The sequence below is a fragment of the Pinus tabuliformis genome, chromosome 2_1, assembly GCF_031772625.1.
Source record: "Pinus tabuliformis cultivar Carrire ecotype Pingquan chromosome 2_1, CPIR1, whole genome shotgun sequence".
Classification (NCBI taxonomy): Eukaryota; Viridiplantae; Streptophyta; class Pinopsida; order Pinales; family Pinaceae; genus Pinus; species Pinus tabuliformis.
Genome location: NC_142299.1, coordinates 986,521,755 through 986,593,843, shown reverse-complemented (window position 1 = coordinate 986,593,843; position 72,089 = coordinate 986,521,755).

The window sequence follows — 72,089 nt, the reverse complement described above, 5'->3', positions numbered from 1 at the left end:
TTTCACGAAGATTGTCATGAATTATGTTATGTTTTCTAATTAACCTAAGTAGATATGCAAGAACGTTGATCTAGGATTGTTATATGATGTGCGTAAGTGGATAAATCAACTGATAAGGGTCCACAAAATCTGATCGTAGACCTTTGCGATGGTCTGAAGGATGTTTTAATAGAGTTGTAGTATTGAGCTGTAAGGGCATATCGATCTGCGTGAAGGTAGATCTTAGGCGCTAAAATGCATCACACTCGTCTCTGGATGCAAAAACTTGGTTCTTGCATCCCCCCATACTACTTCGAGTGAGAATGTAGCCTGCGCTACACAGGTTGTTGCCGAAAGGGTTAGTAGCGTAGGGATTTGTTAGTTGGCGCAACTAACTCTGAACCTAGGTCAGGACCCTCTAAGCCAACACAAGGCTCTAGGACTAATAACTCAACTCAAGTTGTTATAGGGCTCCAGAGAATTTGTCCAACCAAGGCTCCAAGAACTAGTAACTCAACTCAAGCTAAAGGAAACATGAGAACCAACTAGAAAAACAAATAAATAAACCCACAACATCATGGATATCCAAGAAATGGCAAGGCTAGGAAAATTCACTGTCAATCCAGGCAATCCTCCATGCCATTGACAAATCATGACCAATAAACCACATGAATATGCCATGAATGCCAAAAATAGTGAGGAAAACATACATGCAACTCAGTACATGCAAGAAAAACCCACTCTAGTTGCTAATCCCGATGTCCTCTTTTTTTTATTAGCTCTCCCTTTGCCTTCTTGCTCCAAAACTCCAAGTATGCCACACTCTCCAAGAGTGCTCCAAGAAAACTCTAAGTTTCAAAGAGTATGAGAGAGAGAGAGAATAAAGATAGAGCTCCAAAACCAAAATGACAAAAGTCTGTGTACTGATGCTCAAAATCCTTTTTATTAATGAGGCCTCTATTTTCTTCATTTTACATTATTTTCCTTCATTTTCCTCCTCACAAGCAACCTGTGACCTTTCACCTCCCTTTTCTCCTAATTTCCATTATTTTCATTAAAAAAAAGGTGCCAAAATGCCATTTTTTCCTTTCCAAAGCCTTTCTCATTGCCTTTGCTAATTTCCTTAACCATTAATCAATCACAAGTGATCTCCATCACTATGATTTTTCCGAACATTCAGCTTGGAATAAGTGTCCCATCAACCATGGTTATTATTTTTCCTTTATTAACTTTTATTACATGGAATTTTCACTAGGGTTGTTACAATAACCCCCCCAAATTATTTGGATCCTAGTAGCCCGGTAGTGGATGTGCACATTAACAATATTATAGTCCCAAACCCATTGATAAAACTTGGGGCTACAATCAATGTCATGACCAAGGAAACTATGTTGAAGTTGAACCTCCAAGGAACCTTGAGGAAAACCAACACAGTGTTGCAACTTGTAGACAAATCCACAGTAGCCCCTGAGGGTGTAATTGAGAATGTGATTGTTTCCATTGATTCCTAGGAGTACCCCATAGAATTCCTTGTAATCCAACTTAAAATCAATTTTAATGGATACCCTCTCATTTTAGGGAGACCTTGGTTAGCTATTGTCGATGCATACATCAGTTGCAGGGATGGAAACATGACAATTAAAGATGGCTAGCTTACAAAGAAGCTTGCATTATACCCCCTGCTCAACCCCTTGTTGAGCATGATTTACCAATGTGGGTAGAGAAGAAGAAGAGGAAGATTTTTATCAGTCATCCCCTACCCAGTATGTACATTAGAAACCACTATAGGAAGCATGCAACTAGATGAGGATGACATTATTGATGAATTCCTATAAAAACAACCTCCCAATGCCATGCCAATGGATGAGATAGTAGAGGAATCCTTAGGGAATCATGAGAAAAACCCATGGGTATAACTATTCACTTTTGGTTTTGATCAATATCATGGTAATATTTTGGAAATCAGTTCATCTAAAATCCTGAATATCAATCTTTCCCTCTAAGCAAAGTAAAAAGAAAAACTGCTCACCGTGTTAAGACAACATCTTGAGGCTTTTGCTTCAAACTATAAAGAGATGAAAGGTGTGCATCCCTCAGTTTGTACTCATCAATTTACATTAAAGAGAGATGTAAACCTTTGCTCCAACCCTAGAGGAGAGTGAACCCTACGCTTAAAGACATTGTGAAAGAAGAACTAGAGAAGTTATTGGATGCATGATTCATTTATCCTATTTTGGATAGTGAGTGGGTGTCTCCTCTCATTATAGTACTCAAGAATAATGGGAAGTTTAGAATTTGTGTTGAGTATAAGGGAACCTAACAAGGCTACAAGTAGGGTCCTTTTCTTTGGCTTGTGCAATTCCCCTGCTACCTTCCAAAGGGTACTGTTGAGTATTTTTGTTAACCTTGTTCATGATGCAGTTGAAATCTATATGGATGACATCACTCCTTATGGAAGTGATTTCTAGGAAACTCTCTCCAACTTGTGTAAAGTTTCAAAGAAGTGCATTTAAATGAATCTCATTAAATCTAGAAAGGTGTGAATTTTTTATGAATGCAAGGATTGTCCTAGGTCACTTCCTCTCTAAGGAAGGGATCCAAGTTGACCCTAACAAGATTTCCATTATCAAAAGGGTTTTTTTCCCTTAGAAACAAAGGGATGTTAGAAGTTTCTTAGGACTAGCTAGATATTAAAGGAGATTTATCAAGGATTTTAGTACGATGGCTTCACCTTTGATTGGAGTGTTAACAAAGGATTTTGATTTTTGTTGGATAGATAAGTGTCAAGAAGTATTTGAAGAGATGAAGGAGAAGTTGACTGCTCCACCAATGCATCCAACCTTTTCACATCCACACAGATGCATCCGACAAGGTTATAGGAGCATCCTTGGGATAAGTGGAAGGTAAGTTTCCCTATGCCATATATTTTATCAGTAAGAATCTATCCAAAGTTGAACTCAATCACATTGTTACTAAGAAAGAGATCTTATCTGTTGTACACTCCTTGAACAAGTTTAGACATTACACCATTGGGTACTAAGTTTTTGTATATATTGATCATGAAACTGCCATTAAATATTTAATGAAAAAACCTTATGTCAATGCTAGGATCATTAGATGGTTTTTGTTGTTACAACAACTAGATCTAACAATTTTTGGCAAGACTAATATTTCCTACAGAAAATGAAGAATGATAGATGGTAGCTCCCCGATGAGCACCTCATTTCCATTTCATTTCCATCTCCTTGGTTCACTATCATATAAAACTTCTTAGTTGCTGGGAGATTTCCTCCTAACCTCTCCTCCAAGGAAAATAGAAGAATCATCAGAAAAAGTGCCCCTTACACTTGGATTGGGGGAAATATTTTCATATTGGGATAAAATCATATTTTTAGGAGTTGTGTAAGGGAAGATGAGGTCTTTGACATGCTCTCAACATGCCATGATGGAACTTGTGGGGGCCATTTCGCTACTAAGAGGACAACCTTCAAAATTCTCCAACCAAGATACTATTGGCCTACTCTACGCCAAGATACCAGAATGTACACCACTAGATGTGATGAATGCCAAAGGATGGGTAAGCCTATACCAAAGGATGAAATTCTACTACATCCCCAAATGACTCTTGAGGCATTTGAGAAGTGGGGCATGGATTTCATTGGACCAATTGATCCCCCATCCAAACAAAAGAGACATGTCATTGTATGCACTGATTATTTAACAAAGTGGGCTGAAGTGAAAGAAATTAAGGCAACAAAATAGAAACATGTGGCAAAGTTCTTGAGGGAGAACATATTCTATAAGTTTGGATTCCCAAAGGAACTTGTCACTGATCAAGGAGCTCAGTTCTCTAATTTTATCAAGGATGTCATGGATCACCATCACATTCGGCACAGAAAATCCACCCCTATCATCCTGTTGAAGGCCTAAAATGTTAGCCTCAACATTGGGGGAAACCACCTAGTCAGGACCTTAGGGCGTACCCTTTTCTGTTTGGGATAGTGGCTCTGACTGGGATTATGGGACTAGTTTCCCTTAATGTGAAATTATAAGAAATAGATTGAATAAAATTATAAAGCTCCGATTTAACTAAAACTATTTGTTTTTAATAAACTCAATATCTATCCTGAGAACTCTTTTGTATATGTGATAAAAAGATCTCATAATTAACATGACAATGTAGATTATCGTGTAACTATGAAGTTAAAATAGAGAAACATGAGTAATTTAATTGAATAGTTAATTAAATTAACTTATGAATTCGTCACATATATGAGATCTCGTTGTTCATATATATAATTTATGATTCCAATCCAAACACATCAATAATGATAATGAATGATTTTTAAAACACATATACAATGAACTAAATCAAACTTTCCATTCAACTCTAAACAAAAGAATAACAAAAGGATAGTAGTACCCGATATATCATTGCTCTTCTCATGAGAAAAATGGTGATAGTTCAACTATATACTAAGACAAATTGAAGTTACAATAGTGCAAGCTTAAGCCTTCTTTCAAAAATTCATAACCCCTTCTCATTACAAATGGAGGGGATTTATAGCTTCATGAAAAAATACAAATATAGAAAATACAGTAACAACTTATGGTGGTTTCAAAAACGTATCCAAAGTAAACAAGAAGGGACAAATTTAGAATTTGTTGCAACAAAATATTTAGGCCTGCGAGGAAGACTGTCCTCTGATTGGTTGTTGCAATTTGTAATATCCATCATGTTCTTTAACTCAGGTGGAGACTTCAATTGAATTCACATCTGGCTGATGAAGGTTGTGTCTCTTAATGTTGGCAGTGTTTGAGTGGTGGTATTGGATAAACATCAGAGCATTAAACACTAACTGTGTGGTTTGACCAAATATTGCCAATGGATTTCCAAGTTGGTCCTTGTTAATTGATCAATGACTTCGGGTCACTTTTTGGAGGTTTCTTGCCACATTTTAGTAAGTGGTTTGATATCTGGCAATGCTCCTTCGGAGCAACTTGATATGAGATTGGCTTGAAAAAAGTTATCAGTAACTACTTCAATGAGATTATTCGAAATATCCCTTGCGTGAAATACTGATGCTTTTGTTTGCATGAGGTAGACTTCCCATTCTCTAAAAACAATTTCCTTGTGTGATTCTTCAATTCTAGGAAGATTAGCTAATCTTCCATCTGCGTTGTCTTTCCATGTCAGGAAACCAACAATTTTCTCCTCAATGTCATCAAAATAAGTCCTGAGATCTAATAATTGATCAACTAGAGAACTAGCTGTGTTGCATAGGTCATGAATAGTTGCCAACTTCTGGAAAAGTACAATTTGTTGTTGAGCAAGAAGAGTGTTTAAATCTTTTGCCTCCTTGTTAAACTCAGTCAATTCAGGATTAACACTGGTTGTTCAATCATGTTTTGTAGTTCCTGTATTTGAGATTCTCGAGCTTGTAAATCAATATCATATTGAATTTTGAGGGAGTTAAAACTAATTTAAAGTTTAGTGACTTGTCCTTGCCATTGCTCGACAATATTTTGTTTCTCGCATTCAATCCTCTATTCCAAATGCATAATCATGTCTTCTTTTCCTTTAACAACTGTTGTACTTCTGTAGCTCTGTCCATTGTTATTGAAACATAGGATCCTATGAATTGGGTGAGCCTTCCCAACTCCTTCATAGGAGTGGCCAAATATCCTTTCCAAAATACTTCGAAAGATGCATTTCTAGTGACCAAAGTCTGGGACTGATCAATTTTCCTTTTCTTCCTCTCCCTTTTGACAATAGCTTTGTGCTGAGCACTGTAAAAGATATCAAGAGGGGGAATTTATTCAACTTTTAACGCAACATCGAATGTTGGGAAAGTCAGTATAATTTCAATGTCTTCATCCCCTAAAGGCTTCTCAGAGGCCTTTGTTTTTATCAAAGTTTTTTCAAGACTTTTGGAAGTGTCTTGGACTTTCTCTTGCAAAGGAGTTTTAAAAACTTTAGGCTCATCAGATTTGAAATTTAGAGCCTAATTGTATTGTTCCCATATTTCTTCAAGCCTAGCATTAGTCATAATACCATCGACTTGGGAAGAAGAGGAGGCGATTGTTTCTCTTGACTGAGAAACATCAACAGACTATGTAGAACCAACAATTACAACATCTTCATGGATTGTCCTCTCTTGAGAAATCTGAAGTGAATCCATAGGCAAATTTTCCAGCCTTGTGTCTCTGTACTGGTTGAACTGAATCATTTCTTGTGGAGTCAACTATTTCTTTGCATGTTTCATAACCATCGAATAAGTAGAATCCCTCTCAAACAGATAATAAAACTTATCTGGTTCATGGAAAAATTGACTTATGCTCAACACAACTATAATTTTTTTTAGAGTTTGATGAGGGTCATACTACCTATTAAGAATAGTGGGGAGGATGAACTCTTGAATATCATTAATTTCAATGACTGCATGCTTGAAATTATCCAAAGTATATATACCACACTGAATAGGAAAAATAAGGCACATCTTTTTAATTGACTCCTTTAAAACTTTTGAAATATTGTTTCCTACGGTCTGATATGTTGTCTCTCAGGAAAGGAGCTTCTCAGGAATAAATAAAGGTAATACATGAGGGTGAGCTAGACTCTAAAAGACTCGAACATAGGTAAATAACTCTTCACCAAACCATTTTCCTATCCTAAGCAAGTCTATTTCAGCGTCAAGAGATACCCATGGGGTCTTTTTATAAAAAATAATTTGGTAGATAGGTGTCATGACTCCATGACAAATTTTGTAGAAATGAGACAGATATTTTGAATCCCAAAGAATATCGTGGTAGATATCGATAGGGGTGGGGTCTTCTAAAGTTCACTTCCAACCCATAGAGGTGAAGTCCATGGTGAAACGCAGGGCGTCCATTATATAAGTGCTCATGTAAAAGGGGGGAATTATGTTCTCAGAGACTTTGTGCTTGCTTCTAAAAGAGAAGATGTGGGTGGCTAGGTTATCTGAGAGTATATTGCCCCAGTCAAAGAAAAAACTGTTGAAAATAGCAACAAGAAATGCTAAAGTGTTAAATTTAGCACTGCTATAAATATCATTTCGGGATACCTTCCTATTTTAGTTAGTCCTTGAACAAAAATAGAGAAGTGAAAATTTGAATTTGATCTTAGCAGTTGTTTGTAAAATAATGAATTAATTGACCTTGAGTTAATTAGTTGTAGAAAATCAAACATGAAGTCTATGTGGGGACATGCAACAATTTCTCCATTGATTGAGGAATTTATCTATTAGTTAAAGAGATAAGGATGAGTTGTAATATTGAGTTGTAATTAGTTGGCTCAGTTAACTGATTCAAGTCTAGTTAGATTAATTCAAACAGTTTGTTGAATTAATTGTGAGTTCGGTTAGTTAATGCATGCATGCATGTAGCTGTTGCACTTTAGATAACTGAATATTCTCTCATAAATAACTCATGCATGTTAGTTCAGATAGAGACCCAGTTGAGATCAGATGGAAGGACAGTGTACTATCAGTTGCTAGAATATTCCATTATGAATATCTCTTGCATGCAGAAGGAATTCATTCTTTGGAGATTGCGCAGTTTCTTCTTCAGTTTAGTGAGTGTGATGAGGCCAATTCACACATGTGACATCATTGGACCCCAAGAAAAACTGCGCAAGGAAATAGGAGGCTTGGAGGGCTGAGGGAAGGCATATCTAGTGCCTATTCAGTCTACGAGCTGTATCGTTTGATTGCAGAGAGAGCATGATAGCTTGAGAGCTGATCCTTTTTGTAACTTGAACATATTTCCACTTGTATGATAATACAAATATTGGGGTTTTAAGCGGAGGCTTTCCTAGGGTTATTTCTTATGTGTTATGTGTGATTGATTTCTCATTCTTAGTTATATGTGTTCTCAATTGATCATGCTCAAATTGATTAAGCTTCAGCAAAGTTTGTTGTAGAAGTAGATCTTGTATTTTGCTTTAGTATATTGCATAATCTATTGATCTACAGTGGGAATTTCTACAAAAACCCTATGAATCCCCATCAATAAGTGGTGTCCATTGATCAATAAACTTATGTGTATTAGGGTAAGAAAAGAGTCTACACATCATAGAAACTACTTGGCAATAGAGACCAACAAGGGAGTCAACTGTGTACTTACCCATATCCTCTCATTTGTGCTTGTTTTCGAGATCTCTCCTCTGTGATCTAATTGACGCATGGTTGTGTTCTTTCATGAATGCTTCCACAAATTTCCTGTCATATTTACACTGAACCTCGGGTAGATGGTACATTGCACTCAAATCCTTGTCGATAAATGATCCTATGACCGTATGCTTCATTGTCATGATATTTCTTTGATGATGCTCAACTTGTCAACAACCCACCGAACCATGTCTGTATAAGGAATAATTTCAGGTCGGGCCAAAATCCTGTGAAAGAATGAATTAGCTACATCACTATAGGTAGTGTTTGATACCATGGTAGAATCGTTGGTCGTAACTGTTCTTTGCGTGACTCTGGGTCCTTCATCCTGAAATATTTTATACATGGGTTACCAAGAGGAATGTCTGGAGTCTATAGAGCAGAAGGTGTCAGAAAATAATCCTGGCATAACAACACTTTCAATTGGAGGATTGGAAGATTGCTACTACACAACGGATTCCTTCTTTCCTTTTGTTGCTTTATACATTTCTTCGTTGTTATGGTGGTCGGGACTAGCATGTAGTAAAAACATAGGGATGAGCAATAAACTTTTTCACACAAGGGACTTAGCTCAAATAATGAATCTTTACACAACAATATCCTTCTTTAAAGAAAATCTTGATAGAATTAAACTGTAATGAATAAAAATGTTCATAATTTTGAAAACAATAACTTCGCCACTCTCAAACATTAAGTGCAGAAACGTGAATTCATGTGGGAACTCCAAATCAACATATCGAAGATGAAATATCATAGGAATAAGTTAGAGGAATGTGTTTAAAAGTTACAATAATGGGAACCTCCGATAAATGGGGATTCTGGTGGAGTAATGGCTATCAAAAACAGGTGAGAAGTGGCATATCAGAGATTTATATCAGAGGTGGCATATCAGAGATTTAAGGAACAAGATTCTGATATAAAAGTTCCAATAAAATTTATAAACAAAAATATTAGAGGTATCGACAATGGGAGATATCGGGGATATCAGATATTACAGGTGACAAGTATCAGAGGTAACAAATATCGGAAGTGTGAAATATCAGGAGTGTCAAATTACAAAAGTTATGATATCGGAAGGGTCGATATAACAAATGATAGTTGTGGGGTCAATGACAATTATAATATTCATTTTATAGAGGCGTGCATGAATTATAATAAACCTTTAATAAAATCCCTTTAATAAATGAAGTAATCATCAAGGAAGTTATATCGGCAAGGGACTTTATCGTAACTTTCAGAAAAGGAAATTTACGATATAATAAAAATCCGATGAAAGTCTTATGATAATGCTTTGAATTTTTAAGAGAGAGGGCTTACTGGGTTTATATTTTATCATAACATTTCAAGGGTTGAGCTTCCGATATATGGGTTCTCATGAGGGAAACCTTTAAGCCTAAGAAATTTACAACAAATTCAAAAATGTCCTAACTTTTTTTTTTAACAAGATTGGATAGTGGATATATTACCAAAAGTTGGGGTGGAGCAAGCTCCTATTACATTCGACTGTAGCAAAGATGGAAACCAAGCATTGAGAATGTGTTGGGAACGCAGTCCCTTCTCCTATGCTTGTATTCAAAATTTCATAGATTTCTGTAGCTATTCTAGAGTATTGCCTAACATATTGACCTACTAGTAAAGCAAATTTACATAACATTGATTCTCTTGTAGTTTTTCATGGTTTGTAGACTAACTGCTCCTGAGAGGGCTGTTTCTTCTTGCCATAGTGGACAGAGTTCTCGCCTTCTTGGCTCATGGTGGTGGTTTTGAAGTATGCCATTGCCTCCTCTAAATGCTTGCATTTATTTTTAAGAGCCATGATCTCTTCTTTCTAAACTTCCATGCTCCTCTTCTGATAGTTATACTCCATTCTCATTTTAGACCTAATACCTTTCAGTGATTCTTGGAGTCAACTGATCATGAATTTGTTCACTTTACATGTTGGACATGCATCATTCCTTACTGCATTTTCTATGGGGTTGAATTCCATTTGATTCATTTCCTTCTTTGTCCTTTTGAGCTGCTCTTTGTTCCTTATGTTGTTGTGATTCCTGTACCTTGTGTTGCCTGAGGTGATCCTTCTACTACTGTAGTTGCCTTCTAATCTTTTGCAGTGAAAGTCTTTGTTGCTTGCTGGAGAGAATATATCTTGGTGATCCTGGGGAGATGGATAACAGACAGGGAGGGATAAAACTGAGTGAGTGAGAGTGAATAGAGGGCGCAGGTGCTTTCTAGTGGAGAAGTGAGAGGGATTGAGGAGACTGTAATTTGGCACTGCGACAGGCCTAGAACTGGTTGTAAACGGATTTGGAGTGAGGACGTAGTGGAACATAGGAGAGCAATATTGAAGCAGGATGGCTGGGCTTTTTTGATGATTGATGATACCAGTGCGCAGAAGAGGAGTCGAGAGGAAGCTCAATGAAGGCGAAAATGCATGAAGCAGAGCAGAGGTGGTGTGGGGCAGATGAAGCATGCGAGTATGCCTGGGATTGGAGCTGCGAGGGATAATGCATTTCCAGTTGTGATTAAAAAGGCTGAGAGTTATCCAGTACCTATCCTTGATGAGATGGATTGCTGTAGAATTCATGTGTGCTTGATCACGATCGTCCTTACTACCAAAATGCTTGATTTTTTTTATTTCCCCTGATTTTTCCTCTAGAGTCTCGTGACCATCTGATTGCTTTTGCAGTGATATTTTTTTGTTGATCTCTTATTGTCTTTTTGTTTATTTTTTTGGGAATGCTCGCTATTTTTTTATTTTTTTTAAGATTCATGTTGCTTAACACATTGGTGGACTTATGGAACAAAGGTGTAATATATCTCTTTGTTTTCCTGAGTGCTCCCTTCAGCTCTTTTAACTGCTTGGTTTGCATAATGATCTACCTGTTGATTGTGAGTTCTCAGTATATGTCTAAAAATCACATCTCCTGAGCCTTCTAAATTCTTCCTGATCCTCTTGTATACTCTGTTAATGAATTCATTGCTGGGATTTTTGTCTCGAGCCATTGCCTCTATTATTATGGTTGAGTCTCCTATTATAATAGGGTCTTGTATCAATTTTTTTATTATTATTATTGTTCCCATTAGTAGACTATAAGCTTCAGCCTTATTGTTTGAAACTTCTCCAAGTCCCCATTCATAAGTAACAATTTCTTTCCCATCCAGATCGAGGATGATTCCTCCTGCCCCTGCTTTCTCGGGATTATGTTTTGAAGCCCCATCAAAGTAAAGACAATGTCTTTTTTTATTTTTTTTCCATGTTGTGAATTCTTCTTCACTCAGTCTAATTTTCCAACTATATGCTGAAGGTTTTTTCTTTTGTCCTATTTGACCATTGTTATTTATTATGGCTTTATTGAGGTAGTACTTCTCTTACTTTTCGAGAGTGTTGTAGTCTATTGTTGCTGTTCCTTTGACATTTAGGATTTAAGAAGTTAATCCTCATGTTTTTGAGAGAATTTTCCCTATTCTTGGGGTCTGGATTTTGAAAATGCTTTTGTTTCTCATCAACAAAATTTTCCAACATAGAACTGCTGGGATGCATTTCTAGATCCTCTGTATTGTCACTTTCTTCTTTGTTGTATATGGGTAGGCCTTCTCCCAGGCTTGGAAAAATTCTGGCAAAGGCTTTGTGAAATTTAGATTGATTTCAAGAGGACTTGTGAGTTGTTGCCAACACTCTTTGGCTAGAGTGCAGTCCTGGAATAAGTGTTGTATGGTTTCTTCTGCCTGCAAGCACATTGGACATCTGGAAGGACATTGAAAGCCCTTTTTTTTTCACTAGTTAATATCTTTCCTTTTAAGAGTGTCCAGGTGAAAATTTTGATCTTTGGTAAACTTTCAGATTTCCAAACTGTCTTCCAGAGACCCCAATCTTATTGGTTTGGGTGGTCTTGTAAAAATTTTATCTAGTCTTGACTGTGTATCTTCCTCCATTAGGGTCCCAAAGGAAGTCATGTTCTTCATCATAGCTTATGGGTGCTACCCCCATCAGGGGTTGTCTTAATTTGACCCATTGCATTTTCGAATTTGTAGGAATTGTTAAAATTTTCCATTCTTTCCAATCTCTCTGATTCCAAAGAGATATTGAGTGTAGAGTATTAAGACCTTTTTCTCTCATCCATTTTTTAATGCCCTCAAGTTCTGAGTGAGTTTTTAAAGGTTCTTCCCCCATAATTCTATCATCCCAAATCGAAATTGTTTTTCCGTTGCCTGGGATTTTAGAAATATGATTGCTAATTAGAGGGATTGTCTTTTTCACGAGCTTCCAGACTTGAGTACATTGTCTTGTTGGGATATTTCCATTCAACAAACTTCTTCTAGAGTTGTCCATGTATTTTGAGGCGAGAGTTTTTTTCCACCAGCTCTCTTTTCCTGTGATCAGTCTCCATATTATTTTCATTCCCAGGGCAACATTCATGAGGCCAGGTAGCCATATTGATAAGCCTCCTTGTTCATATGGTAGTACTACTTGTTCCCACCTGACCAAACTAAATTTTTTGTTTTCTTGTTTCCCTCCCTGCCATAGAAAGCCTCTTAGAATTAACTCCATTTGTTTGTGAGCACTTGCTGGAGCCAAGATTATTGCATATTGATAGATTGGGAGCGCTGCAAGAAGTGATTTTATTAATATCACCCTCCCTGCCATATTTAGCCACATCATCCCCCAGCTCTAGATTTTGTTTTTCATTTTTTCAATCTGTTTGGTCCATAGTTCTGCCTTCATGTTTTCTTTGGAGATGGGGAGTCCCAAATAAAAGAAATGAGTCCATTTTTCCTGTATGGGGATGTCTAGGATTTGTGAAATCCTTTGCATGGTTCTAGGAGAAGTGTTCTAGCCATATATTCTGCATTTTGTGTTGTTTAAGAGCCCACCTGAAACCTATAGGAAATCATCAAGTATTGTTTTGAATATTCATGCAATTATTGTAGAGGCCCCTCCCAATAATAGGGTGTCATCCGCAAACAAGGAGTGATTTATGGTATTTACTCCTCTTGCTATTTGAAGCCCAGTAATATTTCTTTCTTTTCTTTGTTTTTCCAATGTTTTGCTTAGAGTTTCAGCCATTATAATATATAGGAAAGGGGAGAGTGGACATCCTTGTCTGAGGCCTCTTGTGCTTTGAAAAAATTCACTAGGCCTTCCATTTATGAGAGGTGCAATCCATGGAGTTGTGATGCAAGCTTGAATGACCTCTATTATTTCTTTAGAGAATCCAAGTTTTTTGAGCACTGCCACTAGATATGGGAGGTTGACCCTGTCAAATGTGTTTGCCATATCCAGTTTGATAATGATTCCTTTTTCTTTTCTTTGCATGCTGGAGTGTATGACTTCTTGTACAATAATTACATTATCTATGATTTGCCTACTAGGCACAAAACCTCCTTGGTTTTCAGATATTATTGTCAGAAGTACTTCTTTGATTCTATTTGCAATTATTTTGGTGATGATCTTGTAGGAGGAATTGCAAAGGGAAATGGGGTGAAATCTATTGAAAGTGGAGGGGTTGGATTCTTTGCAAGATAGGAGGATTTTGTGTTGCTTACAAATTTTTTTTTTTTGAAAACGTTTTTCACCATTCTTAAGAAATCCTTTCTTATTATATTCCAATGAAATATGTAGAAATCTATAGTAAAACCATCTAGCCCTGGGGCTTTATCTGGATGTAGGCTCCATATGGTTGCCACTACCTCTTCTTCTGTTATCTCTTTTCATATTTCTAAGTTTTGTTCTTTTTTCTTCTTCTTTTTGTGTTGAAGGAAGCTTTCATAATCAACTACCTCTTCACTAGCTGAAAGTAGATTTTTAAAATGCTTGTGGGCTGCCTTTTTTAGACCCTCTGCACCTTTGACCTCTTGTCCATCAACTTGAATTTTGTCTATCTGATTTCTTGCTCTTCTTATTTTAATGGTGTTGTGAAAGAAGGTTGTATTTTTATCCCCTGCATTGAGCCAAAGGCTTCTGGATTTCAGTCTGGCCTCTTCTTCCTCTTTCCTGTTTTCCCTATATATTTCCCAAAAAATCTCCTTCTCTCTTAAATAATCCTACTTGTCTTCCTCTTTATTTTCTTTTTCAGTTTGTATGCTGTCCATTTTATTTTGCAGCTCTATTTTCCTTTTTTTTTATTTCATTTTCTCTTGCCCATTCCTTAAGCTTAGCTCTTAAATTTTTTAATTTTGTTTCCAAAATATATTGGGGTGATCCCAAGATTCTTGGTGCCCATGCTTCCTTGATTAGATTTCCGAATTCTGCATTGTTGTCCCATATTTGGTTGTATCTAAATGGAAGGGGTCCTTGGTTTTCCATTTTCCCATCATTATTGCCACCGGCTTATGGTCAGATGCCATGGTGTGAAGGATTTTTTATTTAATTGAGCTGTAAACTGCTGCTATGTTTTCTTGAATCAGAATTCTATCCAACCTTTCTTTTATATTATTTTTGCCCACTCTTTTGTTGCTCCAGGTATATTTTCCATTGTTTGGGGGGATATCTATTAAGTTGTGTTGCTCCATGATTGCTTCCAAAGTGTCTCTGGATGGGTTTGTATGATATGCCCCTCCAAACTTCTCTTCTATACTTCTCACCAAATTTAAATCCCCTCCAAGGATTATTTTCCTGGTTTGTGTTTCATTTAGTGCTTCCTTTATGGTGTTCTAGCATTACACTTTTTCCTTGTAATTATTGAGAGTATATATATTTCTGAAACTGTACTCCTCTTTTGTGCTTGTTTGCCTTAGATATGTTTGTATCCAGTGTTGATCCTTGTTTTGTTAGGTGCCTATAGTACTAATGATTACCCCATTACTATTTTAGTTATATCCCTTATTAATATTGTTGTGCCCCTATTGTCCCCATATTGTTATTACTATGCCCCATAGAATCCCTCTATTGTTATTTTTGTGCCTTTATATTATTATTGTTAGGTCGGTTGGGTTATATTATGACTCCTTAGACTCCTATATACAGAAAGGAGGTTTTTTCATTTGAACCATAAAAGAATCATTCATTTGTGTAATGTAAAGGAGGTTGCCCCCTCGAAGAGGCTGAATTCTAAGGCGTTGATCTATATTTTCTATCTTTTTGTGAGCTAGTTTCATAACATTTGGAATTAGAGCTTTGGATTCTAGGGTTTCGCTGCTCCAAATAGGTCATCGTGGAATTTTCGCTATAACTTTTTTCTACGAAGTTTCAGAAGCGGAAAAAAAACCCATTTGAGACAAAATTGCACTAAATCTTGGTTCCTAATTTCAGAGCTTTTTGCGTTATATTTGCAAAGATATGATCTGAGGAAGTTGGTCTTTTTGAAGACTCCTGAATTACATTCCAAACAGGTGACCTGGGGAAAATTGTCATAACTTTCTCTCTGAGCATCGGATTGAAGTTTCGTAAGAAGGTACAGAAAGAGGACAGACTATAGTTTCTTGTATATTTTTTTTATAGCTAAAGGTCAAAACAGGGACACGTGGCATGTCGTACAAGTTCGCTCTACTGAACTAGTCTATAATCAGGTCACTATGGGAGATTTGGCATAACTCTTCTTTGGAGAATCCAATTTGGATCAGACTGGTGGCATTGGAAAGAGGACACAAAGGGCTACTGTAGGTCGCAATTTTAGAACTGGATGATTTGAAATTACAGAGATACATCAGAGGCAATATCGAGCTCCTATAAAGTGAAAAAAGGTGTGTAGATTTTTTTAAATTTTTGCTTAAGCCTGGTTTGAGAAATTATTTTGAAGGAATTCAGAGGGCATAGTAGAGCATTATTATCAGTAACTGATGCCCTGAGGAAAGAAAATTCAAACACCTAGTAAGCAACCTGAAAGCTCTAGCATGACTCATGAAGAAGAGGAAGAAATGCTACATGCTATATCAAAATTACAAGACCAAGTGCAACAAATGTCACTCTCACAAAAGCCAATAGAAGCTAAGATAAATGGCGTGGAATCTAAGATAAAGGGTGTGGAAGCTAAGATGAATGGCATGGAAGATAAGATGGACGATTTTAAGATATATTTGAAGACAGATTTGAAGACAGACATGGCAGATTTGAAGACAGATTTGACAAATTTTCTACAAGTGAAAGGGTAGTAAAGGAAACTCATGATGCGAACAAAAGAAATGTTAATCATGATTTCATAGACTCTAATGTTGGATCGAAGGCCCACCATATTCCAAAAATTGATATGAGGAAGTTTGATGGCAAGGATCCCGCAACATGGATATTACAGATGGAGCAATTTTTCGATCTCAATAATGTGCAAAACACACAAAAGGTACGTATTGCAACTTTATATTTGGAACCAAATCAGTTTGTATGGTATCAATAGCTTTTCTCTCGTAAACAAATTATCACTTGGGCAATTTTTACGGAAGAATTGACAGCACATTATGAGGATACAAAAAGTAACACTTTTTTTAGCCAATTGATAAGTCTCGAACAAAAGGGTTCAATAATGGAGCACATTGAAGAGTTCCAAAAATTGAACATAAGGGTAAAAAATATTCCAGAGGAGCATAGGATTGATGTGTTCATAGGGACTTTAAAGGATAATATCCAACATGATGTTCGCCTTTGGGAACCTGATTCATTATAGAAGGCATTCAGGTTAACAAGAAAAATGGAAAGCAAAATTATGGCAACCAGGAAGCATACCACTCACAACTATAAAGATGGAAGTGTTGTTGCCCCTAGTCTTCCACAACCTATAAGGTTGACACCACAACAATTGGAAGAAAAAAGAGCAAAAGGGCTTTGTTATAGTTGTGATAGCAAATACACTAAAGGTCATAAGTGTGCTGAGAAGAAATTATTCTACATAGATTGCGAAGAGGAAGAAGAAAAGGAGCAAGAAAGGTCAAAAGAAGAGGATATACTCCAGGAACAAAGCCTAGATAAAGAAGAAATGAATCCGACCATATATTGTAATGCATTGGCGGTAATTACCACTCCTCAAACCATGAAGATAGAAGGACAAATCAAGAAGGAAAAAATAATAGTGTTGATTGATTCAGGAAGTACCCACAATTTTATTCATTGTAATGTAGCAAAAAAATTGAATTGCTTCCTATATCTAGCACCAGAGTGTCAAGTGATGGTTGCAAATGGAGAAACAATAAATTGCTCTGGAAAGTGCCATAATATCAAGCTATCCATGGGAGAATATGTATTGACTAGCCCAATGCTTTCCATTCCAATGGGAGGTGCTGATGTTGTACTAGGAGTCCAATGGCTAAATCCTTGGGTACAATAGCTTTTAATTTTTAAGAAATTTTCATGAATTTTTTGTGGAAGGAAAGGAAGTTGAATTAATGGGTATTGTAGGGAAACCGGGAAAGATAATCAGCTCTAACGGTATGACAAAGCTTCTAAAAAAGGAACAAAGATGTGTAATTGCACAATTATGTTAGCTAGATGTTTCCACATCGAAATCATCTATTTTTCCAGATCTCCAAAAAGTCTTGGACAATCATTCTAAGGTATTTGAGACTCCCAAAGGTCTCCCACCTATTCGTGATCATGATCATGCTATTCATCTGATTCCAGGAAGTGTTCCTCCAAACATCAGGCCGTACAGATATCCCTATGCCCAAAAGAGTGAAATTGAACGTATGGTTGCAGAAATGCTAGAGGTTGGTATAATTCAACCTAGTCAAAGTTCTTTCTCTGCTCCAGTAGTAGGATTATAGGGAGCTCAACAAGCTCACTATTAAAGATAAGTTTCTCATTCCTGTCATTGATTAATTACTGGATGAATTGCATGGATCAATTTACTTCACCAAGTTGGATCTTCATTCAAGATATCATCAAATCATAATGAATACTGAAGACATTCTGAAAGCAGCATTTAGAACTCATGAGGGTCATTATGAATTTTTGGTCATGCATTTTGGCCTTACCAATGCACCTTCTACATTTCAAGGTTTGATGAATTCCGTTTTCAAACCCTTCCTTAGAAAATTTATGTTATTATTTTTTGATGATATACTAATCTATAGCAAGTCTTGGAAGGATCATGTTGAACATGTTGACAAGGTGCTACAACTATTGGAGGAGAAACAATTATAAGCAAAAAGATCCAAATGTTTCTTTGGAGTACAAGAGGTGGAATATCTGGGTCATATTGTATCTCACGAAGGAGTTAAGGTAGACCCTAACAAAATTAAAGCCATTAAGGAATGGAAAATCCCCACATCCATAAAGCATCTGCGAAGATTTCGTGGGTTGACAGGGTATTATCGCAAGTTTGTTAAAAATTATGGGAGAATAGCAGCACCCCTAACAACATTATTGAAGAAAGATGCATTTTCATGGACTCCAGAAATAACAAAGGCCTTCAAACATCTTAAAGAGGCAATGTGCCAAGCACTGGTCTTAGCTACACCAAAATTCACAAAAACCTTTATTGTGGAATGTGATGCTTCAGGAAATGGAATTGGTGTTGTTTTAAAGCAAGATGAAAGACCCATTGCTTTTGAAAGTCATCCAATCAAGGGAAAGTTTTTACACAAAGCCATTTATGAGAAGGAAATGTTGGCAATACTACATGCACTTAAGAAATGGCGACCCTACCTAACGGGAAGACACTTCAAGGTAAAAATGGATCATGATAGCCTTAAATACTTTTTAGAAGAAAGATTATCCTATGAAGAGCAACAAAAGTGGGTCACAAAGATGTTGGGTTATGACTTTGAAATCATCTACAAAAAATGGAAGCAAAATGTGGTGGCAGATGCACTCTCAAGACAGGATGAGGGTGTGGAAGCATTGTTGTGCGCCATTTCTATTATCCAACCAGATTAGATAAACGAAGCAAGGGAGGAATGGAAGAATGATGAAGAAGTGTGGGCACTTATTCAAAAGTTACAACAAGATTTCAGTACATTTGATACATTTCGCTAGCAAAATGATTCGTTATGGTACAAAGATCGCTTATACCTCTGTAAGAATTCCCAACTCAAACAAAAGATTCTTATGGAATTGCACACTTCTCCCTTAGGAGGGCACTCAGGATTTTTAAAAACTTACCACAAGGTTAAGAAGGAATTTTTTTGAGATGGCCTTAAATTGGATATTCAAAAGTTTGTGGCAAAATGTTTGGTTTGCCAACAAAATAAAGTTGAAACAATTAAGACCCCGGGTCTATTACAACCTTTATCCATTCCAAGCCAACGTTGGGAGGAGGTTTCAATGGATTTTATCACAGGTTTACCCAAGTATGAGGGAAAGAGTGTCATCATGGTGGTAGTTGACAGACTTACCAAGTATGCACACTTTTGTGCATTATCACATCCATTTAAAGCCAGTACAGTTTCTACTGCATTTATGGAAACAATTCAATAGCTAAATGGAAACCCAAAGATTATTGTAAGTGACAGAGATCCCATTTTCACCGGAAATTTTTGGACAGAATTATTTTCTTGTCTCGGTACTCAGTTAGCTCATAGCTCATCTTATCATCCTCAATCTGATGGGAAAACTAAGATAGTAAACAAATGTTTGGAAGCATACCTTGTTGCTTTGTATCTGATAAACAGACACAATTGGTCAAATTGTTGCCTCTGACTGAATGGTGGTATAACACTTCCTTCCATACAGCAACAAAAATGACCCCATTTATAGCACTTTATGGATATCAGCCACCATCCATCACATCATATTTAAGAGAAAATTCTAAGGTTCAAGCAGTGGAACATCACATCGAGCATCAACAACAAGTCCTCCAACTCTTAAAGGATAACCTCGTGTTGGCGCAGAATAGGATGAAACAACAAGTAGATCAACATCGCAGCGAAAGAAGCTTTGATGTAGGTGATTCGGTATTCCTACGGCTACAACCATATAAACAAATGTCCCTCAAGCAAGCTAAGAAGGATAATAAATTATCACCAAAGTATTACGGTCCATACAAGGTGTTGCAAAAGATTGGTACTATGGCATACAAATTGGAGCTTCCTGCAGCTTCTCGAGTGCACCAAGTTTTCCATGTTTCATGTTTAAAGAAGGTTATAGGCGACAAGCTCCCAGTTCAAAAAATATTGCCAGAACTTGACAAGGAAGGAAAAATTATATTGGAACCAAAAGCAGTCACTGAAACAAGAACTTGACACCTACGAAATCAATAAATTTCGGAGTATCTCATCAAGTGGAAGAACTTATCCGCTGAAGATTCCACATGGGAGAATGAGAATTTTATATAGAAGCATTCATAACTACTCAAGCATTGAGGACAACACTTTTTTGAAGGAGAGGAGCATGTTAGGTTCCTATAATACTAGTGATTACCCCATTACTATTGTAGTTATATCCCTTATTAATATTGTTGTGCCCCTATTGTCCCCATATTTTTATTATTATGCCCCATAGAATCCCTCTATTGTTATTTTTGTGCCTTTATATTATTATTGTTAGGTCGGCTGGGTTATATTATGACTCCTTAGACTCCTATATAAAAAGGAGGTTTTGTCATTTGAATCATAAAAGAATCATTCATTTGTGTAATGTAAAGGAGGTTGCCCCCTCGAAGAGGCTAAATTCTAAGGTGTTGATCTATCTTTTCTATCTTTTTATGAGCTGGTTTCATAACATCTTTTGTTGTATCATTTCCCAGTGTCCTTTTTTCCATATCGTGTAGATTCAGCCTGAAGCTCCTATAGCCTGTATTGCTTCCCCTTCATAATTTTTGAATTTTTTTATTATTTTTTCAGTTTCTTGGCTATTTGTTTTGGTCTCCTGAATCATAAGAATGTCTAGATTTTCTTTTGCCAAAATGTCTCTTGTAGCATTTTCTTTGAAGGATGATCCCAATCCTCGACAATTCCAAGAGACCACAATCATTATTTATTTGTTGGGTGGTGCAAGGGACCTTTCCCTCTCTGTTGGCTTTTGTCATTGTTTCCTGAGCTTTTTCCCAAAAAGGAGTCCATTGGTTGTTGCGTACCTAGTGCCATTTCCTTTGCTGCAGCTTCATCCCTCAGCTCTTTGTTGGACTTCCTTCTTGCTTTTTTTTTATGATCAGTAGTTTGAAGAGATTCCTTTGACTAATTTCTTGTTATAATTCTGTCAACTGAAGGAGGAGGTGGAGATCAGATGTTTGAGAGTGGAGGGGATGCGGGGGAGTTGTGAGTATGGGGAGGAGATCTGGGGGATGAAGGGGTTGTGAGGTCCAATGGCCCAAAAGGATTTAGGCTAATGAGAGAAGAGGTGTTGTCTGCTTTTGGAGATGGAGGGAGGGGGTTAAAGGAGACAAGGGGCTGCGATGAAGAGTGAGGGGGTTGTTTATTGGATGTCTTCTTCCGTTTAGCCTACTCCCATTTGTTTTCTGAGTCTTCTGCATTTTCATTTTCATTTTCTTTTTTTTTTGTACATCTATTAGAAAAATGACTGTATTTGTGACATACCTTGCATTTAAAAGGGATTTGCTCGTAATCCAGCTGTTGAATGTGTGTCCATTGATCCACTTTGATTTTGATCACCTCCGAAAGCCCTTTTCCTAGATCCACTTCTACACAGATTCTGGCACATGCATGCATGTTTTCCTTTGGTTCGCACCTATCTATGTATTTCCCAACTGCATTTCTGATAGCTTTAACTGAATCATCTCCCCAGCAGTGTAGGGGAAGGTGCGGTAGCCTAACCTAGACTGGGATGGCGCTGGGCACATCCATTTCTAATTCAAAATTTGGTGTCCATTTGTTCAAATACACTCCTCTTGTATCCATGAAGTATGGGCCATTCCTAAATATCAGATTGCGATCCTCCTTGGTTTCGAAGTGGAAGGTGTAGTAACCTCTTCCACATAACCTGATTGATATTTTCCCATTTATCAACGTTGTCTAGTTCATTTCAACCCATTTCTAGATTTTCTTGGGTGAGGGCCATAACCCACAAATTATGCTTAGCCTAAGTTTTTATGTTTTCTATGTGAAAAGCAAAAAACAAATTGCAAAGGAATTCATTTTACACTTAGCACTAAAACATTATCCGCCATTTTCATATTAACTTTTGACATTATCTATATTAAACTCTTGAGAAAATAACCCTTTTCCTATGTATTTAATAAAAACCCTTATATTAATATCCCGCCCCAAGTTTGAAACATAAACTTTATTAATATCATGAATAATTAATGGGTTAATTAGTCGATCAGCGGCTAATTAAGAACCAAAACCCTCCGCCGAATAAAAGAGATTAATTAACTGATCTGCGGTTAATTAATAATGGACCCCCGCCAATGAAATCATCCCCGACACCATTAACCCACCATAAACCTTGATTAATTAATCCCGCCACGCTTAAACCTCCGCCGGGCCCCTCCATTAAACTTCATGTCAAATCCCCGCCCCGATCACCGTACGATCAGGTCCCATTTGATCCAACGGTCGATGCTCATATCGGGTGGCCTCTAAAGGCCAACCTTTACCCGCCCGATATGGGTGGTTTCACTATTCACCTCGCTAATACGTGGTGCCTGATGAGTGGCATCGGGCGACCTCCCTCTGAAACCACTCCAGCCCAAAAGAAGTGCGATATAAACCCACTTACCGCCTCCCGCTAGACGACAAAACGTCCCGTCCCCCCGCTTAACTCCAAATGTATGTTTCCCGTGTACCCGCCAAAACAATTGACTTTGCAAATAAAACTAAAAAAACTCATTGTTTTTAGTTTTATCATGAAAAAGACCGCTCAGACCTCCATGTAAGCACCAGAGTACGTGCAACCGTCAACCCACGTCCAACCACCAAACTACAGTAGCCGCTGAACTCCCAGGTCACTCTTCGGTCACCCATACCTCCTGCAACTGTGCACATTTGTCCATCAACCCCATTTAGGGCCAAAACCAGGTATTTACTCAAATTCACCGAGAAACCCTGTCCCATTCCCAAAATTATTACTTAATTGCTTCAAATTATTAAGTAATTAAGTAGAAGAATTGTTCACCCACCTCAAGACTACTCTGAATTAAGCCAATTTTCCCTAAATACCACAGAAAACCTTCACCCCCATCCTTGAATCCACAAGAACCAAGGATGGATGCTCCAGTTGCATTGAACATCCTACCAATTTCTACTCCCCATAGAGACTTAGACCATCTCCCCTTAGCAGATAAAGACTTTCAGATCAAAGATACCTCTGTCCTAGAATCCCCACTGAAATTATACTGCAGGCATAGAGACCAGTACCTAAACCACATAGACAAAATAGGTCTTTGGGAATCAAGTTTGCCCAAGTACCAATTCCCCAGAGTTCATATCTTCCCTGAGATTGTCCACTATTGCCATATGAACTACGATCCCATTCAAAGAGAAGTGATGACTCCTGACCAAACTGTACTATTTACCATCACTGCTGAATCCATAAATGAAATGCTGCAGTTGCAACCAGGCCAAAACCTAACCCCCCTTTCTGTTGGAGACCTGCTTAACAGATTCCCTACACTCACCTCCATCAAACTTGCTCAGTTATTCCAGACCTTCATTAGGGAAGAGCAATACATTCCAATGGACCCTCCCCCATACATGTGGACCATATTCTCTGAACTTGGCCAAGACATCATAGCAATGATATCTAGTGTGTTAGGCCAGACTACAAGTGAATTTGTTGATGAGATTATCATAGCTTTCATGTCCATTTACACTCCTGGACAACCCCCTGCCATCATGTTTGATTATGCTAAGTTCATGGCAGATAGGATGCATGATCAATTCATGAGAATGGAAAATGAAAGAGTTTTCAAATATTCATCAGTGTTATACCATCTTTTCTTGTACTATCAAGCTGAGAAATTCCCAGTCACACTCCAAAAGCTTGATACCAGAGGCAACCCAGATCAGTAATCTTCTGGACTTCATTAATCCACCAATTTGACTCTCCATATACTTATACAGATTTCATTGATCTCTTTGTGCACCCAGTGGCAACTATGTTGTTAGGAAGTACTCCCCCCAGAATCAGTGCAGATATCAGGGGGGTCCTACAGTTGTCCAAACAATATAGAGTGGGAGATAGGTACTTGTACCAAAATCACACTGAAATCAGAATATATGGTTGTGAGTTAGCACCCTATAAACTGCCAAACTACCTCCCCATGATATTGTTTGCTCTAGAGTACTACAGGAAAATGATTAAATCGGATGAGGTACATTTTGTGAAGGCCAACAAGAAAGCTCAGCTCAGAATAAAAGACCAACTTGGCCCCTTTATATGCAACAGTAGGGAAGCAGGAAAGGAAGCAGAAGAAATCCTTCAGAGACTGAAACTGAAACAAAGTTTCATATGGAGATATGACCCTTTAGATTTCATCTGCAACAAAAGACAAAAGAATAAATTATCTCCCTATATCCACCACAGAATTCCTGAAATAGAATAGTATGCAAATCAACTAGAATGGGTGGAGAAAACTTTAGTAGACCGAGATAGTACAAAAGTTGTTGTTGATAATGTGTTGATTGATTTAGAAAGAAGACTTGATGAAGATTCCTTTGTACATGTGAGCAACCAGCAGAAGAAGGACCTCAAGAGCAAGAAGAATCAGAGCAACCAGACATATCAGAAGAGCTGGCTCAGCTAGAAAACATTATGAGTAATCCTCCTATTGTACAGACTCCTCTAAATGAGGAGAAGAATCCCAAAAGAGATAGAGAGGAGGCCACTCCTTCTAGCAGACCTGTTGCACAGACTTATGTCAAGAGGCAAAGGTTGAATCCTTTTTCAGAACAAGAGTTCACAGAGGAAACAACTGGAACCACAGGTGCAGAAAGAGTAGAAAGCAAGCAGACCACTCCCTCTAGAGGTACACAAGAACCTTCCACTTCACAGGCTCAAATGCTAGAGAGACAACAGAGCATGGAAGTATCCTCATTCAGGGCTCCAACAGGCCAGAACCAGGACATTAAAGAGAAATACAAAGAAATAAAGGCCAGAAATGAAAGATTGAAGGCCCAAAGTTATGCACACTACCTTAAAATGGCTCCCACTAATCAAACAAGGCTAATGTCAGCCTTTGATATAAAAGAAGGTAAGATGCAAATGAGTTTCATGAAGCCTACCACACAGTAGCCCAGGTCTATGGCAAATTACTTGAAGACAGATTTTGAGGTGTTGGCGAAGGATATACATCCTATCGACCAAATAGAATTACACAAACAGACCGAGGAAATGGTCTATTCTACATTGACCAGCAAGGCCATTGCAACACATCAACTCCAAAATTCGCTGAATAATATGTCAGTGCAATTCCAACTAGAGAAGGCCTCTTCACAGGCCAAGGATACCAGGATAAAGTCCTTAGAGGACTTAATCATAGAGCTGGGGCATGATCCCAAGGATGTAAAGGCTGCAAAAAAGCTAATTAAGAAGAAAAATGATGACATAGCTGCATTGAAAAAGCAACTCAAAATTCCTCCTCTGCATCATCCACAAACAACTGAAGTATTAGAAACTCGAAAGGAGGAAGAGCTTATGGACTTAGTCCTTAAGCTGGATGATCAACTAAAAGAAACAAAGAAAGGGCTCGATAACTTGGTTCAGTCTAGACAAAGTGAGTTGGCCACCACTCCTCAGACTGTCATTCCTACAGTCTCTACAGCAGTACCCTCCACATTGGCTGCTTCCTTAGCACCAACAGTTCCACCAGCTACAGCCATACCAGTCACAGGTACATCAGCAGGCACAGGTGCATCTACAAGCGCAGGTACTTCCACAGAGAAAACAACTGAATTAGTAAAAGCCATGGAAGAAATGACCATCCAGGCTACTGAACTTAAGAAACTTAGAGAAAAAGTGTCAAGTTTGGAAACTGATTACAAACTTGCACAGATACAGCAGAAAGAAGAAACCCAAAAGAGTCAAAGAATGGGTGAGAGGATTAAAATCCTTGAAAAGGACTTGACATTGCAACAACCACTAGGAGATTTAAAGGAAATGCTCTGGGCCAACATCATTGACTCTGTCAATGATGTTTGGCCATCAATTCAAATAATTTTTGAGCAAACTGAAATGGGGAAAGTGGCCACCGAAGCTATTCAGAAGATAAGAGAAGAGTTAGGAGACAATCCTGAAGAGGCCAACCAACTGATAACACTCTTGAACAGCAAAAACAAGTATCAGTTGGATGAACTGGGCATAGAAGATAGGACAGCCACCATCATAGAAATCAAGAAGGTTCTTACCAAAAGGAACCTTATGCTCAATCTTGAGAAGAGATGCCAAAGTATCCAAGCTGATATTGATAGATTCATGGCCAAGTTTGGTATTTTGAGGGAAAAAGGCCTTCCCAGTCCAATGGTTATCAATGACAAGTGTATGACTCAAGATGACTACATTGAAAGGCTGAACAAGTTGGCCAGCAACCAAGCTAGTACTTTAGGGATAATCTCTACCCACGGGAAAGGTATTATATGATAATCTGGAAAATCTATTTTTCCTAGAGCATGAGGTAAAGCACCTATTTGTCAATAGGCCATATTTTTCCAAATACACCGAAGCTAATGAGGTATATAGAAAGGTGATAAGGATGAAATTACCTGAAGGTGAATGGTGGAAAAACTTGACAGATTTACTATAAAATTATTGCAGTAAATCCCATATGACAGCCAGGTAAAACAGATGAAACATGGTCAAAATATAGCAGGTAAAGAGTATCAGTAGGTTGAAGACATAAAGTGATTCCAGCACATAGATATTAAGCAACTGAAAGAGCCAAATCCGAATTACAGCAGCCAACACAATCATAATAAAAGGGACAACAAGAAGACTGTTGTCCATCTGTCTCTATCTTCGTGCCTGGAGATATTTTTGATTTCCTAGATTCATTCTCATATTGTTAGGAGATATTTTGTAACATTTTTTGTATAAGTACTTCATAGTTCGAATTAATTAGGGTGGATAAAAAAAATATTTTTGCAAACACTTCATTTCAAGCTAAGGAGCTATTGTATTCAAGACTGGACTAGTTTTGTTGGGTCATGAAATAAAGCTAAATACATTTCACTAGATTCTTGTGCACGGTTGGAACCAAATAAATATTATCTCTTCATGTTTAACTATTGTTTTCTCGTCATGTTATAAATATTCATATGTTTTTTCTATGAAATCTAACAATAAACAAGGAAAAATATTTCAGAATCAGCTTTAATTCTCTCTGTCTTGATTGTTTACTTTCTCATTGTTTTCTACTAAACTATCTTGGTCTGGGAATTCTTAATTGCTCCCTTACTTCCGTAGTTTTCCCCCTTAGGTCCATAGTAAAGGATTCTTAGTTTCCCTTTTCTACTAATCTCCTTCTGTTCTTCATCTTGATCCTGATTTAAGGATTATTCATTGCCCTTTTACCCTGGTTAGGACTACCTCATCCATTTGAACCTGTAGATTTTCTTTTTGTTGTGCTAGCCTGCTTTATGAACTCCTCCTTTAGTAATTTATCTAATCCAGTTAAGCCACTCTCTGATTGAATCCACAGCCCAATGGCCTGAATACTTATTTTGCCCATCTGTTTTCTTAAGTCCACCACTCAATCAAAAACAAAACATTATGAGCACTAATAACTAGCCTAAATTCCTACCCAAAACAAAGTTAAATTATAAAGAGAGAGCCCTCTCTGGACTTAGGTTGGCTAGAACCTGAGTCTAAAAGTTTGGTTTGTGGTTACCTCAGATTATTCCTTCTTTTTATAACTTCTAGGGAAGACTTCTGAGTGATAACACAACACATCCTCAAGAAAATGGGCTGGAGGAGGTGATAAATAGAGCTTTAGAGAACATCTTAACCGAAGTTGTCAGCAACAACAAAAAGGATTGGGAAGCCAAACTTGTGGAAGCCACGTGGGCCTATAATACCACATGGAAAACCTCCACTGGGTTCACTCCCTTTGAGTTGGTGTATGGAAAAAAGTCGTTGTTTTCCATTGAGTTTGAGTACAACACCCTAAGAATGCTAGTATAACGCTCAACATGAGAGGTTGCAATAGGTTAATGCTCTTGATGAATTTAGATTGCAGGATCTCATGCATACTGAGGTGGTCCTATTGCAAAGGAATATTTGGAATGAAAATAACATCAGGGAAAAGACCTTCCAAGAGGGTGATTGGGCCCTATTGTATGACTACATATTCAAGGACTTCAAGAGAAAGTTGATAATAATATGGTTAGGTCCTTATTTGATGGAAAAGTGTCATGAAAATGGCTTTGTTCAGATCAGAACAATTGATGAAGAGGGAATACCACTTTTAGTCAGTGTTTACCAGTTGAAACTCTACAAGAAACCTTGTCGAAGGAGGAGATTTCCAATTCATTAAGTAAGGAGTTGAAAAAAAAAAATCCTATCAAACAAGGACTGAACCGAGTTCTCACTTTTTAGACGTAGAAAAAAATCATTCGATTTTGAAAAGTGTTGATTTAGAATACACTTTTTTTTAGACTTTAAATTTTAGTATGCACATTTTTTTAAATATTAATGATTTTCATGTCAATTTGAAAAGTGTTGAAGCAACATCAACCCCTTTTTTGGGGGGGCTTTTTTTTTACACCTTTTTTTAAGACATTTTTTTAAATGTTGGTGCTTTTTATGCAGACTTTGAAAAACATCAACCTTTTTTTGTAGACATATTTTTGACACTTTAAATTTTCTTATGTCCTAAGTATGCACAATATTTTTTAAAATGTTGATTATTTAACTATTTTTCAAGTTGTTTTATTCATTTTCTTGTTTTTAGTATTAAGCTGTTTGATTTTTAAGGGTTTTCCAAACTTATGTTTTTTGTTTTTCTTTGCAATATTTTTTTATAATGAAATTTTTAATTTTTTTGCAAAGTTTTAAAAAAAATAACGAAATTAATATTTTCAGATTATGATTTTTTATATATTTATGTATCATAAATTAATACTTCAATACACATAAAATATTTTTCACTACAAATAATTATTTTAAACACTCAACAAAAAATACACAATTTGCATATAGATATAATTTAAAAAATAGGTATTCTAGGACATTTTCACTAAAATGACGTGTTAAATAAAAAATTGGAAAAATAACAAATATAAAGATTTTTTTATGAATTTTATATCCAAAATGATAACATGATTTTTTTATTTTTTTCAAAAACACAATTAATTCATATAAAAAATCAAGTAAAAATAACAAAAAAAAAAAATTAAAACATATAATTTAATAAAAAAACATTAAAAATAAAACTATTAAAAAAATTGAAAAAAAAACATTAAAAAAAATTAAAACACAATTAAAAAAATAAAAATAAAAAACATTAAAAACCTAAAAAAAACAAAAAACAAAAACAAAATCATTAAAATTAGAAATTAAAATAATAATAATAATAATAAATCAAAAATAATTGAAAAAAATATCAAAATATTAAAAAAATACAATTAAAAAAAAACATTTAAAAAAAAACATTAAAAAAATTAAAATTAAAAAAAATAAAACATTTAAAATAATTAAGAAATAAATAATAATATTTGATTTTAATAAATTAATTAAATTTTATCTTTCAAAAACTAGCTGTTTAATATAGTCGTTACTTAATAATATTTGTTGATATCGTAATTTAAATATTATTTTTCAAAAATAGTTGTTACTTGAAATTATGGTCTCTACATTGCTCTCTATTTAAGTCGTTGCCCTGATGTTGAACCACAATGGTTGTTTCAAAACCTGTTGTCCAAAAAAATATCTTATGTGATTTCTACATAACAACTTTTCATAATTAAAAAACATTTAAAAAAAAAATACCACAAGGCCCACCTAGCCAACCCCCACCTAGCTGCCCGAGGGGCCACAAATCAATGAGGGTGGCACTGCATGACCTCCCCCCCGAACCACCCGAGGTGCTGCGGACAGTGTGAGGACTGGCCCGATGGGCCTCGTGGTTTTTTATTTTTATTTTTAATGTTATTTTGTTATATATACACACACACATATATATTATTTTGGTTTTTTATTATTTTGTTTTTTAAATTTTAATGTTTTTTATTTTATTTTTTAATATTTTTTTATTTTATTTTAAAATATTTTGTTTATTTAATTTGATGTTTATTTTTTAATTATTTGTTTTAATTATTTCTTTTTTATTGTTTTGATGTTTATTTTTTCCTTAAATTGTGTTTTTTTGGAAATATATATATATATTTTACATGTTTTATGTTTGATTTTTTTACATTTTTTGGGGCCTTTTTTATGTTTTGATATATATTTTTTATTTACTTGTTATTAATTTTTTTAACTTTTTGTGTTGTTTTTTAGTTTTGATTTTTCAGGGCTTTTCAAATATGATCTTTTATTTTAATGTTATTCCTGAAAATCATTGGAATTTTAAGGTTTTTTGGAGTCATGATATTTTATATTTAATTTCATTGCAAAAAGATGTTGAAAATTTACCTCAAAGAAAAAGTAGATGTTGTTCCACCGTCAACATCTTTTTTAGGGTGTCTTTTGCATAAAAAAAAATTGGTTTTTACTGTCAATTTTTAAAAATGTTGAAAATTTACCACAAAAAAAAAAGTCTTGATGCAACATTAACACTTTTCATTTTTGGGTTGTTTATCATGTTTTTTGCCTAGAGTTCTCGTTTAGAGGAAATAATTCTCGTTTGATTGGAAACTATGTTGGAAAAAGAAGAAAAAAGCACAAAAAATAGAAAAGGGAAAAAGAATAAAGAATAAAAAGCTTAGGTGAAAACCTACATGAGGCACTTGAGCCAAGCTCTCGCACTGAAAACCTATATGAGGCAGTCCAAGAGTCTGAAAAAAAATTAAAAAATAGAAGGTCCCCAAGTGAAAACCTTCTTTGAGGCACCTGGGGCAGTCCTGTAGGTTGAATTCCTCCTTTGAGGCAGCTTGCAGGTTTTAAAAAAAATATATAAGAGAAAAAGAAGAAAAAGAGGAAATAAAAGCAAGGGAGCCCTTACATCATTTTGCTAACATTTCTTTTTGCAGGGTTATAGTCTCACTCAAAGGAGGATATAAAACAGGGAGACAACTTCAAAACACCACCTTCGTATCCTCCAAGTTTTCTCCTTGAATGCACTCCATCCCTCCATTGATTTCCCTAAGTATCTCCATCATTAGATGACCTTCCTCGCTCAAATTTTCCTCAGCTTGAAGTGCTATAGGATTGTCCTATATTGCTACATGATTGTTTGAGATTTGTTACAAGGCTATGATTGATAGAAAAGAAAGGTACAATTCTTGTTTTTTCCATTCAGGAATAAGGGAGGGGGTCCACCATATCCTCATCCTTCAATTTCCACACCACTTGACCTCTCCTCCACCCAATTTTCCTCTTCTATCCATAAAAAATACTCGTTGTCGCCCCTTCTTCCATCTCTTCCACCATAGAAAAGACCTCTAACCATTGTCAACAAGTTACTCATGAATGATCAATGTTTTTAGAGGCACCATCTGAAGGAAATTGTGATCTTAGAAGGGTCTGTGCGGCTGCTATAAGAAGACACATAGTCCTCTAGCAGTCTACACAAACCCTATAGGACCATATCCCAAGCACTAGATCGAGAAAACAACCACCGTGAAGGCATTGGAGGACTACCACTATGATCTTGATCAGCTACATGACCTTCTACAAGTTGTCAAAGGATCCCTGTTCACCTATAAGCAACAACATCTAATCCACATCCTCAAGAGCCTGCATTGTCAACCCTCAATCAACAAGGAATATTTCAAAAAAAAAAATTGAAAGAAAACAAATGCATGGAGTAAGGAAAATAGGAGGGTGACATATTAAAAGAAAAGTAAAGCAACCTTAACTCTACTCAGAAATTTCATGCAAACATCAAATGATCAACACATCAACAAGGATCACCAGGTAGGCACATGTATGAAAAAACTCCTAACTTCTTCCTTTTAGTGTATAGTAGTCTAAAAAATGTTGCAGATGCATGAGGAGAGAGGTTTTGTAGGTTGAAGGTGGCTCAACAGTCTCAACCTCCCTCAAATAATTTCGTTGGGGTTATATTTCTCTCTCATCACATGTGGAGAAAGTGACAAAAGCAAAATTGTGATGATTACAAGTAGTGAGCCAACGGGCCATGGAAGAGTTACGAAAGTGGTCAGTGGTGGCCATCTCATATAGTGCGCTAAGCCCACCACACAACTGCTTTTGGCATGAAAGTGGGACCGAGCCTCGTTTGGCATAAACTCTTCATTCTCAAAAAAATAAGGAGTTCCACTACCATTGTTGGAATTTGAGCTACCTACATTGATATATTGCACAAGAAAGAATACCATTATGGTAAATGTTTAGAAGCATCCTAATAATTATGGTCTATCTCAAGATAAATTTCATATACTAAATTGAAACTCAATTTAGTGGGTTTCAAAAAAGGTCACAAATTGATATCTTCGAACATTGAAACAAAACACCACTCTTCATTGCCACCACCATGGTTATCTCCCTCACTTGGGATTATAACATTGTTGTTCTCAAAAAGATGATTTGATATTAGATCATGTCTTAGTACAAAGCACCATTCCCATCTAACACATCTAGGTAAAAAACACTTGGTGGAAGAGTTTTGGGAAAAAATAAGGCTCCTTAGCTTCAACCCACACTTTTTTAGAGTTAATACATATTATCTCACTATCACAATCTTCCTTTACATTTCTCTTGTTGAAGGTATCCTACATATTAGTTCACTATCACAATCTTCCTTTACATTTCCCTTGTTGAAGGTATCCCACCACTTGTAACTAAAAGTAACACATTGAAAATACAAGAAGCCCACTTGCATGATCTCTTGTATATTTCCAGTGTAACCTAACTTCCCCTCTATTATGTTTTTATCTTGGTGACAAGCACGACTAGATTCGTCAAATTCAACCTCCACTCCACTATCTTGTGTGATGTGTTCGTCATTGGCATCCTTAATGTGAAAATGATGGTCCATATGTCCACATACACAAGAACAAATGTTATTGTAAAAATATGAAAAAGGACATTGGCATATGTCTAATAACTTGAGCATTAATAAAAACATAATATATGTTACAATTCAAATGTGCATTATAAATTGAACATGGTACTCACAAAGATTATTATAGAGTTTTTTCACATGATCCCTATGTTTAGTGTATCTTCTTCTCCACATGGGTAATAGTTGTACATTCCATATTTGTTTATCATCTAGTCATACAAACAATTATTGGGATATATCTTTGGAATATTTTCTTTTAAATAATTAGGATAATGCATGATTCTACCATTTGACTATCTGAATCATTTTCAATCACTATCGTGCTTCCTTCTTTTCTCTTCATACAACATAACCAATTGTTGCATTACCTCTGCATTGTAAACAAAATATTTATTAATGGCATCAATCTCTAAATTCATTGATGTATACAAGAATTCAAAACGAATAATATGAGATAAAATATATATTATCTACATTAGTGTAAATCATTACTTTGTACACATTTGACAAAAGATAAGTGGCTTATTCTTTATCATGTGTCTTTTTCAATTCTTTTGGAGTATCTCACCTTCCATTTTGTCCTTATCTTGTTGGTTGTCCAAAATCACTACCTTTGGTGTGTCATCAAATTGCTTGATGTACTCGCTAGCGTAATAGAACAACATGTATACCATGTACCTCTCCACCATAGATCCCTTTGGTTTTTCCCTTTGTTCAACAAACCCCTTCAATTGTTTCATGTACCTCTCTAAGAATAACATCTAATGACATGAAGGTGCACATACTAATTCAACCTCATCAAGTAGGTGAATTAGAATATGGGCCTACATATCCATAAAACTCATGGGTAATTCCTTCTCAAACATACAAATGACCTTAGCTATCTCTTGACACCATTGTGGAATGCAAGCCATATGATCTCCTTTGATGTGATCCAACATACAAATGTAGGTAATTTTGATATGGCACATTATAGGTCTCGGGGAAATTCATGGTTCACACAACCAAGAACAAACAAAGGATAATGCCACTACAAAATAGACACACACATAGTTAGTTTCAATAATTCTGAGTGCATAGTATATTTTAACCTACAAAGTATAAAAAGAATAATGTATTCAACATACATATCCTTAGAAGGTTTAGATGGGCATGTGATTTCAACCTTGACAAATGTCCTTTTACAATGAAGTAATATCATAGAGTCTACGCATATAAAGAAGGTGTTTTCACACCCAATATAACATATTTTGCCATAAAAATATCATCTTTCTTCAAAATCCACGTGTCATCACCTTCTTCAAAAGGCATAGATGGATTGACCTCTCCTCTAGTTCTTTTCTTAGCAAATGTCTCCTAATAGTAAATGTGCCACTTGTATTTGATGATATATTCCTCCATAAAGAAGATGAAATATTTTTTAATATATGCATTGGATTCAGTAATTGGGAAATATTAATATGCTCCCAATATGGAAGCTCATAAAATACATATTTACTTTTCATCCCAATGGGCATTTTCTCAACACAGGAGTAAAACACCTAACCCCCTAAGTTAACTTAATGAGGTAGAGGTTATAAATTTTTTCTCTTCCTTTCCTCAGCTTGAATGAATGACCTGATGGGTGTCTATATTGGGTTAAATGTATATTGTATGACCTCAAGAGAGGGAATATATGGGTTTAAATGTATATGTAATAGGGTTGGCCTAGTGATGCAGGAGTCAAATGAGCAATATGTGAATGGGAAAATATAGAGATCATATAGTCATTATTAAGAACATGTGATTTGGATGTATGCATGTATTTGGGTATTTAGAGGAGTTTATTCTACTATTGTCTATATTGGATTTATGATCCATGCTCACAATGGTGTAAATAGTGTGCATTTATGATTTTTTATGTCTTTGGATCATAACATTTGGTATCAAAGCATATGAACCCAAAGTTTTGTTGCTTCAAAATAATCATGTTGTTATTTCCACTATAAATTTTTTTGGAAGTTTCAAATGGTAAAATATTGAGAATATTGAAAAGAGATATTAGGGATTTTCTTAAAAATTTCATATTTAGATTCAATATACTTATGGAGATATACCCTATGAAAGGGTCCTGAAATTAGTTTCAAACGAGTAATATTGACATTTTGGCTATAACATTTTATGTTGTGATGATTCATATTGAAAAATTTTGAGATGATTTAGGAGCAATTTTGAAGTATTTCTAGTAAAAAAATCAAGTTATGATTTGTTATACTTCAAAGATATACCATGGGGAAGTTAGGGTTTTTAATTGGTTCTAAAATCAGTGAAAAATGTCATCTTGGAATTTTTGCTACAATATTTTTTTTCGGAATTTATGGACATGGAATTTTGAACAAACTGAGGAGAGATATAATGTTATAGGTAGTAAAAAATTTAACATTTTATTCATTATAATTTTGGATATACAATCTATGGAAGTTAGGGTTTTTGAATGGTCTTGAAATTAGTCTTGAATAAGTCATCTTGGTAGCTTCAATGTAACTACTTTATAGAAGTATTTAAGACTAAGGCACTTCAAGTAAACATTTAAGAATAAGATTTAAAAGTATGGACGCGTGGCATGTTGTACAAGTTCACTCCTAGAAATAGGCAAAAAATAAATAAGTTTTGGGAATTTCACCATAACTTTCACTTTGTAGATCAATTTTGATTAGACTTGTGGGATTTAAAAGAGGACATATTAGAGTACTACATGTTGAAATTTCAAATTAACAAGAGCCGGAATTGCATCGACACATTAGTTTAAATGTTAGACATAATAATAAACTCTAGAGTAGGGCTTTAAAAGATGTCAATTAAGAAGCAATGACATTACTAGAATTTAATGGAGATGAAGATAATGATGAATTTTATCTTAAGGAATGACTAGTGACGGTAAAGGAAAAGGGTATGAATCCTCCAAGGGCATCAACGTATTTTTGTCATGAAGCATTGAAGTGGTACATAAGTATTTGAAAATGATACTATACCAAACATCACATGGGAAGTATTTGAAAAACTCTTCTTTAATAAATGGATGAAGGATACAAAAATGGCGGATATGCATAAAATTCAAGATGAATTAGAACACGATAAAGAGGCGATCAAGAAGGGTGGTGAGCTATCTAATACGCAAAATCTTAATGAAGCACTCATTAAGGAGATTGAGAAATTAAAATGGGGAAAGAATAACAAAGGGATTTGGAAAAGCAAAGACTCGAGGGATTGAAAAATAAAGATGAAGATATATACAAATTAAGAAATTGTAATAGAAAACTACTAGATGATAATAAGATATTAAAAGAAGAAAAGAAGCATTATCAAAGTTAAGAATAATCAAGGATTTTAGACAAAGAGACTACCAAAAGACTTGAAGAGGAACTTTTTAAGAAGATTGAAGAAGTCCTAGACATCGATGAGGTAAAAAGATAATGTTGACCTAGGTTGTCATTGATGTCAATATGGAAATATTCTAGATACTGGATGATCCATGAAGGGGAAGCAGAGCAGATCCATGAAGAGACAGGAGCAATACCATCAAGATATCCAAGCCATAAGCAAGAGCCTGTTAACGGAGGAGTTAACAAAGGAGGCATATCGGAAAAGGCAGAAGCCATCAAGGTATGAAGGTATCAAAGGAGGTCATTGAAAGACATTGCAAAACCAAAGGAAGACATTGAAGCAAGAGGAGCCACATCGGAGAGCATCGCATGTAAGAAGAACCGAGAGGAGTTAGCATATCGGAGGAGCATCGCATGTAATAAGAACCGAGAGGATTTAGCATATCGGGGGAGCATCGCATGTAAGAAGAACCGAGAGGAGTTAGCATATCAGAGGAGCAAAGCAGAGCTATTGGAGGAGCAAAACAGAGCTATCGGAGAGCTATCGGAACTACCGGAGCCATATCGGGAGTAATATATGCCAAAGAGCCAAAGAAGAGCGGAATACATATATATGCAGAAGACATAAAGGCTAAAGGTAGAGGCGGAATAACATATAATATACATATGCAATATACACTATCGGAGGCAGAAAATAGTGTATATATCGGAATACATTATCGGAGGCGGAAAATATATATATATATAGGAGTATAGAGGCAGAGTATATATATATCAGCAATATTATAATTGGCGGGCTCTACTGTGAGCCACTACCCGAAAACCCCGACAACGATATATATGTGCGGACCCCACAAGACATATATGTCCGGGTGTATAAACAAGCAGAAGTCTAGGTAAGTGCTTCAAAGTGGGTTCTAAGTGTATTTCATATGTATCGTTATATTTGGGCTCTAAGCCTTGCCGCATTAAAACTTGAGAATTGCAACATATATATATATATATATATATATATATATATACAGCTTGAGTGGGCCTAATGGTTAAGAGCATGTGTTTCCTCCTAAGAGGTCACAAGTTCAAAACCAGAGGGGGATAGAATATGTATGCCTTCGTAGACTTAGCAGTCAAATCATTGCGCAGATGTGGGTCCCTTGTCCCACAAACAAGGGGGTCTCATACACAAATTTGGTGTCTGGCTTGGCCGTGACCTTAAAAGTAGATATTATTATTATTATTATTATATATACATATTATATAGTAGAAATACGTTGCGGACCCGCTGCAACATTATGAAACACTTTATTGTATATCGCATCCGCCTATCGAACCTCACAAAGCGTCGTTTGCGATAAAGCATGCGGACCCGCTTAAACACTACAATATGACTTATTGCTTTGTCGCATCTGACATATCACAAGTGCTTAAGGCCTTGCAACTTTGAAAGTGTCGATTGTGATATGTGCTACAGACCCGATGCTCTGATTGTAACACAGCTTAATACTATATCGCATCCAGCAGGGCCATTGGCCATCGGCGATGTTATGGGCTCAACTTATACAGGACCTCCGGAAGCTGCGACTGCCGATTGCAATTACACTGCGGACCCAATGAAGTTATAGATGCGGGTGTAATGAATTTGAAGTCCGACCTTAAGCATTTGGTCGGGTTTTTCCATATATTCCTGTGTATTTCAAATAATTGTATTGCGCGGGGTTTGAAGGCCAAAATGCATAAATAATGGTTCTGATAGTTCAGTAGGCCTAAACGATGGCGATTGCGATTGCGATGGTGACGTGGCAGGTGGGGCCTCCTGATTGGTACAGTCTCTTCGTTAACAGTAAAGCCCTGTGTATGAACATTATTAAAAAAAAGACCTCTCTCTAATATGGTTTAATAAACATCATTTCCTTTGTAATTCGGCCTTCTCTTCTATATTAACGTGTCTATGAAGCATTGACTAATCTGAACAGGCAGAGGAAACTACAACGACTGAGGAGGGAAGCCAAAGGATCAAGCGAGGCAGAGGAAACTACAAAGACCGAGGACGAAGCCAAAGAGCCAGCAGAAAGAGGAAACCGATGGTTAGAGGCATCAGGAAGATACAAAAACAGAGAACAAGGAAAGTGGAAGCGTGGTTGAAAAAGTTGGATGAAATAGAGGCAGCTGTAGGGTCCAGCAGAACAGAAAAGGGCCGAAGGACCTACAGGATAGGAGGCATTCGAAGGGTGAGATTCTCTGCTAATCATGTTACCCTGTGAAAGAATTAATCAAGTACACAATGTAGTCTATAGAACAATTCTGGGATGTAATAAATAAATTATTATCTGACATTGTTTGAAGGGAGAAGTAGCCAGCGGAGAAGCAGTCATGCAGAAGCATTTACTGTGATAGTGAGAACAGATGCTTGAACAGAAGGTTGGTTCTTGTGCAGAGCTTAGTGCAGCTAATACTAGACTCACTAAAATTGTGTGGAGAAAATCATGATGGCTATTGCAGACTCTGTGTGGACAGTATGAATAGTTGTAAAGACTCCTTCATAAGAAGACTGGTTGCCATTGATGTTGTAGCATGGAGACTACAGTGAAGCTGTAAACAGATAGAACTCAGTAAAGAAGAGTTCTGAGAGCAGAACATTACTATCAAACATGCCTTGACAAGATTGGGTCGGAGCCCTTAAGGTTGGTGCCTCAGAAGTTGGAAGAATTGGTGTCCTTGGGGTTGGTGCCTCAGAAACTAGAAGGATTGGTGTCTTTGAGGTTGTTGCCTTAGAACTTGAATGATTGATGTCTTGGGAGTTGGTGCTCCTAAGTCCAAGGTTGGTGCCTTGACAAAATTAGAGTTGGTGCTCTGGAGGCTGGAGCCTCACAAAAGTCCAAGTTGGTGCTTGGCAACTAATTTCAACCATTTATATATTGTATCTATTTTACTGTAGATATTATATTAATAAAATCATTTATTATTGTTTTTCATATTGTGTTTTGAATATAAATGTTTTAGCTGGTAAAACAATAGTTGAAAAAGAAATACCGATTCACCCCCCCCAGTATTTCCAACAATTAGTATCAGAGCTAGTACCTTCATTCAAAGCCTAACAGCTTGAAGGTTGATCTTTAGAACACAAATGGCGAAGTCAAGGAAGAAAGTCTCCAATCCTCCTAAGGAAGTGTCTCCCTCTACCACTAAAATAGAAGACAATAAATTTGTGGAGGCTCCATGGTTCAATGGGAACTTTAATATATGGGAAGAAAGAATGAGGAATTTCTTACAAACTCAAGGAATTAAAACCTGGAAATCAGTGATTGTTGATAGCAGGATGGATGGAGAATCCAAGGAGTACAATGCAAAAGCAATGAAGGCAATCTTGAATGGACTACCTGATTCTATAAAGAGCAATCCAGGAAAATATTCATCAGCAAAGGGTATATTGGACAAACTTCATGACCTTCACTCAAAAGGAGCATTGACCATGACCATCAGTCAAGAAGATGATGGAAATCAAGAAGGAAATACATAACCTGTCATTGGAGCTAAAAATGAGAATGATGACGTCAAGGCTAAAGCAGACCTAGAAGATGAAGAGAATGAAAAATATTTTGTACAAGATCTCCTCGCTCAACTTATCGCTGCCATGGAAGAGATTAACAAGTTGAAAAAGGAAAATGAGGAACTTAAGAAGATAGCTCTAGCTGGTGACCGAGATCACACAAGGGATAAATTTGACCTTGTCAAGCTTCAAGTATAAGAAAGGGATGAAGAGCTTGCCAAGCTTAAGAAGATCTCCTTGCCTGAGTGAGAATCTCTTGTTTCTGTTCCTGACCAACCATTGGTCGAAAAGAGTGTCAACTTGGTTCCCCCACTAGTTTCTCACTCTGTTCCGGAAGAGAGTGGTGATCATATTGCTCATGTTCATCTCGTCTCCTCAGATTCTCATGAATCGAAGAGTGACCCTCCCATCCCAATTGTTCGGGAGAGTCCTTCTCCTATTCCTGCAAAACATGGGGGAAATCATATGATACCCCCACCAAATAGTTCTATCGTCTCTTTCGATTGGAGTCCATTGACTGCTTTCCGCCTTCCATCTTATGTGCCTTTCCAGATTATAGTACAAGCCTATAATATGGTAGTACATGGCACTATATTATATGAAGGTGTGTGTTGAGCCTAAAAACTGCTCTTTCCTTAGCAACTCTTCTCAACCCTTTTCTTTGATTTTACATGAAGAAATGCATTCCTATCATCAACGACCAATATACATTGCCTTAAGGAGGACATTTAGTGATTTACATGTTATGCTTTTATGTTTTTCTATTTGAATAAGTTTTTGTCTTTTAGCTACGAAATGCAGCCTATTCTGCAGCTAATCGGTTGTTCCGCAGCTACTTCCATGCTTTAACAGGTTCCAGGTGTCAAAAGGAGAAACTAACTACATGGGCAGCTTGGAAATCATCATGACATGGACCGTGTCCTATTCACCTAGCCCAGGTCGACAAGGAAGATGGTACAAGACTCTGGTCAATGGAGAAGTCAAACGTAGAGACCAAAGGCAACAGGACTCTGTTTCGTGGATAATCAACACGTTTCACAGTGATGGGAAGCGTTATCCGAAACAACTTCCTGAACCCACAGACTCCAACGGCCATCTGTGCAACAGAATCCAACAGCCATAATCTTGGATTTATGTCTCCAACAGTCGAGGAAGAAAATTGAGTGTGCCTGTCTTCTACGTGTTTGTGGCTATAGCTTATTTTTCTCCACAAACAATTGCATAATTTTCTTATAAATACCTGTGTAAAGAACTCGGAAGGAGTTCGAATTTCCTCATGTATTGAGCTCAAACTTACTGTTTTGTAATTTTGAAAAAACTCATTTCCTGTTTTTAATATGAAGACCGCAAGTTTTATGGATATGTGAAAGAGGTGCTTGGAGATTGATTAAGCACGCATAACCTGATCAGTTGCAAAGGACCCCTGCGTTGACTGAGGTTTTATTTCATTTTGTTTTGTCTTTTCTAGTTAAACTGTAAATTCACCATTTCCTCTCACAGTGTTCATAATCATTTTCATACTAACCTTGTTTATAATGCAATCTTTATCATTTTCTTACTAATGCATAATAGCTTCTTTCAGTGCAAAATATCTTATTTTTGTTTAAATTTATTTCAAGTTTTTATCAGCAGTTAGAAGTTGAAATTCAGTAATGTAATGTAGTCTGTTTCATTCACTGATTCACTAGTCTTTAAGTTTTCAATTAGATTGATCAGTTCCATTACTGTTCTTGCCATTTTATTACTAGTTTATCGACTCATGGTGTTAATGATTGTTTCCGAAGAGCCCTTCTAGTTGATAACTCATCTTAAACTAAGTGGTTGAATACTTCATTCATGAAATGAGTCTTTTCTGCATTTTTGCATTTATCTTCCCTTAGAATAATGAAGTACAGAATTCCTCAAAATGTCATCACAAGGAGGTTTTTCTCCGAAAATTGAGAGGCAGAGTAACTAAGTATTTCATTTAGTTTTGTTTCCATAATAGATTAGACATTAGTTGCAATTTCACTTTCAGTTTTAGTATTTCACTTAATTTTGTTTTTGTAATTGATTAGACAACAGTTACAATTTTACTTTTTAGTTTTTAGTTCATAATTTGGAAATAATGATAAGAGCATAAATAGAAACTTTGTTTTCATTTCTTGAGTAAACTTTGCTTCCAAATCATACTTAAGCTCTTTTAATTCTCATTTCTTTAGGTTCTTAGCAGTCTTTACAAAAGTTAGATTTAAGATTTTTGTTAGTTACATTGTAAATCATTAGGGATTAAAGGACCAAAAACCCCCAAAACAACATAAAACACAAAAACAATGAAGTAAGAAAGGTCATCTAGCACAAACATTGCACTACACTTCATCAATTTACGATACCCGGATTGATAATTTATGTAGAGCAATTTACGACACTAAATTGACCAAACATTTTGGCGTCGTTCCCGAGGAAGTGTAACTAGGTAGCCTTATCTCTTACATTCAAAAAACAAAAAAAACAAAACAATGACATGCATAGAGAAAGAGACTCTAGGGGTAGATTTATAGCTAGGGGCAGAAGTTCGATTCCTACAACACCACCTACTCCACCAAGAGTAAGGAAAGACACACCTCCATCCCAAACTCATACTCCCAGCCATAGGATTCCTAGAATTCAAGGGGCAGAAACCCAATCAGAAGAATCTCCTACTTCATCTACCAAGACAGTCCTAGGAGAGAAAATTTTTGAATTTCCAACAGCAGGGATAGCATTTTTCACCTCCACGGGAGATCCCATTGTAGTTGAAGAATTAGGAATATCTGGTGAGGAAGAAGAAGTAGAACCTCTCTCCCATAGTCCATTAATAGAAGAACCAGAGGAGGAGGGAATAACCTTGCAGGTTGAACCCTATACTGACTCTGAAGAAACTATAATGGCAGAAGAAGAACAAGATGGAGAATTCTCACTGTTTGGAGGAGGGGGTAGAGGGAGAGGTAGAGGAAATAATGGAGGAGGCAGAGGAAATAGGGAAGTAGATAACTCTTTTGGATTCCCTATAGTGGATGAGGAAACACATGCCACAATGAAAAATATCTCACCATCTGTCCTCCCAAACTTCTATGGGTTGAGAAGTGAGGACCCTCAAACATTTTTGTTTGAGTTTGAAGCCTTGTGCAGAACTGATGACTATCTAGAAGACTCTCAAAAACTTAAATTGTTTCCTTCAACATTGAAAGGGGCTACTTTGAAATGGTTCATGGGGTTAGTCACTCAATCCATTAGAACGTGGAATGACATGCAAAAGACATTTTTGGATAGATACTTGGATTATTTTATGCCTACCGATCATAAAGATGAGGTGTTCAAAATGATGCAAAGAGAGGATGAAAACTTAAAATATTTGATTGAGAGATTCAACTATAATTTGAAAAGCGCAAAGATGAACAATTTAGATGAAGAAACTTTGAAAGATCTTTTGTTAAAGGCCATTAGAGATGAGTGGATAGATATCCTTAACATGATGGGGAAGGAAGATATCTCTCAACTTCCATTGAGTGATATAGGATAACTGTGTGTTAATCTATCGAGAGGGAAATCTAAAACAAGGAAAGGGCCAAGAGATCCATCTCTTGTTAGAGCAAACAAATCTGTAACTGGATCTGTAAGCAGGGCAGAAATTGGCAATATGCTTGATGAGTTTAAAACTGACATTCTAGGGAGCCTTAGTGAGCAACTAGACACCCTTAAAATTCAAAACAAGCAAAAAACAGAGGTTGATGCTTTAGCCATTTTTTATCCAAAATGCAGAAAGAAACATGCTCTAAGGGAATACCCTTTAGATGCAAAAATTGTAGAAACTTGTATGAACTGTTCGAAAAGCCATGAAACCAAAGGTTGTCCTTCAATCCCAGGTCTTAAGGTTGTCTTTCAAGAGGAAACAATCCCAAATTCTGCAGAATCTCTTTGTTTTATTACAAGAAGACCTTGGTTGGGACCACAAAATCATGGATTTAACAATCAAATGTATCTTCAACCCCCACCAAACTAGAATTCTTGGCAACAACCTTGGCCTCAACCTCAACCTCAATCTCAGTATCAATCTCAACCGTGGGCACAAGGGGTACAAAATCCTTATGGGATATTTTCTCAATATTATCAATATCCTCCATCCTATCAGAATTATCCTCCCCCACATAATCAACAACAAAATTAGCAGCCACAACTTCAAAATCAGAACCCTCAACTTTCATTGCCATTTCCACAACAACCCCCACAACAAAGTCAAAATCCTCAACTCTTGCTGCCATTTCAGCAAAAACCAAATCAGCTACCTGCCCAACCATTACCAAACCCCAACAATAAAAACCCTTAGAATGCTTACATGGTAGAAGGACAACAATTTCCAACTTACATGATTACTCCTCTAGATCTTAATGATGTTCAACTAAGATCTGGTAGGATATTAGAAAAGGAAAGACCTTCTGTAGTTATTCAAGAACAAGACACTTCTGACGAAGATTCTAGATAGACCTGGAAAACAAAACACAGTTGTTGATTTCTTGTCTAGGATTCAGAATATCAAAAAGGACTCTCCGGTTGAAAATAAGTTTCCTTATGAATATCTTTTTGAAATAACTACTCAAACTCCTTGGTTTGCAGATGTTTCTAATTACTTGGTTATAGGGAAGTTACCTTCACATTTGTTTCCTAGAGAGAAAAGAAAGATTATTCAAGAAAATGCAAGACATTCATGGATCACTAACGAATTGTATAAAACAGGGCCAGATCTTATGATCAGAAGGTGTGTTAGGAAAGATGAAATGCCTGATATTCTCAAAGCATGTCATGATGAGCTGTGTGATAGACACTTTGCTGACAAGAGGACAATCTATAAAATCCTTTCTTTAGGATATTATTGGCCATCCATCTTCAAAGATGCTAAAGAATATGTCAGGAGGTGCGACAGCTACCAAAGGGTAGGGAAACCTGCTCCCTCAAATGAAATGCCATTACAAACTCAGGTACTTATTGAACCCTTTGAAAAGTGGGCTTTGAACTTTATTGGACCAATTAATCCTCCATCTAAGAAGAAAAAGTATACATTGGTATGCATTGATTATGTCACCAAATGGTAGAAGCCAAAGCATTACCTTTTGCTAACAAAAAATCTGTAGGTAATTTTCTTTTTGAGGACATCTTCACTCGTTTTGGTGTTCCAAGAGAAATTGTGACAGATCAAGGATCTCAATTCTCATCCATCATGATGGAAAGGCTTGTGGAGGAGTACAAGATCAAGCATAGGAAATCTACTCCCTATCATCCACAAGCAAATGGTCAAGTGGAGTCTACAAATAAAGTGATTGAAGGAATCCTCACCAAGACTGTGCATCTACATAGAATAGATTGGGCAGAAAGGCTTCCTGAAGCCTTATGGGCCTATAGAACTACATGGAGGAACACAACGGGACATACACCCTATGAACTTGTTTGTGGGAAACAAGTCCTGTTCCCTGTAGAGTTCCAAATCAGTACTTTCAAGATGGCAATCTAATTGCGGATGGATTTATCAGAGGCTCAAAAACATAGGTTGGAGCAATTAAATGAACTTGATGAAATCAGGTAAGAGGCAGTTCAAAGGACTGGTATAGTCCAACAACAGAGGGCTAAATGGCATGACAAATACATCAAGGACAAGAAATTTCAAGAAGGAGATTGGGCACTGTTATTTGATTCAAAGTTTAAAGATTTTCAAGGGAAGTTTCAAACTCATTGGCTTGGGCCATATGAGATTGAAAAAGTCTTTAGTAATGGAGCAGTGAGGATCATAAAAATAGATGAAAGTCAAACTCCTCTTCTTGTGAATGGTCATAGATTGAAAATATATCAAAAAACAATTTCAAATGACGAGTTCATCAAGATCTTCCAGAACAATTCTGAAATGAAGTTAGTGAAGAAGAATCCTTCTTCTCCACCAACTTAGTCTCTATTTTTCCTATATATATATATATATAATAAATTGTATAAAGTTGAAAACCAATCATTGATTGGCATGCTCAGAAAATACAAGGTGAAAATCAGAAGTTTCTAACACTATATTTTCCATTTCCTTTCTGTAAAACGTGGTGATAAAAAGCCACATTCACCCTGCATTCTGCAAAATTCATTATCTCATCTCACTTTACTCTGTTTTTCTTTTACAGTTCCACTTCTTTCCACTGCCATATTTCACCAATAAATTTTCCCTTTCCCAGTATTTCTTTCATCTCCATTCTTCAGTTATCATCTTGTCTTATTTTCACTTACACAGCCATTTCCATTTTATTCATTCATAAGCCATATTTTACTCTCTGTTTCATGTTCTGCAGTTGTTCTCACATTCTGCAGCTGATCATGTTCTGCAGCTAATCTGATTCTGCGGCAACAATTTGTTTATCAGTCCAAGCACAAGTGTCCAGTTCATAATAAAATCTTGTATACAGGTATTTGAAGAAAAATCAAATTTGAAGACCAATCATGCCTAGAGTTCCTGGGGATCAAACAACAAAATATTAGCAAGCAGAAGGTAAAAGTTCCAAAGGTAAGTGCAAAAATTTATTTCAAAAAGAAATTTGAGAACATGAGCTTGTATAACATGTATGATCACATTCCCGTATTGCGGGTGTACACAACAATTATTAAGGGGGAGGCAGAACGAGATGGCAAGTGGCCCTACCACATGGCCATCCGTAACACTGCACTCCATTCTAAAAAATGGATTAACGTCGGCCATAAATGGCATTTAAGTTGGCGCTGCCTTCAATCTGCCTGTATCTACCCGCCTCGGCTCAGCTCCATGGTGACCTCAGGTGAAATTAATTCCACCGCCCCTATCTCTTATTCTCTGCCTCTGCAATGCCAATGCCCCCAGGCTGCTGCTGCTCCAAGCTCTCGAACCGCCATAGGTAGACGATGCAGCATCCTATGCTGCACTGTTTTTGGCCCAAGACTTCATTATTCTCAAAGCCTGCTCTGCAATCTCATCATCCACTCGACGTCTCTAGCTAATCCTCCCTCTGAACCATACCCCGGCAGAAATTCTCCTACTCCTGGTGTCAACATGCCCAGAACTCGCCATAGAATGCGGAGTCGCAGAGGCGGCAGCAGAGGAGGATCGACGCGACCCCCTCCATATCCAGCCTCTGAAACCACCTCCTCTTCGGCTCATCAGACTACAAGTCGATACCCAAACACTCGTAGTGGCAGAGGCCATTCACGACCTCTCCACCTCCATCTGACGCCCCCTACTTCACCACCCAGCGGAATTCCCTCCAATCCACAGCCGCCCCTCCACTCAGCCCAATTCCTCTACCACTGCTCCTTGAACAAACCCATCATTACCACCACCATATCCATTACCTTTCACGAGGAGGAGCAAGATACAGAAGGTGGTCGCCACTCCAGAATGACGCCTACCAGAGTCGAGGGGAGCTCACATTCCATCACCTTCCACGAGGAGGAGCAAGCCACAGAAGGTGGTTGCCACACCAAAGCGGAGCCAGCCATGGCCAAGACGAGCACTCACTATGTAGGGATGAAGCAAACTGGGAAGGAGACGGACCAGGAACATCATGATGATGAATACATGGATCCTTACCGTTGTTTTGTCGTGGAGGAACAACCAGCAAAGCAAGTAGATTTCACGGGTGTGTCGAAGAAGGCAGATGATGATGTAGAGTCCCTACTTTACACCTTATCATCCATCATTACCTACTGTTTTCATCACTTTCCTCTCTCTTTTGCCTCATTTTCCACCCAGATCATTACATTAGCTGTCATTAAACATGATCAAGTGAGCTTTGCTAATGGGTGATTGTTTTGTTTAGTTTTTGACATACTTACAGGCATTTTGCAGCCATCTGCTGATTCCGCAGCCATCTGCTGATTCCGCAGCCATCTGATGATCCCGCAGCTGTTTTGTTGATCTCAAGGTTCCACGTGCTATTTTGCAGAACGAGCCACATGGGCATGTTGGAATATATGTGCTCGAGGTTCCTGTGCCATCAGTTCAGCCAGCCACGTCACCTGTACCTCCGGTCAAAGGGGGTCAAGTTTCGGTCAAATAAAGGCAGCTTAACGTTGATGCGTAAGCTGTTAGGTTACGTCGGTGGAAAAGGTGACTTGTCCATGTTTTGCAAGCCGTGGGGAACATGATCCAACGTTGAATTCATTGCCCATAACGACCAGGACCTCCAGCTTGACCATGAGGCATATGACGTGTTGACTGCACTTAATTACGCATGACATTCTGTTGATTTTCTGTTTTATGCTTTACGCATTAGGCTATCTTGCAGACGCCTATAAATACTTGCGTCTGCGTACGCTTATGTTAACTTTTTAGCTGTTGTAGTTTATGACTCTGTGAGAATTTTAGCACACTTTTAAAACTCTGTTTTATAGTGCTGTTCCAGCCCTTTGACTATGTATTTCTGCATATAAAGTAATGGAAACAGTGCTGTTTTGAAGTTCTACATCATCTGAGTTTTCTGTGGGTTGTTTGGATGGAGGGCCCCTGTCCATGACTGCCCGTGTATAAGTATTTCATGTTCATACTTCTGCAATTTCTTTATTTTACTTACAGCATTTCTTTTTCTTGAAGTTATGTACAGCTTACTTTCTTTTCATTGCTGCAGCCTTTATTTTCACTGATCAGATTTGCTTCTTTGCAGGTTTTTACCCGGGATTGAGTGTGTTGTATTTGCTTTAATATCTAATGGTAGTTGCAGTTGTCTTGTTCATAACGCTGCCCTTTTTACTCTGTTTTCTAGACTAGTTTTTAGCTTAGTTTTACAAGTTGGATGCTAACTAATTTATGTTCTCTTTATCATGAATGATTTATCTTTCAGAGAACAGAACACTAATTGATTGCAGCTTGTTTTTAAGTAGCTTTGGCTTGTAGCACTAATACTTTTTCCTCTTGTTACACATAATCACACATGTAGGAAGCAGTATGATGGAAAAGGCTTAGTAGTGCTATAATTTGTCACTTAGAGTTTTTATCAATTCTTGGATTTGTCTTCAGCTACTTCCTAATCGTGTTTTACGCAGTACTATGTGGTAGAAGCAGGGAGTTAGGAAGAGATAACCATTATCATCAATCCTTGAAGTGATTTTCTTGTTTCTTTTATTTGCAGCAATATGGATAGAGACTAATGCCATTAGAACGTGGTCATTTGCTTTCAAGTCATTTCAAGTTATTCATTTCTTTCAAGTTCTTTTCCTTTACAATTCAGCAAGTAATTAGGAATCACTAATCACACACTTTCACTCACCTAGAACTCACTTTACACACACTTTCACTCATCTGTCTATAATCATCACTCCATCTTAGGAAGAAAAGTTAACCATAAACAACACCCCCAAACGACAAAAAGCTCTAAGAGGTTGCTTAAGTACATATAGTACACCTTCACTTCATCAGCTTACGAGCCCCGGGTTGACAATTAATACTAGCAATTTAGGAACACTAAATTGACTAAACATTTTGGCGCCGTTGCCGGGGAAGTGAAATTAAGTAGCCATACTTAGATAAAAAAAAAAAAAACATAAAAATTTCAAGGAAAGAAGTTAATAACCTATCCAAGTATGCTCTCCTCTTGCACTTTAAAGTGATCTGGAGGATCAGAAAGGAGAAAGTTATTGATTTAGTAGTTTCTTGAGTATGCTCTCTTCTTGCACCTAGAGTGAACTGGAAGATCAGAAAAAGAACTATTAACTTGACTTGAAGAAAAATAATTAAAAAAAATGACATGCATAGAGCTAGAGATTCTAGAGGACGGTTTTTAGCTAGAGCTCGAAGTTCAATTTTTACAAGTCCATCTGCTTCAAGGGATAGACAAGAGACACCCCCCTTATCTCCAACCGAAACTCCTAGTCCTAGAATTCCTGGAATTCAAGAGCCAAGAGTTGACTCTCCTACACCTTCTATTGAGTTTGAACCAGGAAGAGACTCTTCTCTTTCTCCTACAGGAAGACCAATTGTAATTGAGGAATTGGAATCATCTGAAGAAGAAGGAGAAATCTCTTCTCATTCACCTTTTGTAGAGGAACCAGAAGATTTTGAAATCCCTAGGAGAATCATCATGGCAGAGGAAGAAGGAGGAGGTAGAGGTAGAGGTAGAGGAGGAGGAGGAAATAACAATAACAATAATGGAGGTAGAGGTCCCATTGGAGGAGGAAATAGAAATGGGGATAATTCATTTGGGTTTCCCATTGTTAATGAGGATTCCCGAGCCACTATGAAAAACATATCACCATCTGTCCTCCCTAACTTCCATGGGTTAAGGACTGAGGACCCTGAAACATTCTTATTTGAGTTTGAAGTGGTGTGTCGAACTTATGACTACCTGGATGACTCTTAGAAACTCAAGTTGTTCCCTTCAACACTGAAGGATCAAGCCTTGAAATGGTTCATGGGGTTACTCACTCAATCCATTAGGACTTGGGATGAGATGAAACAGACATTTTTGGATAGGTATTTAGACTATTGCATGCCTACTAATCACAAGGACGAGGTTTTTAAAATGGTACAAAAAGAAGATGAGAGTCTAGAAGATTTACTTGAAAGATTTCAATATAACTTGAAAAGAGCAAAAATGAATACCTTGGATGAAGAGACCTTAAAAGCCCTCTTATTAAAAGCCATCAGGGATGAATGGATAGACATCTTAAACATGATGGGGAAAGGGGATATTTCTCAACTTTCTCTCAATGACATAGCAGAACTTTGTATCCATCTCTCAAGGGGCAAATCAAAAACTCAAAAAGGGCCTAGAGATCCTTCTCTCCTTAGGGCGAATAAATCTGCAACAGGATCAGTGAGTAGGGCTGAAATCGGCAATATGCTTGATGAATTTAAAACTGACATCTTAGGGAGTCTTAGTGAACAACTTGATACCCTTAAGATTCACAATAAACAAAAAGCAGAAGCTGAGGCTTTGGCTATCTTTTGCCCGAAATGTAGAAAGAAACATGCTTTAAGGGAATGTCCCTTAGATGCACACGTTGTAGAAACATGTGTAATTTGCTCAGAAACTCATGAGACCAAGGATTGTCCCTCAATTCCTGGCCTCAAAGCAGTCTTTCAAGAGGATCCAGATACACTTGAATCTCTCTGTTTTATTGCAAGGAGACCTTGGCAAGGACAACAGAATCAAGGGTTTAACAACTCTATGAATTCTCAATCCCAACCAAATTGGAATCCTTGGCAACAACCTTGGCCTCAACCTCAAAATGCTTTCCAAGCATGGATGCAAAGCATGCAAAATCCTTATGCGAGACTTGCTCAATTCTATCAATATCCTCCATCATTTCAGAATCAGCAAGCTCCACAACTTCCAAACCAAGGTCAACAACTATCATTGCCATACCCTCAACAACAACAACCTCCTCCACAAAATCAAAATTCTCAATTAGCACTTCAATCCCAGCAGAAATCTAATCAACTTCCCTCTCAGCCATTACCAAATCCAAATAATAGGAACCCTCAAAATGCTTACATGATGGAAGGTCAACCATTCCCTACCTACATGGTTGTTCCTCTTAATGAAGTACAACTTAGATCAGGTAGAATCCTAGATCAACCTTCCACAAGTGTTCAACAACCAAGCATTTCTGAGGAGGAATCTCTCAAAGTCAATAAAGGTTCTGAAGTATCACTTCAAAACCAAAATATCCAAAAAGAAAAAGAAAAAGAATCAATCTCTACAACTCCCCCAGTTGAGCAACCTACACCTACAGCTACACCTCCCTTTCCTGAAAGATTGCAAATTGATAAAGGGGTGGAAAAGCAGATATGGGTGCCTGACTATAACTTCCTAGATGAATTGAAAAATGTATGTATCAAGATCCCCTTGTTACAAGCCATTAAGGAAATTCCCATTCTAGCGAAGACAATAAAGGAGTTGAGTTTGAAGAAAACAGTAAAAAGAACCAGAGATACTAAAAGGATACATCTAGTTGGAAAAATTGCAGACATAATGATGGGTAAGATTACCATGCAAAAGTATGTAGATCCTGGTAGTCCTATTGTCAAAACTCATATTAATGGGGTTGAAATCCCAAATACTTTGATTGACTTAGGGGCCGCGATCAACATCATGAGTAGACAGACCATGGATCAGTTAAAGCTTCCTAATCTTCTCTTTACACCTACTTTGCTGCAGCTTGCAGATAGATCAATCATTAAACCTGATGGTGTATTGGAAGATATTCCAGTCTCTCTAGATTCTTGGGAATATCCAGTTGATTTTATGATTTTAACTCCCAAGAGAAATCTAGGAGGACATCCTCTTATTTTAGGAAGACCTTGGCTGGCCACAGCTGATGCTTTCATAAGCTGTAGGTCTGGAGACATGTATATATCAGATGGTAATTCCACCAAGAAGTTCAACTTGTATCCCCCAGCAAAAGCTATAACAGAAATAGGAGAAGATGAATGGGTAGAGGATGAAGATACTATACAACCAGTTCTAACCATCTCTGAGATCAGTGAGGATAGTCAAATTCTAAATACATTAGAAAATTTTGAAGTATCTTTAGAATATGACTCTGAACATTTTCAGATAGATGCAGACATTGAATATCTCTCCTCTAGACAAATGTCTCTCTTCTCAATGGAAGAGTTTGGTAGTTCTACAGCTGAAATCCTCCCCGGAAAAACATTAAACATTAACAAAAACTTGGGAAGACCACAACAAGAAGAATTAACTAAACTGTTGCAAAAACATTCCACTGCCTTTGCATGGGAATACACTGACATGAAAGGAATCGATCCTAAGACTTGTATTCATCACATCTACATTGAAGAGAATAGTAGACCTATTAGGCAACCACAAAGGAGGATGAATCCAAACCTTAGGGAAATCGTGAAAGAAGAACTCCAGAAATTGCTCAAGGTAAACTTCATTTACCCCATCTCAGATAGCCAATGGGTTTCTCCCTTGGTTATAGTGCCCAAAAAGAATGGTAAATGGAGAGTTTGCATTGATTATCGAGAATTGAACAAGGCAACCTTAAAGGATCATTTTCCTTTACCTTTTATTGATCAGGTACTAGACACCTTAGCAGGTAAAAAGTATTTCTCATTCTTGGATGGTTTTAGTGGGTACAATCAAATTCAGGTAGCACCTGAAGATCAAGACAAAACCACATTTACTTGTCCTTGGGGAACTTTTGCCTACCGAGTACTCCCTTTTGGATTGTGCAATGCACCTGCTACATTTCAAAGGGCTGTATTAGGAATTTTTTCAGATCTGATTCATGATTGTGTAGAGGTATACATGGACGATTTCACAGTTTATGGTAATACATTTGAAGAAACTTTGGAAAATTTGGAAAAAGTACTGGTAGGATGTAAGGAAACAAATCTTTCTTTAAGTCATGAAAAGTGTTTTATGATGTTTACTGAAGGGATTGTTTTAGGACATCATATTTCAGGGGATGGGATCAAGGTTGATAAATCCAAAGTTGAAGTTATCTCTAAGTTACCTATTCCAAATTGCCAAAAGGATGTTAGAAGTTTTCTTGGGTTTACTGGGTATTACAGAAGATTTATTGAAAACTTCACTAGGATAGCATCTCCTCTTTTCAAATTGCTTACCAAGGACTGTGAGTTTAAATGGGATCCTGAGTGTCAATCTGCCTTTGAAGCTTTAAAGTCTAGAATATCTGAAGCACCCATCTTAAGGGGGCCAAATTGGAAACTCCCTTTCCACATTTCTACTGATGCTTCAGATACAGCTCTAGGAGCTGTTTTGGGACAAAAGGATTTGATCCCTTATGCCATTTATTACACAAGTAAGAATTTGACTCCTACTGAGTTAAATTATACTGTTACAGAAAAAGAGTTCTTAGCTGTGGTACATGCAATCAACAAGTTCAGACACTACATAACCGGCTATGAAACCTTTGTCCATACTGATCACTCTGCCATAAGATACTTAATGAACAAACCTGTCACTAATGGTAGAGTTACAAGATGGCTTTTACTTTTGCAAGAATTCAACATTACTGTGTTAGATAGACCTGGAAAGCAAAACACAGTAGCTGATTTCTTGTCTAGAATCCAAAACACTAATGAGGATTCTCCAGTAGAAGATAAGTTTCCAGATGAATACTTGTTTGCAGTGACTACCAAGACTCCTTGGTATGCAGATATGGCTAATTATCTTGTTACAGGGAAACTTCCTCTACACTTATTTCCTAATGAGAAAAGGAAAATCATTCGGGAGAGTTCACATTATTCTTGGATTTCTAATGAATTGTTCAAAACAGGGCCAGATTGTATAATCAGAAGGTGTGTTCGGGAAGATGAAATGCCTTACATCCTTAAGGCATGTCATGATGAACCATGCGGCGGGCACTTTGCGGACAAGAGGACAGCCTATAAAATCCTTTCTCTAGGATATTATTGGCCTTCTCTCTTTAAAGATGCAAAGCAGTATGTTAAAAGGTGTGACAGCTGCCAAAGAGTTGGGAAACCAACTCCTTCAAATGAAATGCCTCTACAGCCTCAGGTATGCATCGAACCCTTTGAGAAATGGGCTCTAGATTTCGTTGGACCAATTAATCCACCATCAAAGCAAAAGAAATATATACTGGTTTGTACTGATTATGTTACTAAGTGGGTAGAAGCAAAAGCATTGCCTTCTGCCACTGAAAATTCAGTTGTTCAATTTCTTTTTGAGGATATCTTCACTCGTTTTGGTGTCCCAAGGGAAATTGTGACAGATCAAGGCAGCCAGTTTACATCTAATTTGATGGAGAAGCTGATGGAGGAATATAAGATCAAGCACAGAACATCTACTCCCTACCATCCGCAATCCAATGGTCAAGTGGAATCTACCAATAAAATTCTTGAAGGCATTATCACCGAGACTGTTCATCTTCATAGAAGAGATTGGGCGGAAAGGCTCCCTGAAGCCTTATGGGCCTATAGGACCACATGGAAGAACACAACAGGACATTCTCCCTATGAACTTGTTTATGGGAAGGAAGTCCTGCTTCCTATTGAGTTCCAAATCAAGACCTTCAAGATGGCAGTCCAATTGGGAATGAGCCTCTCAGAAGCTCAAAGACACAGAATGGACCAGCTAAATGAGCTAGATGAAATGAGACAAGATGCAATTCTAAGGACCGATCTAGTTCAGCACCAAAGATCTAAATGGCATGATCGTCATATCAAAGAAAGAAAGTTTCAGAAAGGAGATTGGGCTCTATTGTTTGATTCAAAATTCAAAGACTTCAAAGGAAAGTTTCAAACTCATTGGCTTGGGCCATATGAGATTGATGAAGTCTTTAGCAATGGAGCAGTTCGAGTAAAAACTATTGATGAATTTCATACTCCTCTTATTGTGAATGGCCACCGCTTGAAAATCTACCAGAAGCCATTCTCAAAAGAAGAGTTTGTCAAATTGTTCAAAGAAGATTCTGCAATCAGGTTGGTGGAGAAGGATTCTTCTCCTCCATCAGCCTAATCTTTGGTTTTTGGAAAAAAAAAAAAAAAAAAAAAGAAAAAAAAAAAGAAAAAAAAAAAAAAAAATGTATGAGCCTGAAAACCAATCTCTGATTGGCAGTCTCATACAGAAAACCTGAGGTGAAAATCAGGGTCACCTGACACCTCATGTTTTCCAAAAAAAAAAAAAAATCTCTTTCTCCCCTTATTTCATCTCATTTTATCATCACCACCATTTCATTCATTTTCACTCCACCTCATTTTTTTTCATTCATCCATCCACTCACTACATTCCACTCCATCAATAAAGTCATTTTTAGATAGTTAAAAGTTGTTTTTGTGCAGTCGGAGGCTACTACTGCAGATTCCGCAGCTATCTGAAGATTCTGCAGCCATCTAATGATTCCGCAGCTCTCTGTACCTGCATAAAAAAAAACACAGTCTGTTTGAAATTTCTTTGCAGCTCAGTAGTCATCAATAATAAATAAAAAATGGTCATGCAACAGCCATAAATCAGCGAAGGGTTAGTGGCAAATCATCAAAGGCAAATCTAAGCGGGAATCTGAGGTATGGTTTAAAAACCTAAACTTGCAGTTATTTCATTATGCAAAGTTTTCTAGGTTATGTTTCTTGCCACTAAGTGTAATGATTACCAGTCATGCAACCATATACCACGTATCTCCCACGTCTATCAGTCCTTGATTACCACGATTTTGAATTTCACTTGCGGCTGCTTCTCTCATTAAGATCTCGTACTTAGGTGACGTAACCTAATGTACTACGTCTCTATGACATTAACTCACGCAGCCAAGTGTAACTTCGAACCGAAATCTAAGGACATAGCCGTTTCCATTCATTATTCCATAACCCTTCTACCCTCTTACGCTCATATCATTTCACTTCCGCTGTTTCATTTCCACTCACTGTTTCATTCCATTTACGCTGTGCAATACGCTGCTACTATACTCTGTTTTTCCTCTACGCTAATTCTATCACCAGTGAAGGTCTGTTACGGCCGTATCCAAAGCTAAAACCATAATCCACTATGTTGAGGCCGTAAATCCACTGAGTCAAAGCCGTTTTGAAGCCGTGTTCCAAAACAGAGCCGTGAGTTTACTGTGTAAAGCCATCCTTAAAGCCGTGTTTTAGAACAGAGCCATAAGAGCTAATGGGGAAACTCCTAAGAGCAGAACCGGAAGGTTCAAAGTTTTTGGAGGGTTATCCTCAGGTCAAAGAGGCATTACAAAAGGCAAACTGGTTACAATGCGTACAGAAGTTCAAAGGCTACCATAAGGAGGTGACAAAGGCCTTTGCAAGGTCCTTCAGAGAAAAAGATGGTCACGTGGAGATAGGGGACTTACAATTCACAGTCAATGAAAGCAGCATAGCACAAGCTACCTCACTTCCACAGACCGGAGAAAGGTGGTTTAAGAACCGGGCAGTTCAAGATCAGCAGTGGAAACAAATTTTGAAAAACCCAGGTATGGACACAAGTATCTTTACCAAAGGGATTCCTGTTTCTTATGTTAAGGAGGAGTGGACCATTTTACTCTTGTTAGTACAGAAATTTTTCACTTGTGAAGGAAGATTTGGGGTCTTATATGTTTATCATGCAAAGGTTATGATGCATTTTCTAGGAGATGATATTAACCTCCCTTACTTTCTATTTTCAAGTCTTAAGAAAATGTGTGCAATGGTCCAAAAGAACCCTAGAAATATTGAAGCACATTTATGTCATCACAGTCTTGTGAAATTGCTGGTTGAGGAACAATTAAAATCAAAAAGAGACACATGGGAGAGGTTTCTCATAAGAAACCATTTTCAAGAATTAGGAGAAACTTCTGGAGGGTCCCCTCAAGTGCCAAAAAGAAGTAGAAGAAAAAGAGGAGAGGGGGTTAACCAAGAAACTACTGCCCAAACAGAAACCATTGTTCCTGATACCACTGCCCAAGAGGAAACTGTTCAAGAACAGTTTGATGAGGAAACTGATATACAGCATCCTGAACAGGATATTGATCCTGGATTTACTGAAGATGATAACCAAGCAGCCCAAGGAATTATCACTGAAACTCTTTCAGAACTTGCTCAAGAAATTGCTCAGAAAAGGAAAGAAGGGAAGAAGAAACGTAAGCAAGATAAAGGTAAATCTGTAGTCCAAGAAACTCCCCTCACTCCTGAGAATACTAGTGAGGAAGACACTCAACCCTTAGCTCAAAGAATGGCCAAACTTCATAAAACTGCCCTCTCTAAAAAGGTGGAAAAACAACAGAAAATACCAAAAGAAAAACAGAGTACCACCTCTGTAAGAAGGAGCAGCAGATTACAAAATAGAAAAGTAGGGGCCACAAAGGGTAAACAGTCATTCTTCATTGACTTAAGCTCACCTCAAAAAGGTGCTACAAGTCCTGACTTGGAGGAAAGTCCTTCACACGCTGAGCACATTGAGACTAGTCCTCCACGTGAGGAAAGTCCGTTTGAACATGAACTTGAGCATGAACATGGATCTGAATTTGATTATGAACCAAGTCCCAAAAAGTCACCTGAAGTAGACCCAGAGCAGCAAAAAGTGTATAATTATCTGGAAACATTGGAGCAAGCAGCCGCTGGCCCAAGTAATGTTCAGCCTTTAGAACAACAAGTCCACTCCTTGAAACAGGAAATTTTTGAGGTTGAGGTTCTAAATCGACACATCATGCAAGAAAATGAAAAGTTGAAAGAGCAAGCCAAATTGGATAAGATGATTCATGATAACACCATGTTACATTTGGGCCTGTGGCAAAGAAATAACAAAAAGTTAAGGAAGAGATGCAAAAAGCTAAACAGAGCCTTGATCAACCTAAAGTTCAGATGCTTAGTAAAGAAGCCAAGGGTAAATGTGTCTACACAGAGAAAGAAGAGGAGATTGGATGTCTTGGCGGAGGCATCACAGCAGGTTGATTGATCAGTGTTTTTGCATGAGGACATGCAATGCCCTCGTAGTGGGGGTATGTAGAGTCCCTACTTTACACCTTATCATCCATCATTACCTATTGTTTTCATCACTTTCCTCTCTCTTTTGCCTCATTTTCCACCCAGATCATTACATTAGCTGTCATTAAACATGATCAAGTGAGCTTTGCTAATGGGTGATTGTTTTGTTTAGTTTTTGACATACTTACAGGCATTCCGCAGCCATCTGCTGATTCCGCAGCTATCTGCTGATTCCGCAGCCATCTGATGATCCCGCAGCTGTTTTGTTGATCTCAAGGTTCCACGTGCTATTTTGCAGAACGAGCCACATGGGCATGTTGGAATATATGTGCTCGAGGTTCCTGTGCCATCAGTTCAGCCAGCCACGTCACCTGTACCTCCGGTCAAAGGGGGTCAAGTTTCGGTCAAATAAAGGCAGCTTAACGTTGATGCGTAAGCTGTTAGGTTACGTCGGTGGAAAAGGTGACTTGTCCGTGTTTTGCAAGCCGTGGGGAACATGATCCAACGTTGGATTCATTGCCCATAACGACCAGGACCTCCAGCTTGACCATGAGGCATATGACGTGTTGACTGCACTTAATTACGCATGACATTCTGTTGATTTTCTGTTTTATGCTTTACGCATTAGGCTATCTTGCAGACGCCTATAAATACTTGCGTCTGCGTACGCTTATGTTAACTTTTTAGCTGTTATAGTTTATGACTCTGTGAGAATTTTAGCACACTTTTAAAACTCTGTTTTATATCCAGCCCTTTGACTATGTATTTCTGCATATAAAGTAATGGAAACAGTGTTGTTTTGAAGTTCTACATCATCTGAGTTTTCTGTGGGTTGTTTGGATGAAGGGCCCCTGTCCATGACTGCCCGTGTATAAGTATTTCATGTTCATACTTCTGCAATTTCTTTATTTTACTTACAGCATTTCTTTTTCTTGAAGTTATGTACAGCTTACTTTCTTTTCATTGCTGCAGCCTTTATTTTCACTGATCAGATTTGCTTCTTTGCAGGTTTTTTACCCGGGATTGAGTGTGTTGTATTTGCTTTAATATCTAATGGTAGTTGCAGTTGTCTTGTTCTTAACGCTGCCCTTTTTACTCTGTTTTCTAGACTAGTTTTTAGCTTAGTTTTACAAGTTGGATGCTAACTAATTTATGTTCTCTTTATCATGAATGATTTATCTTTCAGAGAACAGAACACTAATTGATTGCAGCTTGTTTTTAAGTAGCTTTGGCTTGTAGCACTAATACTTTTTCCTCTTGTTACACATAATCACACATGTAGGAAGCAGTATGATGGAAAAGGCTTAGTAGTGCTATAATTTGTCACTTAGAGTTTTTATCAATTCTTGGATTTGTCTTCAGCTACTTCCTAATCGTGTTTTACGCAGTACTATGTGGTAGAAGCAGGGAGTTAGGAAGAGATAACCATTATCATCAATCCTTGAAGTGATTTTCTTGTTTCTTTTATTTGCAGCAATATGGATAGAGACTAATGCCATTAGAACGTGGTCATTTGCTTTCAAGTCATTTCAAGTTATTCATTTCTTTCAAGTTCTTTTCCTTTACAATTCAGCAAGTAATTAGGAATCACTAATCACACACTTTCACTCACCTAGAACTCACTTTACACACACTTTCACTCATCTGTCTATAATCATCACTCCATCTTAGGAAGAAAAGTTAACCATAAACAACACCCCCAAACGACAAAAAGCTCTAAGAGGTTGCTTAAGTACATATAGTACACCTTCACTTCATCAGTTTATGAGCCCCGGGTTGACAATTAATACTAGCAATTTAGGAACACTAAATTGACTAAACAGATGACATGGAGGATTACAGGTGCTTTGTTATTGAGGAACACCCATCGTCTCCGCAATGCACCTAATCGGCCACACAACCTGCCACGTGTCGACTATTCTCAGGTTCTGGGAATTATGCTATTTGGTTCTTTTATGGGGTTTTCAGGAAAACTTGTTGTTACTTGGTTACGTGGTAGATTTTTTGTTTTTCTCTGAAAAATGTTTAAAAACTATGCGTAATTGTTGGTTTCCCCTGCGTGGGCAGCAAGATAACACTGGTAATCTCTTTTTTATTGGGACTGGTTTCCCATCATGGGCAGTCCAGACCTTGTTTTGTTGTTTTTTGCCCTACACTATGGCATGGACAAGCACAAGCTAAAGCCTCAGTGTACCATATTTTTACAGTAATAGAATTTAGCTTAATTTAGAAAAAAAAAAAAAAAAAAGATGTATGATCACATGACTCCTTAATTAACCATCATGTGATTTGACCGCCACGATGTCTCTACCATATCTTCTGCCTTCAATGACAAATAGTCCAACAATTCCTTCATAATTGATCTCCACTTCAAACTCCATAACTTGTACTTAACCGGTCCTCCACAGCTACACCTGTTAACGGTCAGATTAACGACATGACCTACCTATCTATGACTCTCCAAACCCTGACTGTTTATTTATTACATGCCAACTCTTAAGTTTTTCTCTCATATTTACATAGTCATTTCATGTATACAGTCATTCTGTTTCCATATCCACAGTTGTTTTGTTTCCATATAACCCAGTCATCCTGTTTCCATATTCATAGTCGTTCTGTTTTCATATACCCAGTCACTTCATTTCCATATACACAGTCATTCCATTTCTTAGACAGTGAGGGTAGTTTTGAAGGGTAACCAAGAATAGAGGATATGGGGCTTAATGTCAGAACTGAGCCCGTAGGGGTAAAATATATGGAGGGATATCCACAGCTTCAAGGGATGTTACAGAAGGCTGGATGGTTGTGCATTATTAAAAAATTTGATGGCTACCACAAGGAAATCACTAAATCCTTTGCAAGGTCATTTGATGGCATGGAAGTGGAAATAGGGGATATCAAATTTGCAGTCATAGAATCCTTCATAGCAGAAGCAACGGAACTCCGAAGACTAGGAGAAAGATGGTTTAAAAACAAAGAGTTTCATGATGAATCTTGGAAGGTGATTCTTAAAAACCCAGGTATGGATGTTACAATATTTATAAAAGGGATTCCAATTTCAGCACTCAAAAACAAATGGAGTAGCATGTTGTTAACACTGCAAAAATTCATTACATGTGAAGGAAGGTTTGGGTCTATGTATGTTTATCATATATGTTTGTTAATGAATTTTCTAGAGAATGGAACCCCAATCTTCCCTTTTTCCTTCTAAATAGTCTGAGAAGAATGGCAACAAATGTCCAAAAGAAAGTTGAAGCAATAGAAACAACTTTATATCATCATCAATTAGTGAAGCTTTTAGTTGAATTTCATTTGAGAAGTGTAGGGGATACATGGGAAGACTTCTTGGTAAGGAATTTCTTCCACGATGCTCCAGATTTATCTGAGGGAAGTCATGTTAAAGGAAGTAGAAGGAAAAATATCAGCATTAAAAGCTCCTCACAAAAAGATGGTGCAGAAATGGCTCCTAAACTAGAGGTTAGGAAGCAGACTAAGCAGAAGAGAAAAATGAAAGAAAGGGTTGAAGAAATCAATAAGGACATTCCTGAACCTTCATCACCTCAAGAAGATGAACAACTAATTTCTGAAAGACTAACCAAGATCAAGGAGAAAATCAAGAAAAATAAGGAGAAAGGAAAGAGGGAAAATGACACAAAAGAAGAAACCATAAGCTTCCAAAACTTGAGGAGGAGCTCTAGACTCCGAGGTAAGGTGAAGAGGGTGAAATCAAAAGAGGCCCAGTTTATAAACTTAGAGGAAGAAACCCCATTTTAGTCCCCTGACAATATTCCATCTGAACAAAGTCCACAGAACTCTCCTCCACAGAATTTTGAAGGAAGCCCAAGTGGAGCTTCTCCTGGCATAGAACCAATACAACAACAAATCTATGACTACATAGAGTCATTATATAAAAAGAGTACCTCAATGGACCCAGGGACTTCAGCTAATCCAGAGCAGCCTGTCACCCCAAAAGAAACTCTAACTAGCTCTCTCAATTCTGAACAGGCACATCCAAAAAGAAAATGAAGCCTTGAGGGAACATAATAAGTTGGATAGAGTTATTCATGACAATACAATGCTACACTTGGGATTATGGTACAAGAAGAACAGGAAACTGAAAAGGAAAAATAAGAAGCTGAGCAGAACACTTGTTAACCTCAAATATAGATTTCTTATGAGGAAGGCAAGGATGGCAGTCAGTGCAAAGAAAAGAAAGAAGAGGAAGTTGGATGTGTTGGCAGAAGTGTCAGAACAAATGCAATAGGAGGAAGAAGTTCACAATTTTGATTGCATGGGGACATGCAATGGTTTTGTAGTAGTGGTATGTTGAGCCTTAAAACTGCTCTTTCCTTAGCAACTCTTCTCATCCCTTTCTTTGCTTTTCCATGAAGAAATGCATTCTTATCATCAATGACCAGTATACATTGCCTTAAGCAGGAAATTTAGTGATTTACATGTTATGCTTTTATGTTTTGCTATTTGAATAAATTTTTGTATTTTAGCTACGAAACGCAACCTATTCTGTAGCTAATCAGTTGTTCCGCAGCTACTTCCATGCTTTAACATGTTCCAGGTGTCAGAAGGAGAAACTAAATATGGGTAGCTTGGAAATCATCATGACATGGACCGTCTCCTATTCACCTAGCCCAGGTCAACAAGGAAGATGGTACAAGACTCCGGTCAATGGAAAAGTCAAACGTAGAGACCGAAGGCAACAAGACTCTGTTTCATGGATAATCAACACGTTTCACGGTATCTATTTGTTACAAGGTATTAAAATACACATTTTGCTAAACTTATCCACAACAACATATAAATAGTCATGACCTTTCCTAGATTTAGGCAGTCCTCCAACAAATTCCATGGAAACACTTTCCCAAGGATGAGAAGGAACTGGTAGTGGAGTGTACAAGCCTAGTTTTCTATTATTGGGCTTGCTTTTAGCACACATGGTACACCCTCTTACATATCTAGAAATTGTCTCGTTCATTTTTTGCCAATAACAAAATCTTTGCAGCTGTGCAACTGTTTTACTTACACCAAAGTGACCTGATATTAGAGAAGTGTGTGCTTCTTGAATTATCTTTGCTCTTTCAGTTTGTGGAATGCATAGCTTCCCACAATGATACAAGAGTTGGTCCTTAATATGATAATCCAATTCTTCTACTCGTTTTCCTTGACTTAAAGTTGAATATACATCTTTAAAATCTATATCTTGAGCATATTGTTCAATGTAGCTCTCATGCAATACTGAATTATGCTTAAGTATAGCAGATGCATTTATAATTGGTCTAGATAACATATCTGCAACTTTATTGTATATGCCCTTTTTATATCTGATGACTAAATGAAACTGTTGTAGAAAACCCATCCATCTATAGTGTCTTGATTGCTGCAACTTAGTTTGGGAGTGTAGATATTGAAGTGGTTGATGATCAGTATGTATAACTGTCTCTTTGTCCATTAAGTAATGTTTCCACTTTTTCACACTCTATACTAATGCATACAATTCTTTATCATATGTGGGATAGTTAACTACTGCAGAATTAAATGTCTCAGAATGATAACATATGAGTTTACCGTGCTGCATCAACACTGCTCCCATGGCATAGTCGCTGGCATCTGTTTCAATCTCAAATGGTCTTTGAAGATCGAGCAGTGCTAGTACTGGTGCTATACTAATATTTTTTTTGAAGGTGTTGAAGGCTTTCTGTTGTTTGCCTCCCCACTGAAACACCTTGTTCAATCATGTTAAAGCATGTAAGGGAGCTACAATTAAAGAAAAGTTAGAAATAAACTTTCTCCAATATTGTGATTCCCCTAATAAGCTTCTAACCTCTGTAGCAGATTTGGGTTTAGGCCAGTTTACAATGACTGCAACCTTAGAGAGATCTATCTTCAATTCACCACCCTCTACTATATGTTCCAAATAATTCAAAGATGTTTTGCCAAATTCACATTTTGAGAGTTTAATATAAAGTTTTTCTCTTTTCAAAACATCTAATGTCGGCTTAACATGCTTTAAATGTTCTTCCCACGTTTTTCTAAATATAAGAATGTCATCCAGATATACAATAATAAAATCATCAAGAAAAGGTCTGAGTACATCATTCATTACTCTCATGAAAGTAGCAGGAGCATTACTTAAGCCAAAAGGCATAACCAACCACTCATACAATCGTTGCTTTGTTTTGAAAGCAGTCTTCCATGCATCTTGCTCTGCAAATCTGACTTGATGATAGCCACTATGCAAGTCTAACTTGGAAAAATAAACAGCTTCTTTTAATTGATCTAATAGATCATCTATGCGAGGAAGGGGATAAAATTTTTTTATCGTTATCTTATTTAGTGCTCGGTAATCAATGCACATTCTCCACTAGCCATCTTTCTTTTTCACCAAAACGATTGGAGACCCACATGGTGATGTGCTAGGTCTGATGAACCCCCTCTCGAGCAACTCCTATACCTGCTTCTTGATTTCTGCATTCTCTAAAGCGGACGACATGTACATTCCGATGTTAGGAAATGGAGCATCTTGCTGCAAATTAATATCATGCACTATTTCCATTTTGGGTGGCAGACCTTTAGGTTCTTGAAACAATACATCATATTCTGAAACAACTTTTTCTAAATCAGCTTGATGTTTAGCATCATAGCCCTCAAATACATTAGTTTTATTAGGTTTCTTTTCCTTTACAACCTTCAGTAAAAATTGTTTGCATGAATTTACAATTCATTTCATCTGCCCTGAGTTTATGAGAGTATAATTATTCTTGAGCTTATGAGCTCTTACAATATATTCGATTCCATCTTTAATGAGTAAATACTTGTTCTCAGCTCTATAGAAAATAGCTTTTCTATCATACAAGTAAGGACTTCCTAAAATAATTCCACATATGTCCAAAGGAACCATATCTAACTCAACCTCATTTACAAATGCTGACCCAAAAGAAAACTCAAGTTTACATTGTCTAGTCACTTGTAGCTTTGCTTTATCACATAGCCAACCTAATGGATATGGTTTCTTGTGAGGTGTGGTTAGTAATGCCAACTTCTTTACAATTTCTTCAGAAATTAAATTTACTTGTGAGCCACTATCAAACAAAGTATCAATCTTTTGATGATTGGAAATAACTCGAATATGAAAAAGCTCACGTCTTTTTCTCTCATTTTCTTCATTATCAGTAGATTGTGCAAAATTACTAGTTGATGCTTCATAATTTTTACCTTTTATACATGTGGCTGCGATTCTTGCTTCATCTCCTGAGTCTGACCCCAAATCCTTTTGAATAGCTGCAGCAATATTCTTCTTCTTGCCCTCGAACTTCTTAGGTTTCAGCTCCGGATGTAGAATCCAGCAGTGTTCATCATCATGCCCATCCTTCTTACAGTGAGTGCATGAGGACTTGCTCTTTTGTACAGTGTTGTTCTTCCTCTCTTTCCATTTACATTTTCTTTTCTCCTTATTTTTGCTTGCAGTGGATTGGGATGATCCCCCAACTTCTGGGTTCCCATTCTTACCTCTGGCTTCTAGATGCGTAGCCTGAATGGATACCTCATCTATGCTAGTGGGATTAAACATGAGGATAGTGTGCCTCATGTAGCTGTGTAGACTACCTATATACTTCAACAGAGTCTCAGGTGAGTCTAAAGAAATTCCTAAAATCAAAGCTCTTTTCCTAAATTCTTAAGTGTAACCTTGTATTTCCCTTTTAGTTGTCGAAGAGTTTGCCAGCTCATCATGGCTTGTTGCATGTAGGCTAGTGGATAGAATTTATTTTTAATTACATAAACAAATTCCCTCCAGACAGAAAGAATCTTACCATGTTTCTTCATGTCATCTTGTGTCCTGCCTTCCCACCATACCAAGGCAGTGCCCCCAAGGCGTAGGCTGGCCAGCTGAATCTTACTCTTGTCTGAGTCAATACTCTGCACTCTACAATAAACATCAATCTGTCTAATCCAATTATCCAGCTTCTCTGCATTCAACTCTCCATCATATATTGGTAAATCAAATTTAACATCTAATTTAATCAAAGATGTCTTCTTTTTATTTTTAGGGCTATTAGCAGGTGTGAAAAAATTTTCTTCTTTCCCTTTGCCTTTGGAGTGGTCATGGAGGAGAGATTCTTCTACTCCTTTGTCTTGTTTGGAACTTGATGAATCTTCATCTCTATGTTTATTACAGTCCCTATACATTTCCTCCACCATGGATTTCAAGGTCATAAAACTATCCATGAACTGGGGGTCTGATTCCAAGGGATTTTCTTTTGACATTTTCCTCTTAGAATAGACTCTTCCAATTTTCGGGTTAGTTTCAGCCAATTCTCCTTCTCCTAATTTAAGCTTTGATCTAGTTAGCATTCAACAACAAAATCCAGCGCAAGCTTGTCTAACCTTAGTAATCCTATGCTCTGATACCACTTGATCTAGAATTTATCTAGGATAAAGAATGAAAGGTATTACAAACTCATGTGCATGGATGTGCCTATGTTACTTATGCAACGGATCGATAAGATTGCTAGAATACATAGACACTGAGGCAATCAGAGAAAACATAATGGTCAAACATGTGAACAAAACAAGTTTAATAAGGAGTTCACCCAATGCTCCTGGGCTACATCTTGTGGTCCAGCCTTTCAGTGGTGGCCTCTCTATTATGTTTTCAAGAAGAGTTTTTACAACAGTGAGCTTGATTAGAGACTCACTAAACAGAATGAAGTTAGTAGGACTGGAGTGCACAGACTCTCCTTACTGAAACTCGACATCTGAGGGTCACAGTAGTATGACAGGCCTATGCCGAGGAGTTTGCTTGAACCTCTCAAGCCTTCAATGGAGTACATAAACTCTCTGGCTCTATCTGGCTCTGTCTGGCTCGATGCTGCCTTCAGGTCAGCTCGACTTCTACTCTCTGTTCTCTGCTATTAGCTTTCTGTGTCTCTGTGTGTTGCCCCCTTTTTTCTGCTTCTGTCAGTTCATGGCTTTAAAGCCAGTTTGTTCTTTGACTGCTCGTTTTCGCTTCCTAGGCTTCTAGTTTCCTTTCCTCTATCCGTTTGAATTCCTCTGCTCCGCGTCATCATCGCTGGGTAACGCCTCGCAGGGAGGTGGCCACCTGTTTGCTAACGAACTGGGTGTCAGATTCCCTGAATCATATTCGAATGGCTATTAAATCTGTTTGCTTCAAGATCGCCTGCGAACACAAATCGTTTGCCAACTCATCATCCATGTCAGACTTCAAATCCCCTGTCATCTTGCTTTTTGACCTGTCAAATCCGGTCAGTCATCAGGACGTATCTCCATCATCGATCTAGACCCCCCAGATCCTACGGTCGTCCTTCATATCAGGCGGGAAAGTCGCACGACGTTTACACGTCCTATGCGGACAGTTTTCTCTGTCTTCCGTCGAACGCGTGTCGCTCGATGTGTGGCATCGGGCAGGACTCAGTCAAAACTGCTTACCACCTCGAAGCCTTCTGATATCCTATCGGGTTTGGGAAATCCTGCGCTACGGAACTGAAACAGTTACTTTTCCGAATTTTATAGCATTTTCGGGTCTAGGCGCTTCGGGGATTTCCTTCACTGAGGGGGACACCCTACGATAGCGCTAATCACGTATCAGAATCCACCTCTGTCTCTTGATCTGGCCACTGGTTCTGCTAGTTTTGTGCCATTACGCTTTACCATGGGCCAACGGTATGCGCGCTTGATCGAGGGTACTCGTTGCTCCACCCTGGCCACAACTGCAATTGTTATGAGGATTCCTTCTAATAGCTTCGATCTTTTCTAGGACTTGAATCTTTTAGCATAATTTGAAACAGTCATGAAAACTTAGAGATTTTTAGGATCTAATTCGGATCAGCCCTTCTAGTTGATAACTCATCTTAAACTAAGTCGTTGAATACTTCATTCATGTAATGAGTCTTTTCTGCATTTTTGCATTTATCTTCTCTTAGAATAATGAAGTACAGAATTCCTCAAAATGTCATCATAAGGAGGTTTTTCTCCCAAAATTGAGAGGTAGAGTAACTAAGTATTTCATTTAGTTTTGTTTCCATAATAGATTAGACATTAGTTGCGATTTCACTTTCAGTTTTAGTATTTCATTTAATATTGTTTTTTAATTGATTAGACAATAGTTACAATTTTACTTTTTAGTTTTTAGTTCATGATTTGGAAATAATGATAAGAGCATAAATAGAAACTATGTTTTCATTTCTTGATTAAACTTTTCTTCCAAATCATACTTAAGCTCTTTTAATTCTCATTTCTTTAGGTTCTTAGCAGTCTTTACAGAAGATAGATTTAATATTTTTGTTAGTTACATTGTAAATCATTAGGGATTAAAGGGTCAAAAACCCCCAAAACAACATAAAACACAAAAACAATGAAGTAAGAAAGGTCATCTAGCACAAACAGTGCACTACATTTCATCAATTTACGATAACTAGATTGATAATTTATGTATAGCAATTTAAGACACTAAATTGACCAAACAGTGCGTCTGTTAGGATCATGTCTTCAACTACTTGGCAAGCTTTACCCCACAGATTGTGCCTGTCACTCAAAATCTGTTGGCTTTCAACAGAGGAACCAGTCAACCCTTAGGGGTCCTTCCGAATTTCCCTATTACTTTGGGAGGAAAGACCGTCTATATAGATGTGATGGTAGTCCAAGGTTTGTTAGATTTCAATCTTATCCTTGGACTCGAATATGTTTATGTCATGGGATTTATTGTTTCTTCGCTTTTCCGTGTGGTTTTTTTTCCGCATGAAGGGAGAATAGTGGTCATTGATCAATTTTCGTTCATTGGTCACCAAGCGCATCCTTTATAACCATCATCCCCTATTGGCTCTTGTTTGCAAGTAGTACCTTCCCTGCCACAGGTCAATTATGTGGCTACCCGTTCTGTCTCTACGTCTGTTGATGATCATGCAGATGGTATAGTACATTATGTACTAGGGGCTTTGGAACCCGATCTATCTTTGGTACCAAATGACATGTATTCTTCCTTAAGCGTGGTTCTTCCATCTAGTGAAGACCTCTTGGGAGTCATGTTCTCGTATGGTTCATGAACAGATGTGTGAGCATAGTTCTTTGTCTTGTGTCAAGCTCGTTAAAAAATGAAACAAGGGTCATGAGGATAGTTCCTGGTCTTGTGTCAACCTCGTTAAAAAATGAAACAAAGGGTGTGAGCATAGTTCTTTGTCTTGTGTCAAGCTCATTAAAAAATGAAACAAAGGATCATGAGGATAGTTCTTTTACTATGTCAACCTCGTTAAAAAATGAAATAGTTCTCCATGAGCAGAGTTCTTTGTCTTGGGTCTAGCTCATTAAAAAATGAATCAAGGAGTCTGAGGATAGTTTCTTTCTGTATCTACCTTGTTAAAAAATGAAACAGATGTCTGAGGATATTTTTTTTACTGTGTCAACCTCGTTAAAAATGAAACAAATCCCTTTTCCAAATCGAGTCTTTGATTAAGATCTCGTAAAATCCTAGTCGAGTCTTTCCTGGGTCTTGAAAGTGAACCTTCATTCCATTCACCTAGTTGAATGAAATGAAGCTTGGGGAGCATGTACCTCGAATTGAATCATTATCCCAGGGGCATGCAAACTTATCTCAAGCATAGTTTTTCGTTTCAAGATTGTGTAAACATGAAACTTAATCCATGTAGAGTTCTCCATGGTTCAAGCTTGTGTAAAAATGAAACCATGTCTGATTTACATCTTGTAATTGTTGTTTTAATCAACTGATTTCCGCTAGATGAGCCTTGGTCGTTTTATTCCATCACCACCATCTCTTTGGCCGATCATATGCTTTCACTTGGTTGTTTTTTCGTTTCCTAAGGAACCGCAGCAATGAGTGGTTTTATTATCCAGCCTCTTGACCATTACATGTTTTGAGTAGTTCCTCCATTTTCGGAACTAGCTGCTACCCTTTATTCTACTCGTTCCTCTAGGACGATTCACCTTTAAGCTCTTTTCTGACTCGTAAAAGATGAAAAGATTGTCGAGTATTTTTTCCCTTTTTTGACTCGTTAAAGAGAATAAAAATGGGGGGTCTGGTTTCAGCTCTTTTCCGACTCTTTAAACACGAAAATATTGTTGAGATCTTGTCATTTTGAACTCGTTAAAGGTTTTGAAACGTCGTTTACCCAGTATACGTTTACCCATTTTTGGGGCCGGGATAAACTATTTATGAAAAAAGGTACTCCTTAGCTGACATGGTCAAGCGATTCTCTCAAGTATTGTTTTCTACCTTTTCGAGCTCGAGAAACACAAATTTACGAAAAGGGACCCTTTGGAGTTTTCTTTTCCGTGTCTTTTTCAAACTCTCTAAACATGAAAAATATGTCGAGTTTTACCTTTGTCGGACTCGTTAAAAAATTAAATGACATAGGACTTGTCATTATGACGAGACTGAGCTACTCCTTCCTAAGGCTCGTAAAACTTATGAGGATGGATCCATCTGAAGAATGGACTTATATTACAAGCATATGCTATCCCCATCAAGACTGTGTAAAAATAACTGGGGTACTCGCCAGAAATGGTGGGGGGAAATTGGAAGTATTTCATCAGTTGTATTCATTTGAGGCAGCCTATTACTCTTGGACATTGACACTCATCTGCTTTTCGTGTCGGGTTTTGGGACATCCTCACTCCGTCACTTGCCTCCCTAGGTTCTAGGTTATCCATTTTAAACCTCTCATATGATCTCTGCCACATCACCATGACCTTTAATCCTGTGATGTCAAATGCTTCCAAAAATCCGGAGTCGTGTCATCCATATGTTAAAGAGAAGTCTTCCTACCTATGCATTGTCTGCTCACCTTGGATTACTCTCATTCATTGTGTTCCCGTTTCATGTCCATGATGAAGGATTCATTATGACCTTCCTTCGGAGGATCGCTTCCTTTCGACCTTAGCTCATTATCCAGGAAGTTGATCTAGAAACTCCTTTCTAGTACCTTAGAGCTTGCATGCCCCAATGGCAAGTTCTTCACACTCGATGAAAAGTTCACATCATTGGCTTTCGATCGAGTGATTTCACAAGTGTTCGACTTCAGTTCCTTTATTCACATTCCATGGATTGTTTTGCTGGTACCTTGAGAACCATTGTCATTATTGGTGGTTTCTCTCGCGCTTGTTAACAGTTCACGTCATTGGCTGGTAATCAAGCAACTTTCTAGCATGTTTGACTTCAGCATGTCTATTCACATGTTAGAATTTGTACTTTGATCGGGTCTTGTTGGAGTGAAAGACCCTGGGCTTAAATCACAAAAGTCCAGGTTGAGAGGAGAGATGATTCATTCATGACTATATACATGATTCTTTAGACGAATGGTTACGCCCATGCCGTGGATCTATTTTATATGATCCCTCTAGTTAGTTGGTTGCATCCGTGCCGAGGATCCATGCTCAAGATCTTTTTAAAGATGGATAGTTGTGCCTATACCATGGATTCGTGTATTGCTATAAGCCTCTCATGTTTATCAGGCATGACTATCATACTTCAGATATGTACGTGTATGCTTGCTTGCATGTTTTTCGACAACGAACTTTGGTTCCCCGCATCTACTTGTAAATCATTTCACCCCTCACTCTAGTTTGGCCTTCACGCTTTAGGGGGAATCTGTTACA